This window comes from Ipomoea nil, unplaced genomic scaffold, assembly GCF_001879475.1.
Source record: "Ipomoea nil cultivar Tokyo-kokei standard unplaced genomic scaffold, Asagao_1.1 scaffold0202, whole genome shotgun sequence".
NCBI lineage: Eukaryota > Viridiplantae > Streptophyta > Magnoliopsida > Solanales > Convolvulaceae > Ipomoea > Ipomoea nil.
Window position 1 is genome coordinate 877,920 of NW_017616630.1, and position 72,089 is coordinate 950,008.

A 72,089-nucleotide genomic window follows, 5' to 3' on the forward strand; every position below is an offset into this window, starting at 1 on the left:
TAAGAAAAAAAAAAACAGGTTAGAAATTGTGTTCCGAATATTAAAGAACAAAACCTTCAGCAAAAGGATAAACTGGCATAACAAAGAATTGTAGAGTATTAGAAGCAAAGAATCAATGTGTTCAATATTCTTACAACTTATCTACAGAAATTGAATACAAGGGAATTATTGGGCTGTGAAGTAAAAGTTAATCATTCTTAGGGAAAGAAACACATTCTTTCCATATTAAATATAATTGATGGCCAGCTATCATTACTATTTAAAAAAAAAAAAAAAAAAAAAACCCTTTAGTTCCACTCCGAATCTCAAAATCCAGCAAAAAGTTAAATAAACTACAATGAACCCATGTACTGATAGCTGCCCCATTCAATTCAATAACCCTAAAAACAGTTTTTGAATTCGAGACCTCAGCCAAAGAGAGAATTCACATCTACTTTTGCAAGTACACACAATACACAGTACAATGAAGAAAATTTCTAAGTCAACAATTATAGGCATCAAAAGGAAACCAACTGAGGAAAATAAAGGTAAGTTTGAAACTTATCTTTTTCATACTTGAAATCAAGCTGTATTTTGTTATCACTCTTGCTTTACGATTCTGTTTCTGCTCTCCATCTCCTCAAATAACTCAAGTATGTCCATAAAAAATAACATGAAAAAGTAAATAACAGGTTAGGGATTGTGTGAATAATACTAGAGCTATAGCATTTAGAACATGAAATTTACACAGTTAACAGGAATTTCAGTTCGGTGTTTTTACAGCAAGACTAAAAAGAAAACGATTTAGAACCCTAATTGCTCTGAATCATACAAATCTGTAATGAAGAGATTTTATCTATGAGAATCGATCTGCATGCTTAACTATTGTTAACAAAATAAGGACATTAAATCCAGAAAATTCGCACAATTTCATAATGGACCACAGTGATGCCTAAGAAACCCTAAATTAATTGACTGACAATTGAAAGCAGACTAACCTTAGTAGTTGAACACTAGCTTCACTTCATCGCGATTTCCACCCTTAACTGATATTGAAGCCTCCTATCTTTCCTAGAAATTAAAGATTGTGATGATGTAGTGATAGACGGATCATAAGGATCTAGACTCGAATAGAAATTCTCGGGAAACAATGTTCAATAACCATAGATGAAGGCAAGATAACTATAGTAGAATGATCTAGATTTAGGCTTGAGAGAGAGAGAGAGATCGGTAGATTATATGTTATCGGTGGAAGAATGAGATCTGTTCAGACAGAGGAAGGAGAACGGTATTCACCCTTCGTCCTCATCTCAAGATGATGACCGAACAAAACGTTTATATATATATATATATATATATATATATATATATATATATATATATATATATTTAAATATATATTGTAATACTAAGCAATGTAGTCTATTTGTACCCATAAATATGTACATAAATATTTAAACTTAGTTCTAGATTTTTTTTTTATTTATACAATTTTGTTTAAATGTTATTTGCTTAATGTGTCTTCTATGTTCCACCAAATAATCGTTTTTATAATGTTAGCATTATATATAAGAATTACAAATTTTTTATGTTGTACAATACTGAAATCAATTATTTTATGTATATTTAATTGGTTTCACGGTTAATTATGATATATCATTTATAATTATAATAATGTAATTCATGGTCCACACAACTTTGCGTGGAATGGTACACCAAATATGTATAGTCTTCATATGATTGATTTTTTAATATCAATTTTTAATTTCTGCTTTACAATAGTTAAATTTCTTATGTTATGTGTAATTAATTGATTAGGTTTGTATTAATGATATATACTTTTTAATTATAATGTGCTTTAGTGTGCACAAAACTGTGTGGACTTTGGTCTACCAAATAATTGGTCCACTACAATGTAATCCTTATTTATAGCAATTACAATTTGATATTCTAGGCCATCATAAGTAATAATGTTAGGTGTACTTAATTTATAATATTTTAACTTCTATAATTTATTTTGTTATTATAGTGTTCTTCATAGTCAACAAATTGAAAAGCTTCATGTCACACCAACTACTTTCTTTTATAATGTTACCCTAATTTTGAGCAATTACAAATTAATGTTGTACAATTGAAAAATTAATTATGTTATGTGTACTTAATTTATACGATTGTTAATTATTTGAATTAATTTTAATTTTAATGTTATATTGTATATCACAGAAAATTATTACGTCAATTCATCATCAAGGAATAATGCTGCTCAAGGTACAGAGCAACCTACAGCAACTAATCCTTCCCGAATTCTTATTGGAGGGTGTTTGTCTCAAAATATCACACCATTGAGTAACATCACTAACGGTAAATCCCCTAAGATGTATTGATATACATTCATTGTGAATTTAAATATCCTTATAGTTTTAATTCTTAATTAAAAAATGTTTGCCAAATTACATTTTATAATTATAATGTAATTCATGGTTCACACAACTTTGCGTGGAATGGTACACCAAATAATTTGTCTTCATATGATTGACTTTTTAATATCAATTTCTAATTTCTGCTTTACAATAGTTAAATTTCTTATGTTATGTGTAATTAATTGATTAATTGATTAGATTTGTATTAATGATATATACTTTCTAATTCTAATGGTATTTAGTGTGCACAAAATTGTGTGGATCATGGTCTACCTAATAATTGGTCCACTAAAATGTAATCCTTATTTATAGCAATTACAATTTGATGTTCTAGGCTAGCATAAGTAATAATGTTAGGTGTACTTAATTTATAATATTTTAACTTCTGTAATTTATTTTGTTATTATAATGTTCTTCATAGTCAACAAGTTGAAAAGCTACATGTCACACCAACTACTTTCTTTTATAATGTTGCCCTAATTTTGAGCAATTACAAATTAATGTTGTACAATTGTCTAATTAATTATGTTATGTGTATTTAATTTATACGATTGTTAATTATTTGAATTAATTTTAATTTTAATGTTATATTGTATATCACAGAAAATTATTACGGCAATTCATCATCAAGGAATAATGCTGCTCAAGGTGCAGAGCAACCTACGGCAACTAATCCTACCAGAATTCCTATTGGAGGGTGTTTGTCTCAAAATATCACACCATTGAGTAACATTACTGGTGAGCTGTCGTAGGCTCCCAAATTAAAACCTTACAAACGTAGTAGCGGGAGTAAGGATCGATCCCACGAGGAGTAACTAGTTTAACTTTTGTGCTCAAATTAAAGGTAGGGGGGTTTGGAATATATCGAGAATAAAGATAAAATAAAAGAGAATTTAAATAAACAAGAAATTTAATTGAACGAATAAAGCAATGAAAATGATATATCGAAAACACTTATAATAAGAAACCTTGGTTAGTAAATATCCACCACCGGAATTCAACACTGATCATTGATTAATAAAGTAATTAATATGCAATTGAATATTTGTCGTGAAATTATTTCATTTCCGTTTTCCCTTAGTTGTAGGTAACTAAAGCACACGCGGTTTAATTACCCCTAACTACTAAATAACCTAAGACAAGCGCTATAGATTTAATTTAATAGCAGCAATAGGAACTAGGAAAATCGACAAACTAAATAACACAAGCACAAGCGGTTGCATTTAATTTAGGAAAATATTCTACCCGAGACCAATTATCACTAAGCCGTCAATAATTAACCTCAGTTGCTACTGAATATTAGAATAATTTGTAGCACAACATTATCTAATATAGCAAATAATTATATCAAATAAATAACTAGTAGGCCTCCCTAGCAATTAAATGATACAACTATTCAAATAATTTTAGCAGAATATTTAATACTCAAATGCATAGAAACATATATAATAAAAATAAATAAATAATCTTACAGCATAATCAATTCCGGGGCATCAATTCACTAAGCCAAGCTAGAAGAAATTAGCCACGAATGGACATTGGTAACAACTTTAAAGAATAATCGAGAGGGGAAGAATGAACGTGAAATTGTGTCCCAACAACATAATTCATCTTACTATTTATACATGTTTCTAAGCATTTTCCTTCCACTAATTTCCTATGTTTGCGCCATGATGCCGAAATGGTCTTCCGGACAATTGCACGCCATTTCCTCCTTCTTCGCCCTTGAAAATTCTTCACGCCACAAAAAAAGGAAGACAAAATATATGTTTCATTGGTTGTTCAATGCTTTGGAAATTAAAGTGAATGTGGGCCACTTAAATAATATATAATATATAGATATACATGTATAATGCATATATATATATAGTAGTACATAATATATATGTATATATAAGTATAGTACGTAATATGTATTATATATTATATATATTATATATTATATATTATATATTATATATTAAATATTATATATATTAAATATTATATATAAAAAGAATTAATTATTAGATAATATTAAATAACTAATGCAAAATTATTATAAAGATGTATCTAAAATATGAGTGTAAAATGTGCCCATCAAATTCCCCCACACTAAAACATTTGCTTGTCCCCAAGCAAAAATATTATTTGCGAAGTAAATTGAAAAGAAATTCCCAAAACTCATAACATATCATGAACGACAATCTGAAGCACCCTGCAATTAATAAGTTAGTACCCCTATTTGAAAATGAAGAAAACTAAATAAGTAAGCCCTCACAGGAATATCACTCATCACTCAAGTGTTTGATGGGTATAGATTTCGCTCAAGTTCATTCCTATAAAATTGCTCTACCATAGGCTTGCATATCTTCTCAATCACCACTACAAGAGCCAAGCATGACACAAATCATAAGGACTTTTCACGGGTTGTAATGGGGCTAGGGTTAAGGTAGGGAATATTTAGGTAAGTAGTTTAAGCATAAGCTTCAAACTAGAGGAGCAAATAAATATAAATAATCCAACACTCTCAATTTCCATTCAAAAACACAATCTATTGAGGTTTCAACATGACTATCATTCTTAAAAATATAGCATTCTTCCTCAGTATTCCCTTGCTTAACTTATTTGGACGTAACTTCAACTCAAAATTGCTGATTCTTTCTCATTTTTCTCATAAATTTTCAGCAACATTTTTCTTTTTCAAACATATATTCTTCATTTTTTCATTTCATTTTTTTCAATGTTCCATACTTTTTTTTTTTTTTTTTTTTTTGAAATGATGAACTGCCTTCATTTTTTCTTTTCCATAAAAGGCCAAAACCACATTGGCAACGAAGATACAACCCACCTCACTCTCAATCATGTCAACAAAACAAGCGGTCTCCCCCACACTTATTCTTCCCAACCTCACGTAGATTACAAAAATAATCCAAAATTTGCTCCACTAGTTATGCAGCTGGGCGAAGGCATTATTTTAGATATAAAAGGCTTGTAATTTGGTCCAAAATAAAGAAAGGAATGGCCATAAAGCTCAAAGTGGTTAACAAAGGGAAATAAATCATAGGACAAACCGGTTATTTGGCTAGTGAGGCTCAAAATCAAATAATGGCCTTAATCACATTTGAATCATGCATGGTCTAATTAGCTTTAAAAGAGAATCAAGGCAAGTTCTAGAGAAACAAAATTATGGAAGAAATCACACAAAAGAAAGAAAATAAGACCGAAGTGTCAGTCAGTGGCTCAAAACACTCACAGGTTTATTGCTTACTTAATATATCCACTACATATCAAACAGGAAATGCTAACAAACTAATCACAACTTGCCAAACTATTTATTCAATCATGTTATGCATTCCAAGAAAGAAAAAAATATTATTTTTCAAAATAATACTTATTTTGCATAAAATACTAAGAAAATATTTTTTTTTTGAAAATTATGAAATAAGAAAACAAATAATAATAAATTTTTTTTTTGACATAAGCAAGCAAACAATAAAACTAAATTAAGCAAACAAACAATAAAACTAAATTAAGAAAACAAATAATAAAACTAAATCTCCTCCCCCACACTTATTACCAACATTGTCCCCAATGTTGAATAAAAAATGCACAGCAAAAGGAAATAAAATAAAATAAAATAAAAATAGAACAAACAAACCTTAGGTTGCCTCCCAAGCAGCGCCTTTGTTTATCGTCGTTGGCTCGACTTATGATATTTCTTTAAATTTCCATCGTCTTTTGGAGTACCTTCGATGATTATGAGTATCCAAAGAAACAGTCCCTTCATGCAAATTAGTACTCAAAGATGATTCTTTATTTTTTTCTTCTTTATTTCCATTAGAAGCAATTTCATCAAATGTAACAAACTTCAAAGAATCAACAAAAAATGCAAAATTATCATCACTAGAAGATTTCATGGTATCATAAATATTAAAAGTTACAAGATTACCATTAGACTCCATAGTAAGCATACCACTATGAATATCAATTTTTGTTTTTGCAGTTTTTAAGAATGGCCTTCCTAACAAAATATGATTATTATTTTCCATATCAAGCACATAAAAATCAGCAGGAAAAACCAAGTTATTAACTTCAACAAGCAAATCCTCAACCACACCCCTAGGATATGTAGTAGATCCATCAGCCAATTGAATTATTATACTTGATTTATTCAGGGGTCCAAGATTTAACGAATTATAAACAGAATATGGCATCACATTAATAGAAGCTCCTAAATCTAACATAGCATTTTCAAATTTCACCCCACTTATCATGCACGGAATAGTAAACATACCTGGGTCTTTGCACTTTTCAGGAAGATTGCCTTGACTAGCCATAGAGACATTCTCGTGCACTTTCACTTCATCAACTCCTTTATTTTGTTTCTTTTTCAATGTGCATACCTCTTTTAGAAAATTTGCATAGCGAGGTACCTTTTTCATAGAATCTAAAAATGGTTTATTAGCCTCACATTCACGAAATGTCTCATATAAATCATTATTTGAGTTTCCTCTTATTGGTTCCAAAAGAGCTTGAGGAAAAGGGGGTACTGGTTCATAATCAGAAAAAGAAGAAAGGTTACCTTGGGACTTCTCTTTATTGGCAATGTTACCTGCACTTATTTCCTTGTCTAAATCAACATTCTTTTCCAGCGACATACTTCCCACAGTAATTGCACTTACATTCTCTTTAGGATTAACGATCGTTTGAGATGGTAATTTGCCAGAGCTCTGTGCTTCCAATTGACTTACCGTAGTTGCTAGTTGACCCACTTGCCTTTCTAAGTTTTGAATACTAACCTTTGTTTCTTGAATACTAGCTCTTGTCTCTTGTTGGAATAGTTGTGTTTCTTGTTGAAACTGCAAAGTGTTAGTAGCAAGAGATTTAACGATATCCTCTAGATTCGTACCTGAGCTAAAGTTTTGGGTTGGTTGTTGTCTTGAAGGAAATGGTTGTCTGTACTGCTGAAAATTGGAACGATTCTGAACAAACTGGTTCCCTTGTGAGTTCCCATAGCTAAGGTTTGGGTGATCCCTCCATCCAGGATTATATGTATTGGAGAACGGATCATACTTACCTTGAGGTTATCCAGGAAAACCTCCAGCCATGTTAACTTGTTCAATAGGTTCTTCTTGAAGAGTTGGGCAGGCATCAGTTTGGTGCCCAACTACCGAGCAAATTCCACATGCTTTTACAGTTTGCATATTGCCTACTGCTAATTGACGAACAAGAGTAGTTAAACCAGTAATTTGTTGTTCAAGAGAAGAAATATTTACCTCATTCACATGCTTAGACGGTTGGACTATTCTATTGCCAAACTGTTGAGAATTTGCAGCCATGTTTGCAATTAGAGTTCTTGCAGCGTCTGGTGTCTTGTCAACTAAAGCACCACCGCTTGCGGCATCAATCATGCTTCTATCCATTGGAAAAAGTCCTTCATAAAAGTATTGAATGAGTAATTGATCACTAATTTGATGGTGTGGGCAGCTTGCACATAGTTTCTTGAAACGCTCCCAATATTCATACAGGGACTCTCCATTGTTTTGCCTTATACCACAGATTTCTTTCCTAATGTTGGCCGCCCTTGAAGCTGGGAAATATTTTTCAAGGAATGATGTCTTTAAGTTATTCCATGTGGTGATGCTCCCAGAAGGTAGATAGTATAGCCAATCCTTCGCTGAATCTTTCAACGAAAAGGGAAAGGCTCTTAACTTGATTTGTTCTTCAGTAACCCCTGTGGGTTTCATACTTGAACACATCACATGGAATTCCTTCAAGTGCTTGTGAGGGTCTTCACCTGCAAGTCCATGAAAAGAAGGCAAAAGATGAATTAATCCAGACTTTAGTTCGAATTGCACATTGGCATCCAGAGCAGGGAAAGTGATGCATAATGGTTGTTGATCTAAATTTGGAGCTCCAAGCTCTTTTAAGGTCCGATTTTGAGCCATGGGTTCCTCTTCTAAATCAGAGTTGGCAGAATCGGTAGCCAGATCACTAAACTCTAATTTCCTCAAAGCTTGTTTCCTCCACCTGCGTACAGTTCTTTCAATTTCGGGATCGTACGACAAGACTTCTTTGTTAGCAGATCGAGTTATAGGCATAAACAAAAAGAAAATATATTGCAGCAATTATGTAAAAGTAATGAAAGAAAAAGATTTTTTTAAAAAAATTTTTTTGGGACAAATTAGCGAGAAAAACAAATAAACAAATAAATAATTAAATAAACACAAAATAAACAAGAAAATCTCACCGGCAACGGCGCCAAAATTTGGTGAACTGTCGTAGGCTCCCAAATTAAAACCTTACAAACGTAGTAGCGGGAGTAAGGATCGATCCCACGAGGAGTAACTAGTTTAACTTTTGTGCTAAAATTAAAGGTAGGGGGGTTTGGAATATATCGAGAATAAAGATAAAATAAAAGAGAATTTAAATAAACAAGAAATTTAATTGAACGAATAAAGCAATGAAAATGATATATCGAAAACACTTATAATAAGAAACCTTGGTTAGTAAATATCCACCACCGGAATTCAACACTGATCATTGATTAATAAAGTAATTAATATGCAATTGAATATTTGTCGTGAAATTATTTCATTTCCGTTTTCCCTTAGTTGTAGGTAACTAAAGCACACGCGGTTTAATTACCCCTAACTACTAAATAACCTAAGACAAGCGCTATAGATTTAATTTAATAGCAGCAATAGGAACTAGGAAAACCGACAAACTAAATAACACAAGCACAAGCGGTTGCATTTAATTTAGGAAAATATTCTACCCGAGACCAATTATCACTAAGCCGTCAATAATTAACCTCAGTTGCTACTGAATATTAGAATAATTTGTAGCACAACATTATCTAATATAGCAAATAATTATATCAAATAAATAACTAGCAGGCCTCCCTAGCAATTAAATGATACAACTATTCAAATAATTTTAGCAGAATATTTAATACTCAAATGCATAGAAACATATATAATAAAAATAAATAAATAATCTTACAGCATAATCAATTCCGGGGCATCAATTCACTAAGCCAAGCTAGAAGAAATTAGCCACGAATGGACATTGGTAACAACTTTAAAGAATAATCGAGAGGGGAAGAATGAACGTGAAATTGTGTCCCAACAACATAATTCATCTTACTATTTATACATGTTTCTAAGCATTTTCCTTCCACTAATTTCCTATGTTTGCGCCATGATGCCGAAATGGTCTTCCGGACAATTGCACGCCATTTCCTCCTTCTTCGCCCTTGAAAATTCTTCACGCCACAAAAAAAGGAAGACAAAATATATGTTTCATTGGTTGTTCAATGCTTTGGAAATTAAAGTGAATGTGGGCCACTTAAATAATATATAATATATAGATATACATGTATAATGCATATATATATATAGTAGTACATAATATATATGTATATATAAGTATAGTACGTAATATGTATTATATATTATATATTATATATTAAATATTATATATAAAAAGAATTAATTATTAGATAATATTAAATAACTAATGCAAAATTATTATAAAGATGTATCTAAAATATGAGTGTAAAATGTGCCCATCAATTACTAACGGTAAATCCCCTAAGATGTATTGATATACATTCATTGTGAATTTAAAAGGTCCTTATAGTTTTAATTCTTAAAAAATGTTTGTCAAATGAAATTGCGATGTACCAAATAATTTTATCATGTTAGCCTTATTTATAGAAATTTCAAATATATGTTGCACAATTTATAAGGTTGATAGTTATGATATATCATTTTTAATTATAATCTTATTCATGTCCAAAACAACTTTTTGGTCCATGGTCCCGTGCATAAAATTGGTCTTATAGTGTTTGCCTTACTAATAGCAATTACAAATTTATGTTGTACATTACTAAAATTAATTACGTTATTTTTTCTTCATTTATAAGATTTTTAAGTATGTTATTTTATTTGTTATTTTAATGTTCTTTATAGTCAACACATCGCTTAGGTCCATGGTCCACCAAGTATTTTTTTTTTTTTTTATGTTAAACTTATCTATAGCAATTACAAAATTTTGTTGTACCGTAGTCAATTTATTTAGTTTAGGTGTACTTAATTGATAAGGTTGTTATTTATGTTATCTTTTCTCATTTATAATGTTATATTGTATATCACATAAACTTCTTAGTCTAAATCATCATCAACAAATACTGTTGCTCAAACTACAGGCCAACCGTCAGGAAGTTATCGTACGCAATTTTCTACTGGAGGGTGTTCCACTCAGAATATCACACCACTTAGTAACATCACTAACGGTAAATCTCCTATAATTCTAGGATTTACATTCATTGTGAATTTAAATATCGTTATACTTTAAATTCGTCTAATATTATGTATGTGTACAGTAGGTTTGTCCAAGACACAAATACGCTCAAGCAATTGCCAGCGATTTATTTTTGGAGATTTCCAAAAACCTTTATCAACCATAACAAAATATTGCGTGACTGGTAACTTCCTATACTCATATGTATAATTTTAAGAAATGATAAAGCCTAATATAATTTTTGTTTTTATTAATGTTTTCAATATAGGCTGTATCTCACAAGATAAATTAGCAATTCGTAAACCATTACATAAGTCTGCAATTGAAGAAGACCATGTAACAAAAAGAGACTTGCTATTAGCCTTTGAAGAGGAATCTAACCCTTTACTGATCGAAGCACCAAATCAGTACATAGCAGGTAATAATAGTAGCTGCTTCTTTTTCAAACAACTATAAGCAAAGTGAAATTGAAAACCTTCAACTATTAACATTGATTTATAAATGTATTTGTAATTTCAGATGTGGATATATCGATCAACGATGTAAGGCAGAACTCGGATATTGGGACATCCTCTGGTCAACAACATGGTATGTATATCAATGTTTATATCTTAATAAAATATAAATCGGTATATAATTTTTTATATATCTGGTTGCAGGTCAATACTGCGATTTTGGTGATGCATCAAATAAATGCGTCCACTGTGGGGTTTTGTTTTGGTTTGAAGAAAGGAAGAAGAATTTTTCAACTAAAGCATCGCCACTGTTTTTGTTGTGCTGCAACAATGGGAAGATCAAGTTGCCGGAGAATAAGTTACCCCCAAAAGGTATATTTGATCTCTTTTTCGGCCTACAACAGAATTTTTACACAACATCAGGACCTACAACAACATGTTCTGCTTCACATCCATGGGCGGAAAAATTGACAAGACCGTGAACAAGGGTGGCGCACCTCTTGTTTTTCGATTAAGTGGACAAAACTATCACCTAATGGGCAGTCTACTTCTAGAAGAAGGCAAAGAACCTCATTTTGCCCAGTTATACATATACGAGTACGACACGACAAATGAAAAGAACAACCGTATAAATGCTGTGAGGTAAACAAGTTAGCGTAATTACACATAACATACTATTTGTTATCTAAATAAATATCAATGCAAAGTTTTTGTTGTTGTAGGGTTAGTGGTGAGCAAGATGACATTCATGTTGAAATAGTGAATGTCATTCAGAAAGACCTCGATGAAAATAATGTTTTGGTTAAGTCTTTTCGAATGGCTATGTCTGAGCTGGATATTAACCCATGCGCCGAAGTCAAAATAAAGTTGTTGGGAAAACGAACTAAAGATGCGAGGACATATAATCTGCCGCGAGTGTCTGAAGTAGGAGCTTTAATAGTGGGAGATCTGGATACCAGTATTGGTGAGCGTGATATTATTGTTCAAGCTAAGGGTGGCCACCTACAGAGGATCAATGAATTAAATCCTTCATACCTACCACTGCAATACCCTCTTTTGTTTCCATATGGCGAAGACGGTTATCGGGAAGACATTGCATTTGCGAACGTAGTCGGCAAACGTTCTGCAGGTGGTAGACAGAGGATTAGTCCCAGGGAGTCTTTTTGCTATCGCATCCAGTCTAGAGAGTCAGCTCCGAGTGCCATACTATTTGCAAAGCGGTTGTTCCAACAGTTTGTTGTAGATGGATACACAATGGTTGAGTCTGGAAGACTAATTTATATCAGGACACACCAAAAAATCCTAAGGTGTGAGAGTTATAGTGGATTGACTGATGCTTTAACAAGGGGTGAAGTCAACCCCGCAGCCCAAGGTCGAAGAATAATACTACCTTCAAGTTTTACTGGTGGTGCTCGATACATGATACAAAACTACCAAGATGCAATGGCAATATGTAGATGGATTGGATACCCAGATTTATTTATAACCTTAACATGCAATCCAAAGTGGCCTGAGGTGCAACGCTTTTTAAAAGATCGAAGGTTGAAAGCAGAAGACCGGCGGGACATAATTTGCCGCTTATTCAAGATGAAGTTGGATGCCTTGATAGCTGATTGTCGAAAGAATAAACTTTTTGGCCCGATGGCGGGAGGTAATATTTTTTTATTTTTTTGCATCAAGTTTGTTACAATTTTATTTAATTACATAACCTTATGATGTTTATGTCTATGATGTTGCAGTCATATATACGATTGAGTTCCAAAAGCAAGGTCTTCCGCATGCTCATATATTGTTTTTTTTGGAGAAAAGTAAAGAAGTTAGTCAAGTTGTTACTCTAGACAAGATAATTTGCGCAGAGATTCTAGATGAAAAGAAAGATGCAGAGTATTACCAAGCGGTAGAGGAATTTATGATGCATGGTCCATGTGGAAAAGCGAGGACCAATTCTCCATGTATGGTAAATGTGCGATGCTCTAAACATTTTCCTAAGAGATTTGTTGAGAGTTCTACATTTGATGACGATGGTTACCCGGTATATAGACGGCGAGACAATGGCAGTATAGTTACAAAGAACGGGATCGCGTTGGACAACAGGTATGTGGTACCGCACAATAGACATTTATTGCTTAAGTATAAGGCTCATATAAATGTCGAGTGGTGCAACCAGTCACGCTCCATCAAGTACCTGTTCAAGTATGTTAACAAGGGTCATGATCGGGTAACAGCCGAATTTTACAAAACAAGCAATGATGACGAGAATGGGAAAGCAATAGATGAGATTAATATGTACTATGACTGTAGGTACATATCCCCATGTGAAGCGGTTTGGCGTCTGTTTGGTTTTGATATACAGCTTAGGGCTCCTTCACTGGAAAGGCTAAGCTTTCACCTTCCTAATCAACAGAGTGTGATATTTGCAGATGATGATGCTGTTGAGAACATTGTTAATAAACCCACTATAGCACAAAACATGTTTTTGGAATGGTTTGAGGCGAATAAAACATACCCCGATGCAAGAGAGCTTACTTATGTTGAGATGCCAACACGATTCATTTGGAAGAAAGACCTTAGAAAATGGCAGCCACGGAAAAAAGGGTTCTCAATCGGACGTATATTCTATGTCCTGCCAGCTACTGGAGAAATTTTCTATTTGAGGTGTTTGCTAAATAAAATCCGTGGCCCTAAAAGTTATGAAGATATTAGGACTGTAAATGGGGTCCACTATGACTCATTCCAAGATGCGTGTTATGCAAGAGGTTTAGTTGATGATGATAATGAATATGTTGATGCAATAGATGAAGCCAGTAATTGGGCGTCAGCAGATCAACTGAGGAGATTGTTTGTGACATTGCTAATGAGCAATTGCATGGGTAAAGCAGAAATAGTTTGGTATGCTGTGTGGCAACATTTATTAGATGATGCACAATTCAACGTCCATAAACAACTGCATAATATAGGTAATCATACATTTTACAAATTATTTTATTTATATTGATAACACAATATAAAGTCAAGTTTAACGTAGGGATCTTAATTAGTAATTGTTATATAAACTTATGCAGATTTTGTGTTGACCGATTCGCACAAGATGAACTTTGTCTTAGTTGAGATTGAGAAGCTATTATCTACTCATGGTAAGAGTTTGAAGGACTATCCTGAAATGCCTACGGCAAATTTTGGGGCCTTAAACGTTATTGCGAATAGGTTTATTCAAGAAGAATTAGCATACGACTGTGGCGAACAGGAGAAAGAGAATCAGGAGTTGGTCAGGCAATTAACAGAAGAACAAAAGGTCATATACGATGAAGTTTTAACAGATATTGATCGCCAAGAGGGGGGGTTATTCTTCGTTTATGGTTATGGAGGGACCGGTAAGACTTTTTTGTGGTGAGCACTGTCTTCCGCATTAAGGTCTAAGAGTGAAATAGTGTTAAATGTTGCCTCTAGCGGCATAGCTTCGCTTTTATTACCTGGTGGGAGGACTGCACATTCTCGGTTTGCTATACCCATATCTGTTAATGAAGATTCCACATGCAACATAAGTCACGGTAGTCAACTGGCAGAGCTCCTTGTGCAAACCAAGTTGATAATATGGGATGAAGCTCCAATGATGCACAAATTCTGTTTTGAAGCCCTAGACCGAACTATGCGGGATCTGTTGCTCTTCATAAATCCAAGGAGTTATGATATGACATTTGGTGGTAAAATAGTTATTTTTGGTGGCGATTTCAGGCAAATTTTACCAATAATTTCAAAGGGTATGAGACAGGATATAGTTCGAGCAAGCATTAGCTCATCATATCTCTGGAAATCCTGTAAAGTTTTTAGGCTTACTAAGAATCTATTATCGAGAAGTGTTCAATCAGAAAACGAGGGTAAGGAGATCGAGGAATTTGCAAAATGGATAGCTAATATAGGTGACGGAACAATTGGTAGTCATCGTGATGGTGAGTTCGAGATTACTGTTCCAGAACATTTGTTGTTGAAGTGCGAGGATGACCCTATTGCTACAATTGTTGATAGCACATTCCCTAATTTTAGACTGGGAATTGGCGATTTGTCATATCTTAATGATAGTGCAATTTTAGCTCCAACATTGGATGTGGTAGATGCCGTTAACCAATACATGAATGATCATAATCCGGCTGAGGGTAAGACATACTTGAGTTGTGATTCTGTGTGTAAATCAGATTCAAATGTTGACATGTTAGCGGATTTGCACACTCCGGAATTCTTGAATGGCTTGAGATGTTCTGGAGTACCAAATCATGCTTTGACTTTGAAAGTTGGATCACCTGTTAAGCTATTGCGAAGTATTGATCACACACTAGGATTATGCAACGGTACAAGGTTGATTGTTACAAGGTTAGCTGGCCATGTGTTGGAAGGCAAGATCATGTGCGGTACAAATGCAGGAACCAGAGTATTGATCCCTAGAATGTCACTTACACCGTCAGATCCAGGATTGCCTTTCAAATTTCAACGAAAGCAATTCCCTTTGATGCTATCCTATGCCATGACAATCAACAAAAGTCAAGGACAAACACTTGCTAAAGTGGGGTTGTTGTTGAAAAAACCTGTCTTTAACCATGGACAATTGTACGTAGCTGTTTCAAGAGTTAGTAACCCCAGGGGTTTGAAAATTTTGATTTGCAGGGAAAATGTACCATGTCTTAGTACGACTACAAATGTTGTGTACAACGAAGTCTTCAATAATGTATAATAACATTCCACAATTTATTATTTAAAATGTACTATTTTTTTAAATACTATGTCTCTTATTCTTATTATATTATACGTAATATTCTATGTACTATATAGGAGTCATGCATCACATTGTTTCAACAATGAAGTCTTCAACAATGTCTAATAAAATTACTAAACTCATCAATGTCTAATAAAATCACAAGTTTTTCATTTCACATTTATTCAGGTTCAAATAACTATATTCTATACTGTATATATATCATACTATATATATAGCTGCGCATCGCGCGGGTGCAACTACTAGTTGAGAATAATCTAAAACTCATGAATCAAACTGATTATTTTTATATTTGTGTATACATACGTGGGGATAGGTTCTCATATGATTAGAATTATATATATATATATATATATATATATATATATATATATATATATATATATATATATATATATATATATATATATATAGAATAAAGTTCAAATGCGGCGGGGTCTTCTCGTGCGGCGGTGCGGCGGAATTTCAGAATACACCAACAGTGTTAACAATATGCACCAACAGTGTAACAAAAACACACCACAATGAAATGCAATAAAACATCACAAAATACACAACAGATTCAAAAACATACACCATATAACTCACCACCCCTAATGGTGTATTTCTGAACAGTGTATGGTGTTTTTACTCACACCTAATGGTGTGTGTTTGGTGATGCAGGGCTCTGTTTACTCTGTGTTTTGTGGTGTATTTTCCTAACGTTGATGGTGCATATTTGTTGAACTATTGGTGTTGCCGCACCATAAGAAATCGCCGCACTGTAAGACACTGCCGCACCTAAACTCGCCTATATATATATATATATATATATATATATATATATATATATATATATATATATGTATATATATATATATATATATACCATATTACTCGTATTTGCCTCCATGTCAAATATACCCCGTTAACAACCTGGGCTCTGATACCACTTTGTCGGGAAAAATCTTACTACCTATGACAATGAAAATTACAGACCTGACACGGTACACAAATACGAGATAATACACAATAGTCCAAAAATAAATATCAACACAAGAACACACGCTTTACGTGGAAACCCCAAAACTACGAGGAAAAACCACGGGACCACCACCAACAAAGTATTCCACTATAATAAATCTTGGGTACAAAGTTTCAGGTTACCACACGAGCCAAACATCCACAAATCATCAAATACAACAACTCTAGGCCAAAGACTTCTATTATGTTCCACAAGCTAAAAAGGAATACTAACTCGTACTTAAAATATTCAACCACCACAAGCAAGATGAAAAGAATACAAATTATACGAGAATACCCAAAAGATGTCTGGGACAAACAAGCTGACCTCTTTAAAATATTTGATGATGATACCACCCAAGAAGTTGACAAAGCCCAATCCAACAATATATATATATATATATATATATATATATATATATATATATATATATATATATATATATATATATCTTTATTAATATGATATTTACCACTTTACATGATTTTTAATTAAAAATATTCTTTATTTTTGTTGATTACTAGTAAATTAGTGGTCATACCATAAGTTAACAAAGAATTTGTGTGCAATAATCTAATACAAAAATTATGAATACAATATTAACACATTAAATAGTGAAACATGATAAACTAATTAAATATCATATATTAATTATCATTAACATATATTATTAATCAATATTACTTACCATAAATAATTAATTATTGTATATTTTCTTAGCTATTGATTAATTTTGACAGTAATAAATAGTTATCATACTAATGTTTAATTTACTAATTAAATACCAAATTATTTTAAATGTTAATATTTTTTTTTATTAAAACTATGGGAAGACTTAGAAAAAAGTACTATTCAAATACTACAAATGACCCTTTGCACAGAGAGAGGGCAAACGCAATTTTCATGCAATCCTCCCAAGACCTGGTGGCGTATAAAAATATAATTTCACCATTCATTTAGACTCTCATCTTGACAAGATAGTCAGCGACACTATTTTGCACTAAATATTAATACTATAAAAATACTTATCATCTATCTAATAAATATTTAAAAAAGTACCCCTCGCCAAATGAATTATCTTTGGCGGGTCTAATATCTCTCTGGCAATCATTTCTCCGCCAGACAATAAATTTGCTTATCGCCATTAATGGATTTTTTTCCTTTTATAATAATAATAATAATAATAATAATAATAATACCCTTCAATAATAATAATAATAATAATAATAATAATAATAATAATAATTTTAGTTTGTTGCAACTAGCTGAAGCATCACCTTCATGACTGTTGGGAAATTTATGTTAACAATAAAGTTGATTTGAGTGATAATTATAATTCAATAATGATTGGAGAAAAATGATAATTATAATATTGTATCTCCTTTCCCCACATTTTATTGACAATTCAATATTGCATAAATCAATATAATGTTTTTGGCAGAAAAAAAAAAAAAATCGTTTTCCATTCTATGGCTACTACATATCCAACGTGTAAAGAAGATACATGGAAATTTGAAAAAGTGTACAAATAGTACTGCATATAAATATTGTGCAAATTGAATTAGTCTAATTAGCAAATAAAAGTATAAAACTAGCATTTCCTGGTAGGAGCTATCTATTAGTTTTCTCAATTTTTGATTCATTCAAATATAAATAATTTTAGAGTCAATAGTATTCAAAAATATAAATAATTTAAATTAATTTATCTCATTTGAAATTTTTATAGACTAGAATCATAAGAGTTTCATCCCAAGTACACTTCTAGGTAACAGATTTTCCATAAATAAAAAGTAAGATAAGCATAAAATGAAAAATTCAATTAAGATAGTGATTCAAAAAGCATAACATAGTAATTGTAAATTATGCATTTGATAAGTTTATAATATGCTAATTAGTTTGTAATATTATACCAAATTGTAAAATTTATAATGTAATATAATGCATGATTTATAATGTGTCATCTGTGATAATAACTTTTTAAATTCATTAATTGATAAAAATATGCTAAGTGATCACTTAGTATTGTATGTTGGTTTCTTCGAAGGAACTTTTCGGCAAGAGTTAATTACTAAAATGGTTCCTTGACTATAGTGAAATTACTGATTTGATTTTCAATTATTATTTTTGACCAATTAAGTCCCTCAACTTTAAAAATATTAACTAATTTGATCTTTCATTTATTTTGTTGTTAGACATACATTAACTCGGGACCAAATTGATAATTTTGCTATAGTCAAGGGATTATATATTCTGATCATCACTGTGGTGTCGCCTTCCCCAGCGAGAAGGTGTCCAGATCTGGGTCACCTTCTCGCTTTGTAGTCCAAATCTTTTGTTTGCGCTTATATTTTAAAATGATTATCCAACACAATTTATTAAAAATACCAATTTTTTTTTTTTTTTCAAATTTTTAAATTCAATGAGCCAATATTTTCGGTGACCAGCCTTACTTACACGTATTGCCAAAATAGAACACACAAAATATATGTGCGAAAAGCATTGGCCTACCACACTCATTCAATAATGTCTGCTATCAAATTTAATTTCATGTTTTCTATTAGTTGCGATTTCTCATCAACCAAACACATGTTACGTACGATAAAAATTTATATCATTTTTGGCAATTAAATTTACTAATCATGTTAGAATATCATTTAATTTCCAAGTCATATAATGTATTATATTATACTAGTATTTTCACCCGTGCGATGCACGGAATGGAATTGTTGTAATATATTAAGAATATTTAAATCGAAAGAGTTAATTTCTACGATTTATTCTATGTTATAATTCTTATGTTAATATTCTTACTATTATTATTAACACTTAATTGCTTTTAAATATTATTTTACCACTTATATTATTATTATTATTATTATTATTATTATTATTATTATTATTATTATTATTATTATTATTATTATTATTATTATTATTAGCTTCTTTTCAAGTTTTGTTAGTATATAATGGCCGTGAGGCACACAATAATAATATAACCATAATTAAATATTCTTGTATTGTATTCCGTGAGTTACAATAATAATATAACAATAATTAAATATTCTTCAATTCTAATATTCTTCTACGATTTATATTACCATCGTTAATTATTCCCTAATTTACCATAATTAAATAATTTGACCAATTATAAAGAAAGATTATTAAATAATGCACGGGAAAATTGTTTAATTAAAAATGTTAAAAATTCATTAATAAAATATAAGGTTCTCATAGTTTTTTCTTAGAAACTCTTTAATAAAGTATTTTTTTTAAAAAAAAAAATTGGTGGGCCAAACCGCCTACAGCAGTTTGCGGTGGATAGATCTCGAAAAATACGCGATTTCAAACAAAACATTTGTCCAAAACGGACAACGGAGTCAAAAGTTATGTCTTGCCGAACTTTTGAAACTTTACAACATAGAAAAAAAAAATAAAAAATTAAAGGCCGGTTCAGCCGGCGAGGCGGCCGCTGAGGAGGCCGATTCCGGCCTTCCTCGCCGCGGCCAGCGACACGATTTTTGCAACACTGATATATGAAATAGATATAGATTAGAATAGGAATAGTATTGCACAATTTAATAATATAATATTACAATAAAATTTTAACCCAGAATTATTGTAAAAATCAATATATTTTATTACGAAGAGACATTTTTTAGGAATTCGACGAAAAGTTAAAATTTAAGGATTTTGTTTTTATATATAGTATAGATTGTAATACACTATTTTATAATATTAAAATAGAATTTTAACGCAGAATTATTGTACGAATGGGAAAGTAGAAATCAATATATTTTATTAGGAAGAGAGATTTTTAGGAATTGGGCGGGAAATTAAAATTTCAGGATTTTGTTTTTATATACAGTATAGATAGATTGTATTACACTATTTTATAATATTAGAATAGAATTTTAACGTAGAACTATTGTACGAATGAGAAAGTAGAAATCAATATATTTTATTAGAAGAGAGATTTTTTAGGAATTGGACGGGAAGTTAAAATTTCAGAATTTTGTTTTTATATATAGTATAGATTGTAATACACTATTTTATAATATTAGAATAGAATTTTAACGCAGAATTATTATACGAATGGGACAGTAGAAATCAATATATTTTATTAAGAAGATAGATTTTTTAGGAATTGGGCGGGAAGTTAAAATTTCAGAATTTTGTTTTTATATATAGTACAGATTGTATTACACTATTTTATAATATTAGAATAGAATTTTAACGCAGAATTATTGTACGAATGGGAAAGTAGAAATCAATATATTTTATTATGAAGAGAGATTTTTTTAGGAATTGGATGGGAAGTTAAAATTTCAGGATTTTGTTTTTATATATAGTATAGATAGATTGTATTACACTATTTTATAATATTAGAATAGAATTTGTATTACACTATTTTATAATATTAGAATAGAATTTTAACGTAGAATTATTGTACGAATGAGAAAGTAGAAATCAATATATTTTATTAGGAAGAGAGATTTTTTAGGAATTGGACGGGAAGTTAAAATTTCAGGATTTTGATTTTATATATAGTATAGATAGATTGTAATACACTATTTTATGATATTAGAATAGAATTTTAACGCAGAATTATTGTACAAATGGGAAAGTAGAAATCATTATATTTTATTAGGAAGAGAGATTTTTTAGGAATTGGGCGAGAAGGTAAAATTTCAGGATTTTGTTTTTATATATAGTATAGATTGTAATATACTATTTTATAATATTAGAATAGAATTTTAATGCAAAAGTATTGTATGAATGGGAAAGTAGAAATCGATATATTTTATTAGGAAGAGAGAATTTTAGGAATTGGGCGGAAAGTTAAAATTTCAGGATTTTGTTTTTATATATAGTATAGATTGTATTACACTATTTTATAATATTAGAATAGAATTTTAACGCAGAATTATTGTACGAATGGGAAAGTAGAAATCAATATATTTTATTAGGAAGAGAGATTTTTAGGAATTGGGCGGGAAGTTAAAATTTAAGGATTTTGTTTTTATATATAGTATAGATAGTATAGATTGTATTACACTATTTTATAATATTAGAATAGAATTTTAAAGCAGAATTATTGAACGAATGGTTAAGTAGAAATCACTATATTTTATTAGGAAGAGAGACTTTTTAGGAATTGGACGGGAAGTTAAAATTTCAGAATTTTGTTTTTATATATAGTATAGATTGTAATACACTATTTTATAATATTAGAATAGAATTTTAACGCAGAATTATTGTACGAATGGGACAGTAGAAATCAATATATTTTATTAGGAAGAGAGATTTTTTAGGAATTGGGCGGGAAGTTAAAATTTCAGGATTTTGTTTTTATATATAGTATAGATAGATTGTATTACACTATTTTATAATATTAGAATAGAATTTTAACGCAGAATTATTGTACGAATGAGAAAGTAGTAATCAATATATTTTATTATGAAGAGCGATTTTTTAGGAATTGGACGGGAAGTTAAAATTTCAGGATTTTGTTTTTATATATATTATAGATAGATTGTAATACACTATTTTATAATATTAGAATAGAATTTTAACGCAGAATTATTGTACGAATGGGAAAATTGAAATCAATATATTTTATTAGGAAGAGAGATTTTTTTGGAATTGGACGGGAAGTTACAATTTCAGAATTTTGTTTTTATATTTAGTATAGATTGTAACAAACTATTTCATAATATTAGAATAGAATTTTAACGCCGAAGTATTGTTCGAATGGGAAAGTAGAAATAAATATATTTTATTAGGGAGAGAGATTTTTAGGAATTAGGCGGGAAGTTAAAATTTCAGGATTTTGTTTTTATATATAGTATAGATTATATTATATATGAAACTTTTGTTGGGTAATATGGTTGAAAATTCCCAAAAATAATAATAATCTTACGGAAAGATTAATATTATATGGGAAAACAGAAAATTGGGAAGGAAAAGGTTGAGTGTTTGGGTAAAGGTTTAGCACGAGTTCGAACACGAAGTTCTTTTCCTTAAAACCTTATTTGCTACCTCCCACAAGTGCTAGGAGCGTTGTAGCCTAGGTTTCCCAGGATAAAACGTGCTACGATTCCTTGTTTAAGCACCTAAACAAGGAACCCGGCAAACAAAGCAAAGCTGGAACACTGGTTGGCTAAAAGAAGAGAGTAGAAGCAGAGTTTTGAGATTAAAAGCTACTGGAATTCCTTTGTTTCTCACTATGTAAAATGCTACTGCTTCTACCTCTCTTTATATAGGGCTGTTGGAAGGGATAGCATTCAACATGGCTTTTAATTGGTATTAAACCAATTGTATAACACCTGTAACGGTCACCCACTAAGTAGGATTAAACTTAGATTTAAAATTGGAATTAAAACAGTATTAATTCTGTCGGTTCGGTTCCGGCCGAACCAAGTGACTATACCAGTTGGAAAATGATACCGAAGTTTGGCATAACTTAGTAGCCCGCAAGGCCAGCCAATCTCCGGACGACATTCGTGCCCGCTGGTGCAGGCGCACGCGAGCTCGGGCTTGATTTCAAGTCTTTTTGATGTCCTCTAGGAGGATTTTGATTTGCACCACCCCCCCCCCCCCCCCCCCCCGCGCGAGAGAGCCTCTATGCTATACAATTCTACAAGCTTGAAAAGAGCTCATGTATATAAGGGGGGCAAATCTTGTTTCCAAACCAATGTGGGACAAAGTCCTACATTTTCCCTTCATTTCCCAACTTAAATGGGTCTACTTTGAGAATCAATATCTCATTCACCCATTATCCGTTTTGAGCGTACAATATATCAATCTCTTCGTCTTACTACGAAGAATCCGAATCCACTTTGACCCGACCCAAATCGGAAGTGGACCCCACTGATAATTGTACCACAAAATAGCCACTTAATATGCCATTTTATGCCATTTTAAGCTAATTTTTCCAACAATCCCCCACATGAATGAAAATTGATTTTTGGGGTAGTTTTAAAACGGAAACAACTGTGTTCAAACGGTCGATCCCTGCATAGGATAGGTAGGGTCACACCCTTTGAACCTTCCCTCGTGAAGATACATTTACTCTACTGACTGTACGGTAGAACGCGATGTCTTTGAACCGACTGCCGTTTGTGTAGACGATGACATATCTCACACAGGAACCTCCCAACCATGCTTTGTTCTCATGATTGTGCCCATTTTGGTCGTGGGTCACCATTCCTGGTTCTGCAAGAGTTTGTGAAGAATTGTGCCCGTCAATTCTCCTTTGAAGCGACCCTCACTTCTCTCTCACATAGGTGATTCTTTCCCGAGTATCCCGCATACTCACATATGTCAACCGACATTCGAATCACTAAAGCATTTAACATGCTAAACTTGTGCGGGAGCCACTGTTTCTAACGAGGAGTGGTAGGGAATCCGAGACCCCCACAGTGACACGCTCCGTTCCATAATTTAGTTGTCCCATTGAACCTAGGTGCCAGCTAGGTTGGGTGTCCACTATAGAACTTTATACCAAGGGCTTTAGACCCATACCTCGTCTCAACTTCTCCACAGCTACTCTACATAACCCTTTGGTTAGCGGATCCGCTATATTGTCTTTTGACTTTACGTAGTCAATCGAGACAACACCAGTTGTGAGAAGTTGTCTAATGGTATTATGTCTACGACGCACATGTCTAGACTTACCATTATACATATGATTCTGTACTCGTCCAATTGCAGCTTGACTATCGCAATGCACACACATTGGAGGTACAGGTCTTTCCCAATTAGGAATATCCTCTAAAAAATGGCGTAGCCATTCAGCCTCTTCACAACATTTGTCCAAGGCTATCAGCTCAGATTCCATCGTGGATCTAGCTATCACGGTCTGTTTAGAGGATTTCCATGCAACGGCTGCACCGGCTAGTGTAAACACGTAGCCACTCGTGGACTTGGAGTCCTTGATATCGGATATCCAGCTAGCGTCGCTATACCCTTCAAGTACAGCAGGATATCTCCCATAGTGCAGTCCAAGGTCTCGAGTATACCTTAAGTATCTCAGAACCTTCACTATTGCCGTCCAGTGCATGGCACCGGGGTTACTCGTATATCTACTGAGTTTACTAACCGCAAAGGCAATATCCGGCCTAGTACAGCTCATTAGATACATCAAACTACCAATAACCCGAGCATATTCTACTTGAGAAATACACTCTCCGTGGTTCTTGGTTAGACGAACGCTTCGATCTAATGGCGTCCTGGTCCCGTGATGATTATCCTTGTTAAATTTTTCAAGGATTTTATCAATATAATGTGATTGGCTTAACACCAGACCATCAGGTCTTCTAATGATTCTAATCCCTAGGATTAAATCAGCCAAACCCATATCCTTCATGTCAAATCTCGTATTTAACATGTTTTTGGTAGACTTGATCATTCGATCGTTACTACCAGCGATGAGCATGTCATCTACGTATAAACAAAGAATGACATAACCGTCTATCGTTTCCTTAACGTAGACACATTTGTCACTTTCGTTTATTTTAAACCCATTAGTTAACATCGCATGGTCAAACTTCTCGTGCCATTGCTTAGGCGCTTGTTTTAAACCATATAGCGATTTAACCAACTTACACACTTTGCTTTCTTGGCCCAGAACCACGAACCCTTCGGGTTGTTCCATATAGATTTCCTCATCTAGTTCGCCATTTAGGAAAGCGGTTTTAACGTCCATTTGATGAACTTACAAATTCCGCAGCGCGGCTATAGCAAGTATCATTCTAATGGAATTTATTCTCGTCACGGGAGAATACGTGTCGAAGTAATCAAGGCCCTCGCGTTGCCTGTAACCCTTGATTACAAGCCTAGCCTTATACTTCTCGATGGAACCATCGGGTTTCATCTTCCTTTTAAAGACCCACTTGGATCCTAAGGGTTTACTACCCGGAGGAAGATCAACAAGTTCCCAAGTGTGATTCTGTAAAATAGAATCCACTTCACTTTTAATAGCCTCTTTCCACATTGGTCCTTCTGTAGAAGTCACGGCTTCTCCGTACGTTCGAGGCTCATTTTCTATCAAACAAGATAGAAAATCGGGATCATTTTCTAATAAACAAGTTAGAGTACTCGAATCGTACTCCAACAAGTAAGTTAGAAAATCAGGACCAAATGATTTTCCAACTCTCGCCGGCTTACTGCGTCTTGGCTCGAGCTCGGGTTCTCTCTCGGATTCCCCACTATCATTATCCATAGCTTCGTCAAACGTTCGTTTTGACGAACTCGGTCCCTCATTGGACCTACAAGGAAATACATTTTCAAAGAAAGATGCATTCCTTGATTCTATTATCGTGTTCTCGTGTACGTCCGAATTATGGGACTCGTGTACTAAGAACCGATAAGCACTACTATTATGTGCATATTGTAACACCCCAGATTTTCAAGACATTTAAAACTTATAATAAAGGTAGAATCTTATTAAATCCCAAGATATAAATACAAGCGTTCGGGGTGTTATGCCACACCTGGGCTAGAGAACCCAAGTGCACAGGCTAACTAACTAATATCCTCAAAGCGTAAATACGTAAACGTGGCACGCAGGCCAAAAGGGAAACTATCTACTTCTAAGTTCTAGCGCACTCCAGTGACTTAATCTTCTGTGCCCGAAAGCCAAATATATCTGTTCAGCGAGAGATGCTGGTGACCCACTCCAACGCGTTGAAATACAATACATATAGAGATATATATAGATATACGAAAACCATTTTGAGCATGAAGATATGTCCTACGAACTCTAGCTTTAAAACCGGGAATGACTCGACAGATAAGGCCAGACACAAGCAACAGTTATAACAAGCATATGCAGTTCACAACAGATAAGGCAGATAAGGCAAAGCATAAACAATAATCATAACCCAACATGAACAATCCCCAATATAAATCCCATAGTCACATCCCCCAAGACACTCGTAATCACAACTCGTCCCTGTCACAACACATAACACACTTTGTTGGCGCCACAGGACCAATCGCATGCCCATACATGAGGGTCAGCGCATATAGCTCTGACACGGCCCCGCAGCACCCTGCCCCGTATCGCAACACGGAGGGGTCGATCGCAACCGACCGATGAACCGCAGCTCATCATAGTGTTTGATCGCAACCAAACAGTGGACCGCAGCCCAAGAGAATGTCATCTGACCGCAACCAGGAAAAAGGACGAACCGCAGCTCGTATAGAAACGTTTGATCGCAACCAAACGGTGGACCGCAGCCCAAGAGTATCAATCTGACCGTAGCCAGCTTCTGAACCGCAGCTCAGGATAACCAATCCGATCGCAACCGAATTGGGGTAACACACACACATAACACATAGCAAGCACATGCAACCCACATTACACATTAGGAAGGGGGAGAAAACGTATAACAAAACCTATGCGTGATCCATCACATACTAAGAATAGTCCTAAGGGGTTCATACTTCTACCACCTAGGTCAATGGGATACCAATTCAACTAGCATGCAATGTAATAGACTCGTAAACCTACGAACGGCACCCGAAATATCAAACTAGACATAGGCACGATGAACGGAGTCCGTTGGGACACCACGGGGATCGGGGGAACGTCAAACGGGGAAGCCGGGATCCCGAGATGGGGGAATTTCCAGCGGGTAGCCGGTGGGTGGGGGCCACCCGCCGACTGCCCGCCGGACCTTACTGTTCCGGGCAGCGGGTCGCCGGCGGGCAGCTGCCTGCCCGCCGGCTACCCGCTGCCGGGCGGTGTTTCTCGGCCGTGGGTAGGTGGTGGGTCCCCTACCCCCCACCTACCCCCCACTGACTCTTTTTCACACAATAACGTCCCGGGAACCTTTGTGGAACCCGAAACCATGCTTCGACACGTTACAACGCAATTAACGACAACACGTAGACAATTAACGGATCAAATACGAGAAACGAACGGCACATAACCTATCATGCTTTTCTAGACATAATCAACACCCAAACATGCGATTTCCCCACCCCACAATCCAAGAATCATAACATACGATACAACCTAGGGTTCTAATCACTTTTATATCAACAAGGATACGATTCATCTTCTAATTGCAAGATTCGGTAAGAATAACACATAACCATCAAGAGCATCACACAATTATCAAGAACAACACATAATCATCAAGAACTCCATATAATCATCAAGAACACCATAATTATCAAGAATATCCCAATACCAAGATTATCAAGATCCCTCATGGGATCATCACGTCAAGCATCAATAATAATCAACAGATCTCGCCATTCACAATAATATGGGGGAAACCCTAAGGGGGAATCATAACTATGAAAATAGGTTTTGTTGAGACATGGGTTACCTCTTAGCCTTAATTAATTCCTTGGCTATGAAGGGTCTTTCTTTAAGCTTTCTTGCTTTCTTGATTTCTTCTACGGGGATTCTTGGAGCTCTTTTGGGGTGGTGGGGCGTTATTCTTGTGGGGAGGTTCTAGGTGCCTCTTAAGTCCCCTATTTATATATTTAGGAGTCCTAATTAGGAACTAATATTATAGGCTTGCTAATTCTATTCCTTTTGGAACTAAGGATTGGGTTTAGGGGTTGGGTTTATATATGAGGGCCCACGGGCTATGGTGGGCCTTTTTCCCTAATTAATCATTATAATTTATTCTTTCTCTTGGGCTATTGATTAATTAACTAATTGGTTTTAGGACTCGTAACACGGGGTGTTACACTCTCTCCCCCTTAACAGGAAGCTTCGTCCCCGAAGCTTGGCCCTTGGTGAAAGGTTTTCTTTTAGTTACCTGGTGTAAAAAGCTCGCGATACCGCTCCTTCATTGTGTCCTTAAGTTCCCATGTTGCTTCCTCGTTCCCGTGGTTGGTCCAGAGGACTTTCACCATTTCTATGGCTCGGTTCCGGGTGTTTCTTGTCTTGGTGTCCAGGATTCTTACGGGTTTCTCTTCGTATACTAGTGACTCGTCGAGGTCTACGACCTCGGGTTGGAGTACGTGGCTTGGGTCGTGTATGTATTCTTTAGCTGAGATACGTGGAACACGTTGTGTACCCGTTCTAGTTCGATGGGTAAGGCGAGGCGGTAGGCCAAATCCCCGATTTTCTCTACGACTTCGTAAGGCCCGATGAATCGGGGGCTGAGTTTTCCTTTTCTTCCGAACCTCATTACTCCTCGTGTGGGCGAGATCCTTAGCCAGACCTTGTCCCCGAGGTTGAATTCGGCTTGTTTCCGCTTTAGGTCGGCGTAAGACTTCTGGCGGTCTTGGGCGGACTTCATCCTTTCCTGGATGTGTTTGACTTTAGCTATGGTGTCTTGGAGGTATTGGGGGCCCAGTGTTACCGGGTTGACCATATCTTCCCAACATACGGGGGTTCTACATTTTTGACCATATAGTGCTTCGTAGGGTGCCATGCGAATGCTCGCGTGGTAGCTGTTGTTGTATGAGAACTCGATGAGGTCTAGGTGCTCTTCCCATGTCCCTTGGAAGTCTAGCGTGCAGGCTCTTAGCATGTCCTCGAGGGTTTGGATGGTTCTCTCGGTTTGGCCGTCTGTGGTGGGGTGAAAGGCTGTGCTTAGTTTTAGTTGCGTCCCCAATGCCGATTGTAGCGATTTCCAAAATTGCGAGAGGAACCTGGAATCTCTATCGGACACAATGTTTCGGGGGACTCTGTGGTATTTCACTACCCGGTTTATGTAGGCTTGGGCTAGTTGCGTCATTGTCCATGTTTCCTTCATGGCAATGAATCGTGCTGTTTTGGTCAGCCGATCCACTATGACCCAGATTTTGTCCTTGCCGGTTCTCGTTGGGGGTAACCATCCGACGAAGTCCATGGATATGGAATCCCATTTTCCTTGTGGTATTTCAAGGGGTTGTACGAGCCCCTTGGGCTTGCATCGTTCCGCTTTTACTTTTTGACAATTTAGGCACCTGGCCACGAAGTCTGCGATTTCCTTCTTCATGTTTGGCCACCAAAACGTCCTCCTTACGTCTTGGTATAACTTGTCACCTCCTGGGTGAACTGAGTACGGGGAGTTGTGCCCTTCCTCCAAGATCCGTTGTTTCAAGTGAGGGTGCGTTGAGGGTACACACCACCTTCCTTTGTAACGGAGACTGCCGTCCGGGCGTGCTTCGAAGGGGCCTGCCTTCCCTTGGGTTAGGTCGTGGCGAATCTTATCTAGTTCCGGGTCCTGATGTTGCCCTGCCTTGATTTCCTCGAAGAGGGCGGGTATGGCTTGCGTGCTGAGTAGGTAGGCATTGGGGCGGGTTTGTCCTTGCTCTATTATTTCTAAGTGTAGTTTTTGGAAGTCCCTGTACAGTTGGTCCGGTAGGACCCACGTGGTGTTGAGGGAATGGTTCGTCTTTCGGCTTAGGGCGTCCGCAACGACGTTGGCTTTTCCCTCGTGGTATTGGATGTCTAGGTCGTAGTCTTTTATGAGTTCTATCCACCTTCGTTGTCTCATGTTTAGGTCCTTTTGGGTGAAGATGTACTTTAAGCTTTTATGGTCGGTGTAGATTTTGCATTGTACCCCATACAGGTAGTGCCTCCAGATTTTTAGTGCGAATATGATAGCAGCTAGTTCGAGGTCATGGGTGGGGTAATTCTCTTCATGGGTTTTGAGTTTCCTGGATGCGTACACTATTACCATGCCCTTTTGCATCAGCACGCATCCCAACCCTTTCTTGGATGCGTCACTGTAGACCTCGAATCCTTCCGTTCCGGAGGGGATGGCTAGTACGGGTGTCGTGGTTAGCTTGTCCTTTAATTCTTGGAAGGCTGAGGTGCAGTCGCTGTCCCATCGGAAGGGGGTTTCCTTTTTCATGAGCTTAATGAGGGGTTGGGCTATCTTGGTGAAGTCGGGTACAAACCTCCTGTAATAACCTGCCAGGCCCAGGAAGCTTCGGACTTCCGAGAGTGAGCTCGGCGTGGTCCATTCTCTAACGGCGCGAATCTTAGCGGGGTCCACCCTGATCCCCTCTTTGGTTATCACGTGGCCCAAGAAGGCTACGCTGTCTTGCCAGAATTCGCACTTGGAGAATTTAGCGTAAAGTTGGTTTTCTCTGAGGGTTTGCAGTGATATGCGAAGGTGTTTCTCATGTTCTTCTTTATTTCGGGAGTAGACTAGGATGTCGTCAATGAACACAATGACGAAGTCATCCAGGTGAGGTCGGAATACTCGATTCATGAGGTCCATGAATATGGCGGGCGCGTTAGTGAGGCCGAAGGGCATTACGGTAAACTCGTAGTGGCCGTAACGTGTCCGGAAGGCCATTTTCTGGATGTCCGGTTTGGCCACTTGGATTTGATGATACCCGGATCTTAGGTCGATCTTTGAGAATACCCCTGCCCCTTTAAGTTGGTCGAATAAGTCATCTATTCGGGGAAGGGGGTACCTATTCTTTATTGTAACTTGGTTGAGTTCCCTGTAGTCGATGCACAGTCGCATGCTTCCATCCTTTTTCTTAACGAATTGTACCGGTGCTCCCCATGGGGAGGTGCTGGGTCGGATGTAACCCTTATCTAGCAGTTCTTGGAGTTGCGTTTTCAGTTCCTTCATTTCCTTTGGTGCTAGTCTGTAGGGTGGTTTAGAGATCGGGGCGGCGCCCGGTATGAGGCCTATGGTGAACTCGACCTCTCTGGCCGGGGGTGCCCCAGGAATTTCGTCTGGGAAGACGTCGGTGAACTCGTTTACCACTGGGATGGCTCGTGGTTCGAGTATTTTGGCGTTGAGGTCTTCGACTGAGCATAAGAAGGCCTCGTTTCCTTGGCCCAGATACTTCTTAATTTTCATCATGTTTACAAGTTTGATCTCCGGATCCTGGCGGGTACCGCGGTATGACACCCTCTTACCGTTTGGTCCTCGTAGGACCACTTTCTGCTCTCCGCACAGGATTTGCGCTTGGAATTTTCCTAGCCAGTCCATGCCCAAGATTACTTGCATCCCATCTAATTGGAACTAGATTAGGTTGCTGGGAAATTCCACTCCTTGAATGGTGATCATTACATGCTCGTACATGCGATCACATTTTATGATCTCGCCCGAGGCCACCTTGACTTGGAGTCGGACCTTGGTGCTGGCGTTAAGGCCGAGCTGGGCGGCGAACTTGGTTGCTATAAATGAGTTGGTAGCCCCGAGTCAAATAGTATGGTGGCTGGGGTGGCGTGCACTAGGAAAGTTCCGGAGACTATGTTGCTATCTCCGATCCTGGCTTTGCTTAGGGTAAGGATCCTTCCCCGGGCAGTCGGCGTGATGGCCTGGTCAAGTGAGGTGGTTTTGGGGTTCTTAGGCTCTTTGGTGGGAATTGGGTGACTTCTTTTGGGCTTCCTTTTATACCCCAGTTGCGTCCCTTGGGGCGGGTTCGTTACCTGTTGTAGTTGGCATGCCTTGGCGTAGGCTTCTCCGAGGGTCTTTGGTTCTTGGGCGGCCAAGGCCCTCTGGTGTTCGGGGTTAAGGCCTGCTAAGAATTTCATGACTTTGATCCCCTCGGTGGATACTAGTTCGGGGGTGAGGCGAGCCAGTTGGCAGAATCGTTGGTAGTATTCTGAGACTGGGGCTGCCCCTTGTCTTAGATGGAGGAATTCCTCGCATGTGGCGGCTTTCAGGTGGTTGGGGCAGAACTGTTCTCGTAACCGTGTTTTTAGGCCTTCCCAGTTGAATCTGGGGTCTTGTTCGTACGTAGGTCCCTCATGTGCCCACCAGATGTCGGCCTCGTGTCTGAAGTAGAAGGAGGCTATCCCGACTTGGTGGTGTTCGGGGCATTGGGTTGCCCTGAATACCCTGTCAAAGGTCTCAATCCATTCTTCGAGGGTCGTGGGGTCTTCGTCTCCCGAGAAGGTGGGTGGTTGGTGTGCCGAGACTTGGTGGTGGATCTCCAAGTTCTCGTTTGTTGGTAGAGGTTGGGGAATGACAGTACTTAGTGCCTGGGTGATTTGGGCCAGGCGTTGTAGATTCTGGGTCAGGAATTCCTGAGTAGGGCGTCCCGGTGTTCCTGTCTGTTTCTTCTTGGGTGCCATCCTGGTGGTTAAAGGTTGATATTATTTTGTGTTTTCACCTTGATGTAATAAGCGGGGGAGAGTTTCTTTATATTAGAGAGGGATGAAGTGAGGGGAGGTGATGTGTAGGTTTCTCAATCTCACCGTGCGTCCTAAGATCCCTAAGACCTATGTTCCTAAGTACCTGGAGTTCAAGCCTAATGTCCTAAGGTCCGGTCTTTAAGAGTCTTTTCCTAGGGTCAAACTTAGGCTCTGATACCAACTGTAACACCCCAGATTTTCAAGACATTTAAAACTTATAATAAAGGTAGAATCTTATTAAATCCCAAGATATAAATACAAGCGTTCGGGGTGCTATGCCACACCTGGGCTAGAGAACCCAAGTGCACAGGCTAACTAACTAATATCCTCAAAGCGTAAATACGTAAACGTGGCACGCAGGCCAAAAGGGAAACTATCTACTTCTAAGTTCTAGCGCACTCCAGTGACTTAATCTTCTGTGCTTGAAAGCCAAATATATCTGTTCAGCGAGAGATGCTGGTGACCCACTCCAACGCGTTGAAATACAATACATATAGAGATATATATAGATATACGAAAATCATTTTGAGCATGAAGATATGTCCTACGAACTCTAGCTTTAAAACCGGGAATGACTCGACAGATAAGGCCAGACACAAGCAACAGTTATAACAAGCATATGCAGTTCACAACAGATAAGGCAGATAAGACAAAGCATAAACAATAATCATAACCCAACATGAACAATCCCCAATATAAATCCCATAGTCACATCCCCCAAGACACTCGTAATCACAACTCGTCCCTGTCACAACACATAACACACTTTGTTGGCGCCACAGGACCAATCGCATGCCCATACATGAGGGTCAGCGCATATAGCTCTGACACGGCCCCGCAGCACCCTGCCCCGTATCGCAACACGGAGGGGTCGATCGCAACCGACCGATGAACCACAGCTCATCATAGTGTTTGATCGCAACCAAACAGTGGACCGCAGCCCAAGAGAATGTCATCTGACCGCAGCCAGGAAAAAGGACAAACCGCAGCTCGTATAGAAACGTTTGATCGCAACCAAACGGTGGACCGCAGCCCAAGAGTATCAATCTGACCGTAGCCAGCTTCTGAACCGCAGCTCAGGATAACCAATCCGATCGCAACCGAATTGGGGTAACACACACACATAACACATAGCAAGCACATGCAACCCACATTACACATTAGGAAGGGGGAGAAAACGTATAACAAAACCTATGCGTGATCCATCACATACTAAGAATAGTCCTAAGGGGTTCATACTTCTACCACCTAGGTCAATGGGATACCAATTCAACTAGCATGCAATGTAATAGACTCGTAAACCTACGAACGGCACCCGAAATATCAAACTAGACATAGGCACGATGAACGGAGTTCGTTGGGACACCACGGGGATCGGGGGAACGTCAAACGGGGAAGCCGGGATCCCGAGATGGGGGAATTTCCAGCGGGTAGCCGGTGGGTGGGGGCCACCCGCCGGCTGCCCGCCGGACTTTACTGTTCCGGGCAGCGGGTCGCCGGCGGGCAGCTGCCCGCCCGCCGGCTACCCGCTGCCGGGCGGTGTTTCTCAGCCGTGGGTAGGTGGCGGGTCCCCTACCCCCCACTGACTCTTTTTCACACAATAACGTCCCGGGAACCTTTGTGGAACCCGAAACCATGCTTAGACACCTTACAACGCAATTAACGACAACACGTAGACAATTAACGGATCAAATACGAGAAACGAACGGCACATAACCTATCATGCTTTTCTAGACATAATCAACACCCAAACATGCGATTTCCCCACCCCACAATCCAAGAATCATAACATACGATACAACCTAGGGTTCTAATCACTTTTATATCAACAAGGATACGATTCATCTTCTAATTGCAAGATTCGGTAAGAATAACACATAACCATCAAGAGCATCACACAATTATCAAGAACAACACATAATCATCAAGAACTCCATATAATCATCAAGAACACCATAATTATCAAGAATCTCCCAATACCAAGATTATCAAGATCCCTCATGGGATCATCACGTCAAGCATCAATAATAATCAACAGATCTCGCCATTCACAATAATATGGGGGAAACCCTAAGGGGGAATCATAACTATGAAAATAGGTTTTGTTGAGACATGGGTTACCTCTTAGCCTTAATTAATTCCTTGGCTATGAAGGGTCTTTCTTTAAGCTTTCTTGCTTTCTTGATTTCTTCTACGGGGATTCTTGGAGCTCTTTTGGGGTGGTGGGGCGTTATTCTTGTGGGGAGGTTCTAGGTGCCTCTTAAGTCCCCTATTTATATATTTAGGAGTCCTAATTAGGAACTAATATTATAGGCTTGCTAATTCTATTCCTTTTGGAACTAAGGATTGGGTTTAGGGGTTGGGTTTATATATGAGGGCCCACGGGCTATGGTGGGCCTTTTTCCCTAATTAATGATTATAATTTATTCTTTCTCTTGGGCTATTGATTAAAGAACTAATTGGTTTTAGGACTCGTAACACGGGGTGTTACAATAATCAATAAAGATACAGTCCACCGTCTTAGGACCTATCTTTACTTTCTTAGGTGTTGGCACCAAAACTTTGGCAAGATACCCCCACACTTTTAGGTACTGGTAGGAAGGTTTCCTACCGTTCCACTGCTCATAAGGAGTCTTATCAAGCTTCTTGTGGGGTACCTTATTTAAAAGGTAATTACTTGTCAAAATAGCCTCACCCCACGCGTCTTGAGGTAGGCCCGAACTTATAAGCATCGCATTCATCATATCTTTCAATGTACGATTCTTTCGCTCGGCAACACCGTTCGATTGAGGTGAGTAAGGTGCAGTACGCTCGTGTATTATACCTACACTCGCACAGAAGTCACCAATAGGTGCTTCGTACTCACCACCTCGATCGCTTCTGACTTTCTTAATCTTACGATTAAGTTGGTTTTCAACTTCATTCTTATAAAGAATGAATTTTTCCAAGGCCTCGTCTTTGCTTTTAAGCAAATACACATAGCAATAACGTGTGCTATCGTCGATAAATGTGATAAAATATTTATTACCACCTCTCGTTTGTATCGATCTAAAATCGCACAAATCACTATGGATTAATTCTAGTGGTTCAGTTTCCCTTTCAACCGATTTGAAAGGTACTTTCGTTAATTTTGCCTCAACACAAATTTCACATTTGTTATTTGTGTTAATTTGAAAGTTAGGAATATGGTCCATGTTAATTAATCTACGTATAGAATTATAATTAACGTGACCTAGTCTACCATGCCACAAATTGGAAGACTCAAGCAAGTAAACGGAATTAACTTTTCTCTTATTCATGATAATAGGCATTACATTGAGCTTAAAAAGCCCATCAGTTACATAACCTTTGCCTACAAACATTCCTAACTTAGACAAAACAACCTTGTCTGACTCGAACACCATGCGAAAGCCATGCTTGTTCAACAGTGAGCCAGACACCAGATTCTTCCTCAGCTCTGGAACATACAGCACGTTGTTCAACGTCAGTTCCTTCCCGGAAGTCATCTTCAGAACCACCTTGCCCACGCCTTCCACAGCAGACTGAGTAGAGTTTCCCATCCAAACCTTCTCGCCCTCAACGGTCTCAAAGGTGTTGAACATTTCTCGGTTGCAACACAAGTGCCTTGTTGCACCAGTGTCGATGAACCACTCTCGTGGGTTAGAGTCCACGAGGTTCACCTCGGTCACCATAGCCGAAAGGCTAATCTCGACCTCCTTCTGATTGCTTTCCTCAACCATGTTGGCTTCAGAACTCTTGTTCTTCTTCTTTGGAACTTTGCACTCAGAGGACTTGTGGCCAGTCTTGCCACAATTGAAGCATTTTCCATGAAATTTCTTCTTGGTAATGCCTCCTTTCGAACCTAGCTTTTGCTTGTCCTTCTTGTTCTTCTTGGAGTTTTTAGCATGCTCCACAACATTGGCTTTAGCACCAATAGTGACAGAATTTCTTCCATCATTCGTCCTGTTCCCCTCCTCAATTCGGAGTCGCTGGATCAGGTCCTCCAGGTTCATTTCCTTTCGCTTATGCTTAAGGTAATTCTTGAAGTCCTTCCACCCTGGAGGCAACAAATGGATCACAGATCCCACTTGGAAGGCTTCACTTAGCACCATGCCTTCGTCACGGATCTCGTCAAAGATTAATTGCAAATCTTCTACCTGACTTAGCACGGTCTTTGAATCAACCATTATGAAGTCGAGGAATCGGCCAACTACAAATTTCTTTGAGCCGGCATCCTCACTTCGGTATTTATGATCCAAAGCTTCCCACAGCGCTTTCGTTGTGCCAATCTTGCGATATACATCGTATAACGCATCACACAATCCATTTAGGATGTAGTTTCGGCATAGGAAGTCCGAATCCTTCCAATAGCCAACTGCCATCACGGATTGGGCATCCTGTTCCCTTAGTTCGGGAACCTTCTCGGTCAAAAATCTCGCCAAGCCGAGAGTTGCTAGGTAGAACAACATCTTTTGTTGCCACCTTTTGAAGTTAGATCCAATACCGGTGAATTTCTCCGGTCTTTCGGCCGAACCACTCGGTACCGTAGGTACCCGAGTCATGGGCATATATCCCTCGGTGCTCCCACCATCTTGTGAACCAACGTTCACTGGTGTAGCTTGGGAATTAGCAACATTATTGCCATTCCCACCATTGTTGTTCTGAACAACATTCTCCTCCCCGTGAGCTGGCAAAACTGGATTCTCCATTTCTTCTAGGAAATTAGAGATAAACAACCAACGGGAAACGGAATAAGGTTTTAAGATTGTTGGGTAATATGGTTGAAAATTCCCAAAAATAATAATAATCCTACGGAAAGATTAATATTATATGGGAAAACAGAAAATTGGGAAGGAAAAGGTTGAGTGTTTGGGTAAAGGTTTAGCACGAGTTCGAACACGAAGTTCTTTTCCTTAAAACCTTATTTGCTACCTCTCACAAGTGCTAGGAGCGTTGTAGCCTAGGTTTCCCAGGATAAAACGTGCTACGATTCCTTGTTTAAGCACCTAAACAAGGAACCCGGCAAACAAAGCAAAGCTGGAACACTGGTTGGCTAAAAGAAGAGAGTAGAAGCAGAGTTTTGAGATGAAAAGCTACTGGAATTCCTTTGTTTCTCACTATGTAAAATGCTACTACTTCTACCTCTCTTTATATAGGGCTGTTGGAAGGGATAGCATTCAACATGGCTTTTAATTGGTATTAAACCAATTGTATAACACCTGTAACGGTCACCCACTAAGTAGGATTAAACTTAGATTTAAAATTGGAATTAAAACAGTATTAATTCCGTAACAGATGAGTTTAATCTGTACAACAGGCTGAACTTTCGGGTTTCAGACCGTTGGGGTGCAGGTTCACACGAGAGCACACGTACCAGCAACACGAGAGTACATCTCTCGTGCTCACTGCATCACAACCTCTCTTGATTTCAAGCCTTTTTGATGTCCTCTAGTTGGATTTTGATTTGCACCCCCCCCCCCCCCCCCCCGCGTGAGAGAGCCTCTATGCTATACAATTCTACAAGCTTGAAAAGAGCTCATGTATATAAGGGGGGCAAATCTTGTTTCCAAACCAATGTGGGACAAAGTCCTACATTTTCCCTTCATTTCCCAACTTAAATGGGTCTACTTTGAGAATCAATATCTCATTCACCCATTATCCGTTTTGAGCGTACAATATATCAATCTCTTCGTCTTACTACGAAGAATCCGAATCCACTTTGACCCGACCCAAATCAGAAGTGGACCCCACTGATAATTGTACCACAAAATAGCCACTTAATATGCCATTTTATGCCATTTTAAGCTAATTTTTCCAACAACTTTAAGTGGCATATAATATAGAAAGTACATATTAAATTATTAATGATGATCTAGCTTGTAATTTCCATTTTCTAAATCTAAAAACTTTATAAGTGGAGGAAAGTTATATCGTTTATTAGGAGTCTATGTATTTGAATTATATTATAATTTCATATCTCGGTTTTTCTAGACTCTCTCTTTATATATACCTCTAATATATATTTGTAATTATATTATTTAATATAATTATTCAGTTCTCATACGATATCAGTTAGTTAAGGTTATGTGATTCACGAATTGACGAATGCATAACATACGTACGAAGTAAAGTATCACTTTATTCTCAATCCACAATTCATCCTACGTGGAGTAATATTTGCTAGCCATATATGAGTGCTTTGTCACTCGTGCAAAAAAAAAAAAGAAAGAGGAGAAATTTACTGCAGAGGTTCAAGAAATCGGACTTCTGTGCGAGATTTGTTCCGCGTCGATTTCTAGGAGCTAGCAACAAATTTTGGGCAGAATTCCTTTTTAGGTAGCAAAACAAACTCTCTTCGTTGACAATTTTTTTTTTAAATCATGCAACAAGGCAATGGTAGTTGGAATCATGGTAGTCCGCATCGTTGTCAGCAGCGTAGTAAATGTGGCTTTAAAGTTTAGTGTCAAATTTGTGGTGGTTTCGGTTACACGGGAGTCAATTGTTTTTGGCGCCTTAGTGAATGGTGTCAAATTCATAATGGTTTCGATCACTCGGGAATTAGTTGTTTTCGGCGCTTTGATGATCAGTGTCAAATTTGTAATGGTTTCGATCACACGGGAGTCAACTATTTTCGGCGCTATTCAGGGCTCCGGGTTCTCAGGCTAATTTGGTGTTTCAGAATGGTTTGGGTGCTAAAACCTCGTCAAATTCTCATACTTGGGTTCCGGACACTGGAGCCACAAATCATGCAACTCCAGACGTAGCTACCCTTTCTACCTCGGAGAAGTACACTGGTAATGACACTTTACGTGTCGGTGATGGTATGGGCCTTTCTATTAGTCGTGTTGGTCATGATACTTTTGATACCCCTTCTAGGTCTTTTACGATGTTTGATATATTGCATGTTCCTGGTCTGTCTACCAATTTATTATCTGTTCAACGTTTTGCTATAGATAACAATGTGTTCTTTCAGTTTCATCCTTTTTTTTTTCTTGTGGAAGATATCACCACCAAGGAAATCCTCCTACGGGACAGTAGTTCGGGTGGCCTATACACTTTTCCTGTTTCAATTTCGTCTCCTTCCGCGTTTCTCTCCGCTCGTGCTTCCACTTCAATTTGACATGATCGTTTGGGTCATCCTCATCAGCGTGTCCTTAGTCAAATTCTTCAGTCTTGTCTGTTAGTGGCTCTAGTCGTACTATTCGTTGTAATTCTAATTTATGTTCAGCATGTCAATTGGGAAAATCTGCACGTTTCCCTTTAGCACGTGTTGAGTCTAATAGTTTCGATGTTCTTCGTATGATATACACTGATATTTGAGGACCAACTCCTTTGCTATCCTCCATTGGTTATCGTTATTTTGTCATCTTTGTTGATGATTATTCTCGTTACACATGGTATTTTTCTATGAAGCAAAAATATTATGTCATATTTGATAAGTTTCTTTCTATGGTTAAGCGATCCTTCAATCGTAAGATTAAACTCATACAGTTTGATCTAGGAGCTGAATATAAAAAGTTACATTCCACCTTAGCTCAATTAGGCATTATTCGTAGACAATTTTGTGCATACACTCATGAACAAAATGGTCGTGAAACAGGTTTAGCTCTCTTGAGTCGTGCTTCTGTTCCCTCTAAGTTTTTGGATTATGCATTTGAGACTACGGTTTATTTAATTAACAGGATGTCATCTACTATGTTAAATTAATCAAGTCCTCATTTCATGTTGCATAAATCCCCTCTGTCATACTCTTTTCTTCGTATTTTTGGCTGTCTATGCTATCCTTACCTACGTCCATATAATCGTCACAAAATGTCTTACAGATCTTCTCCTTGTGTCTTTCTTGGCTATCCTGAGTCATTTAGGGGGTATAGGTGCATGGACTTACAGACTAACAAGATATATGTATGCAGGCTTGTTCGGTTTGATGATGCAATTTTTCATTTCAGTGCTAAAAGTGTTTTGCAAGAACCTTTGGTTTAGACAAATCAACAGTGGGCAGAATATGTGCTTGTTCCGGTCCCGCCCGCTACTGCGGTTCAGCATGCACCGCTCAAACCGGCCCCGGCTCACACTAACTAGCAGGAACCAGCCCAGGCCAAGCACACTGAGCCCGTTGAAACAGTGGCTGTCACCCGACTCCGAGCCCAGCATAAGGGGCAATCTACACGGCCAACGGTCCGAACACACACCATGGCTACTCGGAGCCGTTCTGAGGCTCCCCTTTTGTCTCTCTCTGCTCAAGTTTGCCCTATTGAACCTACTTGTTATACACAAGCAGTAAAACATGGTGAGTGGCGCAAGGCAACACTTCTTTAGAATGAGACTTGGTGTGTCGTTCCATCACAGTCATATATGAATGTTATTGGATGCAAATGGGTTTTTCGCAACAAAAAGAAAGCTGATGGATCAATTGAACGATACAAACCAAGGTTAGTAGCCAAAGGATTTAATCAAGTACCTGGACATGATTTTTTTGACACATTCAGCCCAGTAGTCAAACCCACAACTGTCAGGTTACTTCTCTCTCTAGCTATATCCTCTAGTTGGGTTGTTAATCAGCTTGATGTGCACAATGCCTTTTTGAATGAGAAATTATTTGAAACTATTTATATGAAGCAACCACCAGGATATATTGATAAAAAGTTTCCTAATCATGTTTGCCTGTTAAAACGTTCTCTATATGGATTAAAACCATCTCTTAGAGCTTGGTTTAATCGCTTGCATGCATTTCTGATGTCAGTAGAGTTTAAAGCTTCAAAAACTGATATATCTTTATTTTACTACTCGCAAGATTCAAGCTTCATTTATGTTCTAGTATATGTTGATTATATTCTTGTAATGGGCAATTATCAGAATCTTGTTAGTACTTTACTAGCAGAATTGTCATATGAATTCAAGATTAGGGATCTTGGTGAACCTGGTTTCTTTCTTGCGATTGAAACCGTTAAGTGTGATGATGGAATTTTGCTTTCTCAACAAAGATATATGACATATATTTTAAAATGTGCTGGCATGACAGACTGTAAATCTTTAGCCACTCCTATATTTGTTTTGAAATCCACTGTCTTTAATGCAGACTTAAATGACACAGTATAGGAGTTTGGTTGGAGCTTTACAGTATCTTACAGTTACTCGTCCAGATCTGTCCTTTGCGGTCAACCAACTCTGTCAACACATGCATGTTCCTACGGTCTCTCATTGGGGGCAATTGAAATGTGTATTGAGGTATGTAAAGGGAACTGTTACTTATGGTCTACGAATAAGGATGTCAGTATCTAGAGATTTACATGTTTTTTTCTGATTCTGATTGGGTTGGCTGTCCTAAGGATGGTAAGTCAACTAGTGGTTATGCTATTTTTCTTTGTTCCAATCTTATATCATGGGTATGTAAGAAATAAAGAACTGTTGTTAGATCATCTACTGAGGCTGAATATAAAGCTCTAGCATATGTCTGTGCTAAGGTAATTTGGATTCTCTCTCTGCTGCATGAAATTGGCGTGACCGGTGTGTTTACTCCCAAGCTGTGGTGTGATAATCTTGGTGATACATACATGTGTGCAAATCCTATTTTTCATGCTCAGACTAAACATGTAGAAATTGATTATCACTTTGTTAGAGACAGAGTTGCAAATAGAGATATACCGGTTAATTTTATTTCGACTAAGGATCAACTGGCATATATCTTTACTAAAGCTCTACCTGGCCCGAGATTTTCTTTTCTTAGAGACAAGCTACAAGTCACTACTGTACCTTGTGCTTGAGGGGAAGTATTAGGACTCTATGTATTTGAGTTAGATTTTGATTCCCTATCCCAGTCTCCCTTAGACTCTCTCTTCATATATATACATGTAATATGTACATTTGTAATTATATTATTCAATACAATAAATTCAGTTCTCATCTCATTTATTTATTTCACCTTTTTTATAATTCATTTTTTTTTTAATTTCGTCAGACTATATCTTGGACTCCATGAATCTAGTCCCCAAGCCTATAAGAAGGTAAATCCGTTAAGTAACATCATTATCTATCATTATTGCAAGTGCATGCTATTAATTAATTCATTTTTATGAGTTTTTGGATGAGTTGAATGAGAGATCAGAAGAGGGAGCCAGGGAGGAGAAAGATGAAAATAAATTTACAGTAAAGGAAAAATGCATTTTTAGTCCCCAATTGTTCTTTATTGGTTGTTCTAGTCCTTAACTTTTTACTATTGTAATATACACATTTAACTCTTCAAAAAAGTTGTAGTTTTAACACCTGGAACAACAAAACCATTCAACTGATCTATTAAAATTTTACTTAGTAAATAGATATTTTAATACTTTTTAATGTTCTTTCTTTAATTATAATCTTCTTTAGTATCAATATTTCATTTCTAAAATTTAAAAAATAATTTAAACATGTTCGTGTAAGAAAAATATAGATATGTACCACAGTTGAAGAGAAAATTTTTTAGAAAGAATGTTGTCAATTCTATATTTTACATATGAAATAGTAAAACTGAAAAAATTATAAAGAATAAAGATTAAAAAAAGTAAAATATTCATGTACTAAGCAAAATCTTAATATAGTTTAATGATTTTGTTACTCTAGGAGTAAAAACTGTAACTTTTTTGAAAAGTTAATGATGGGGATGTGGGATATTGGGCCTGTGTTCTATATTTGTTGGGGTCAGGACCAAAGAGAGAGAGTACAAGGCAGGCCAAGGAACAAGGGTGCAAGGCAAGATGAGAGGTTGGGCAAGGGAGAAGGCAACGGTGCAAGACGAGGAGGGGGGCGATGGGGCGGGAGTATCGTAAATGTGATGTACCATGAAGTCTTCAAGATGTTGGGCCTCACACAGGACCAGCTTCAACCAATCAAGACTCCGCTCACTGGATTTACGGGGGACATCGTCAGAACTGAGGGATCAATACGATTGCCCGTTGAGTTAGGGGTTCCACCACGTGTCCGAGAAATGGGGATGGACTTCGTCGTCGTCAGGATAACTTGTGCTCACAATATCATCCCCTGGGAAGACCGGGGTTGACAGACCTGGGAGGAATCTTATCGATGAAGCATTGGTGCTTAAAGTTCCAAACTCATAGGGGAATCAGGATGGTTCACGGGGACCAACAGTTAGCTCGAGATTGCCACCAGAAACCTTGCCGAAAGCTGGAAGAAAACCCACCATCTGTGAGTACCGTGGAGAAAGAAACAGAGAAGGAACATTTAAGGAAATGCCCACAACCCGCCGTGGAGTTGGAAGGTGTAGCATTAGACCCCTCCCGTCCTGATAGGAAGGTCAAAATAGGAAAGGACTTGGAAGTCGATCTCCGTGAGGAGATCATCCAGTTTTTGAAGATGTACGCGATAGTATTCGCTTGGGGGCCTAAAGGCATGCCCGGGGTGGACCGTTCGATAATCACGCATCGACTGGCGGTAGACCCTACACACCGGCCAATTAAGCAAAAACACCGACATTTATCCGCCTACCGAAGGGCCTTCGTGAAGGAAGAGGTAGAGACATTGTTATCCATCAGGCATATAAGGGAGGCGATGTACCCAGAATGGTTGGCCAACGTAGTCTTGACCCCAAAACCCTCGACGTGGTAGATGTGTGTCTAATACACTGATCTGAACAAGGCATGCCCCTAGGGCACGTTTTCAGTGCCTCGCACTGATCAGTTGGTGGACAAAACGGCCGGATCCGAACTCTTGAGTTTCATGGACACTTTCAAGGGGTATTATCAGAGGATGAATAAAAATTTGCATTTGTGACACCGGACGACGTCTACTATTACCGGGTAATGGCTTTCGAATTGAAGAATTCAAGAGCTACCTTCACCCAAATGGTAGCTGAGTTGTTCAAAGATCTGTTGGGAAATATAATGGAGGCTTATGTCGATGATATGCTTGTCAAAAGCAAGGAAGCAGGAACCCACCCGAATACTTGGCACGATGCTTCAAAATCATGAAGAGACACAACTTGCGCCTGAACCCAAAGAAGTGCGCATTAGCAGTAAGGGGGGAAATTTCTTAAGCTTCATGGTGACGCATAAGGGGATAGAGGTCAACCCCGAGAAGGCCCAGGACATCCTGAATATGTAACCCCCTACGTCGGTCAAAGACATACAAAGGCTGAATGCGAGGCTAACGGCCCTCAGCCGCTTCATGTCCAAATTAGCGGAAAGCTCATTACCCTTTTTCCCAGTGATACGAACCTGGTTGGCCCGATCTTCTCTTCACACTCTGACTAAAATAATATTTCAGAACAGTTTATTAGGCTAGGTGAAATCTAATTAAAAGGTTTAATTTAGGCTGGGTATAAGGGTTTGTTTTTGTATTTTTGATAAGTCCTCGGCCACACCGGGTTATACCGTGATACGTAGGATTTGGGATGACGCCACAAGTGAGGTTTCACACTTGATAAGTCAGGATCACCATGACTTGATCATGGTCGAACTCTCCCGAGTTCTAGAAAACACTCAGTTTCCTATCTCAAAAATTCTTAACTCTGTATTTCATTATGCATGCAATGACCTTAAATAGTCATTAGCAAGCAAATTACAACCACATGAATGAGATAATTATTAATAATATGATAATCTAATCCTAACCAACAAACTAAGATAAACATAAATTATAATATAATTCTAACAAACTAAATCTAAAACAACTGTAAGATAATCATCCTAATTAATTAATAAAACTAATTCTAAAATATTCTAACTTTCCATTGTTGATTCTCGTGCGCACAACACCAATTCATGAAGAGAAGAGAGAGCTTCACATGGATGACTGAAAGCCAGGAAGCTTTTGATCATTTCAAAGCTTACCTGACCTCGACCCCCGTCCTGTCCAAACCAGAGAAAGGGGAGGTCTTGTACGTATATCTAGGGGTAGCCCCAACAGCGGTGAGTTCAGTCCTCCTAAAGGAGGAAGCTGACGTCCAGAAACCCATCTACTATGTCAATCGGGCCTTACACGATGCCGAGCTGAGATATACCCCTTGGGAGAAGACAGTGTACGCATTAATCCGAACGGTCAAGAAATTGGTATATTACTTTCAAGCCCACCACGTGGTAGTTTTGACGGACCAACCCCACTGGTCAGTCATGAGAAATCTCATATCGTCTAGGAGGATAGTGAAGTGGTCCATCGAGCTCAATCAATACAACCTTGAATACAGACCCCGTACGGTCATCAAAGGGCAGGCCTTGGCAGACTTCATAGTAGAATGCGCAGTACCCGAGGGCCTAGAGGAAGGAAGAGGGAGATCAAGGTTAACCCTACGGGAGTGGGAAATTTTCACTAACGGGGCCTCTAGTGGAAAAGGTTGTAGCGGAGGCGTGGTATTAGTATCTCCCGAAGGGTTCAAGATATACCGAGCCTTCCGCTTCAGTTTCTAGTTATCTATCAACAAGGTAGAGTATGAGGCCCTGATTGGGGGGTTTAAGCTCGCAAAAGCCCTCTCGGCGCAACGCCTAATGATCAGGTCCGATTCCCGGTTAGTGGTCGGGCAGGTAAATGACCTGTTCGAAACTAAAGAGAACCGGATGAGGCAGTCAAGGAGGTGGTGGTACAACTACTGGCTGGGTTGGAACAATGAGAATTACAATAGATCCCGAGAACAGAGAACGGGGAGGCGGACTTCCTCTCCCGACAAACTCAAGGGGTGGAATAACTCCTCGAATATGTTTCGAGGATCGCCCAAATAATAGAAATCGACAGTCCTAGTATCGAGAAGGATGAGGTGTTAGCCATCCTCCCAGCCCAGGATGAATGGATGCATGAGATGCTCTTGTATAAAACCAATGGGGTTACTCCAAACGATCAATCCCGAATAAAGAAGGTAATGATGATCTTCGTATCGAGTGATAGAAGGTAAGCTGTTTAAGTCATCCTTTGGGAGGGCCGTAGTTGAGGTGCATTACCCGGGTGGAGGTCGAGTAGTGATGTCCGAAGTACATGAGGGTATATGTGCCGCCCACCAGGGAGCAAAGACACTCGCTAGAAGGATAATCTTACTGGGTTACTACTGGCCCCGCATCAGGGCTGATTGCGTGGAATATGTGAGAAAGTGCTAAATCTGTAAGCAGTTCGCTATCTTGCCTGGTAGGCCGGCCTCGTACTACACCCCAATCACTTCAGTGATCCCGTTCGCGAGGTCGGGCATCGACCTATTAGGACCTTTTCCTAAGGGAGTTAGTGGGTTGAAGCTCATAATAATAATGATTGACTATTTAACAAGTGGGTAAAGGCTAAACCCCTGGCCCCCATTACTAGGCATCAGTGCCGCAAGTTTGTTTGGAAAAACATATTCACGAAGTTCGGGTTACCGCTATAAATCGTGTCCGATAACAGCAAGCAATTCGACAACCCCGACTTCAGGAGGTTTTGTGTATACTTTGGGGTATAACACACCAAGGTGGCCGTGGCATACCTGCAAGCGAACGGCCAAGTGGAAAATACCAACCGGATAATGCTAGATGGCATAAAGAAGAAAGTCGAGGCGGTAGGAACTGCATGGCACGAGGAGTTGTCGTCCATCCCATAGGCATACCGCATCATGCCAAGGAAAGCGACTGACGAAACACCCTTTGCCCTTACCTACGGTTGTGAAACTAGGGTCCTTGTAGAGGCGCTGGTGCCGTCTGGCTAGGTGATGCGGTATGATCCTGAACAGAATGAGGAGAGCTTGAGAGTCGAGCTGATCCTACTAGAAGAAAGGAGGGAGCAAGCCCATAAAAATATACTGAAATACCAAAGGATCACCAAGCGACATAATGATTCCCAGGTACACCCGCGTCAGTTTCAGGTGGGTGATCTAATCCTCCGTAGGAGCGAGGCTAGAAAATCCCTCCAAGGGGTAAGCTGGCTAACAACTGGGAAGGGATCTATAAGGTGATGACCATTGTGCGGGATGGCACCTACAAACTAGAAACAATGCAAGGACATTCGGTGAGCCGCCTTTGGAACGCACATCACCTGAGCCGCTTTTTCCAGTAGCTAGGGCGTCGTTTGAGAAAGGTCACACAAGCGTAATACCACGAGGCCCGAATAAAGCCCGAGTCTTGAGCCCAAGTGGCATATATCTCCACCTGGGTACGCAGGGAAAGGTACGCGATCCAGCGTGCAATCTCAAAAAATAAATAAATAAATAAATAAATATATATATATATATATATATATATATATATATATGTGTGTGTGTGTGTGTGTGTGTGTGTGTGTGTGTGTGTGTGTGTGTGTGTGTGTGTGTGTGTGTGTATGTATATAGATTTAGGATCATATGAGAACACTTGCTTATGTGAGAACGTGAGAAGAAATCTTGTGCATTAATCTAATTAATTTTAATTGTCTAGATTAAGTAGGTGCAAACGCGGATTAAATGTGTGCAAACGCAATTAAGTGTGTGCAAATGCGATTGATCTAGATTGGTCCAGGTGACATTGTGAGATCAAATATTGTGCATCAATCTTATAAATCTAATGGTCTCGTTGATCTAGATTAAGTGTGTGCAAATGCAATTAAATGTGTGCGAACGCGATTGATTTAGATTGATCTAGACCATTAAATAATATTAGATGGATGCACACGATTTGTTCTCACGTTCTCACCTAAGCAAGTGTTCTCATTGGGAAAGGTACGCAACCCAGTGTGCCATCGCAACAAAAGTGGGGGGGTGGGGGGGGGGGGGGGACGGGGTGTGTGGTGCTAGCATGAGGCAGCAGGCTATCCACAAGCAGTGGGAGGACAAGACTGTACCAAGATATGATGTTTTGGCGAAGATGGCGGAAAGATGCACAATGGAAGGAGTGTCATTGCCGCGTGTGCAGCTGCCAAACCAACACTGAAGAAAAGCGCTTCGACCCCTACTCCTCCTTCGTTCTTAAAAAAAAAAAAAAAAAAAAGAAAAAAAAAACCCCCACGGCTGCAGCGACATATCAGCCAGTAGCCTTTCGGATATGCCTAAGGGGTCGCGTCCGACATCGCATGGTCCCGTGGAAATTAGACGGCGAGTAGGGTAACTTGGGCCATCGCTAAGAGAGGAAAGGTGGTCGCGATGAGCTCTTTGCGGGTTCGAAGTGAGAGATTCTTCGATGGACTTGTCTCTATACTTCTCCTAGTTATTACTTATTACTATTCAATAACTAGTAGAAGCGGGGGACTTATGATATGGTTATGTGATACTAGGCCTATGTTCTGTATTTTTTGGGGTCAGGCACAAAGAGAGAGGGTACAAGGCAGGCCCAGGAATAGGGGTGCAAGGCAAGAGGAGAGGTCAGGCAAGGGAGAAGGCGGTGGTGCAAGACGGGGAGGAGGGCACCGGGGCACCGCCAACACGCCAGGCGCCGCGCTGACTGTCCACAGCCGAGCGCCCCCGGGTGGCCGACCACGCCCCCCGGTGCCCCAGCAGCGCGCCCCGTCGCCTAAGGTGGTAGCTGGTCATGCTGCCACCCTGGGCGCGCCGGCATGGAACGCACGGGCCGGCATGGAACGCATGGGATACGACAGCACACCTGCCTTGTGACACCCCACTTTTCTAAAATCTAAATCCCAATTACTTTAACTTAAACAAGATAGATAAGTAAGATTAAATAACTTAAAACCAACCAATCTATCAAAAACGAGTGTCACCGCCACAGCTACCACTCACGGTGACTGCACGGGCAACAAAAGGATAACTAACTAGAGTCAAGCCCATCAAAACAACACTAACAACTTGGGGAACAAATCTCGGTGTCGAAGCACCAACAAAAGGATCAGTCAACAACATCTAAACATCAAATATCCAAAGTAAAATCTAATCTAGAATCTACCATCTCATAACTACGCACTATACTATCTCGTGCGCTCTCAAACACTAGGCCCACCTAAAAGGGGTTATAAAAACAACTAGGAAAAAAATAAACCCGTTAGCAAATTAATGCTAAGTATAAAGCCGCTCAACCCTGTGAAGTACTATAGATATAGATTTGGAAAATCATTTAGCATTCACACATAAACTCAAGTACTTGCAACACTTAAACAACAATCTTAAAAACATGCTCATAAACAACTCTATATGCTTACAGCCTATACTTCATATAAACATGCTTTCTCGAGTACTCCACCTAAACACATTCTCGTGCTTTGAACAGATATCTCTAAACATTGGAATTCTTACACTTAACCACTTAGCTTAGAGTCTTTCTCATCTTAGATCTTACAACTTAGAGTTCATTCCTTAACTTGTCCATCCTAGTACTTCAAATTAGAGTTCCTATACTCAATCTTAAGGGTTAGTCTTTCTATGTCCCGGCGGTTCGTACCGCACTAATACCAACTTGTAACACCCCACTTTTCTAAAATCTAAACCCCAAATACTTTAACTTAAACAAGATAGATAGGTAAGATTAAATAACTTAAAACCAACCAATCTAACAAAAACGGGTGTCACCGCCACAGCCACCAATCACGATGACTGCACAGGCTACAAAAGGATAACTAACTAGAGTCAAGCTCATCAAAACAATACTAACAACTTGGGGAACAAACCCCAGTGTCCAAGCACCAACAAAAGGATCAGTCAACGGCATCTAAACATCAAATATCCAAAGTAGAATCTAATCTAGAATCTACCATCTCATAACTACACACTATACTATCTCGTGCGCTCTCAAACACTGGGCCCACCTGAAAGGGGTTATAAAAACAAGTAGGAAAAAAATAAACCCGTAAGCAAATTAATGCTAAGTATAAAGCCACTCAACCCTGTAAAGTACTATAGATATTGACTTGGAAAATCATTTGGCATTCACACATAAACTCAAGTGGGTATCCTTAAGACACCATCTGCATTCCTGGTCCAGTGGTTTGGTTTCCTCCCTCCCTATTGGTATGCTTAAGTTCGAGTTTGCTTGGTAACATTATTAGGTTGATTTACTTTATTTATTTATTAATCCTTGGGTTATTTATTTGATAGTCCCTCAATTCTTTATTCTATTATATTTATCCCCTGGTCCTTTGATTATTTAATTATTTATTCTTTGGGCTTCCATATTTTGGCCGGTACTTATGGGCTTTGTATGCATTCCAGTTGGGCCTCACGCCCCCATTAATAAAAGTATTGTTCTTTTATCCCGTTATATATTCTCTATATTCGATTTATGATCGACCCAGTTCCAATGTATATTATAACGGTAAAAAATTAAGAACTAGTATAACTAGTAAGGAACAATTAAGGGGCTAAAAAATTATTTTCTTTATAGTAATTTGGCTTTTTGGTGGGTCTTGAAAAAAAATACCCATTTTTGAGTTTATCGGTTGAGATTGTTTTACTTCATTTATAACTGTGTTTGATTATATGATACCAAATAGTTAGATAGACAAAACACTTTTTTCAAGGCTAGCTCGATATACCTAAATAAATCTTCTAAAACCTTGGTCCCTACATGAACAATAAAAACATGCTCAATTTAAGTGTTGGGTGCATACTTCGTATGCATTTATTTATGAATATATAAAGATAGGGTGTGAGAGCCTTAGTATTGGGTTCAACCTTTTGAAAAAATGAATATATAAAGATAGAATTGTCACATTTTTTTAATCAACTCTTTTGTTTTGAAAAAAAAAATAACTTTAATCTTTTAATTAGAGTTAGATCCACTTTTGGTCCTACATTTATTGCGCATTGGATACATTTTGCTCACTTTTATTAATTTTGCCACATTTTGTCCAGAGTTTATAAAACTTGGACACTTGTAGTCTACTGTTACTTTTGGCGTTAAGCAACCGTGAAATAGAAGGGCAATTCTGTCATTTCATGCGAATTTTTTCATCAGTTGTACATTGGCGGTCGGGTCATGCCGTCTCCTTTTGGTTGGAGGCAGAATCGGAGTGGAGGAAGGCGTAAAACACGGCCAGCGACCCGTCGAAGAACATCACGGCGGAGCAGTCCACCGCCCGGCAGTCATCCTCGTCGATGTAGTAGTCCATTAGCATGACTCGGAAGTCGTTCTTGATTTTGTAGCGCTTGGCACCGACGAAGGTGAAGAGGCAGTCATCCTCGTCGATTTAGTAGTAGTCCATTATATTGCTGGCGGAGTTCTTGTCCGACCGCGGCAAATTTTCAGTTCTCTTCATCTGCAGAGCTGAGAGCTGAGAGTTGATCCTCCCTCCCAAAAGAGTATACACTAGAAGAAGGGGATAATGGATTCAGGTTCGAGGGATGGTGGGTCAGGGTTTCCGATGACAGACGACTTCGAATCCCTGATTTCGACTATCGACGCGTAGTTGATGAAGCGAGCTTGGCGGAAGGAGAAGGGTGCTCCCGAAATTCTTCAATTTGAGGATGCTCTTGTCCAGAGATCCCGAGAACAGATCCAGTTGATGGTACATCATTGTCTTTCTCATTACCTTTTAACTTCTCTTTTTCTCTATGCATTTAGTTTAAGTTTTTTGTTTGATCCCTGTTCTATATTTTGCATACTGAAGATTTTTCTCTGTTTGGGTTTCTGTTTGATTTTTTTTTTTTTTGGTCGAATTCCAATGTTTAAGCTATTTTGAAAGATTAGATAGTACAGTGAGCGAAGCTTTCCCGTCGTTTTAGGTCTGTGGAAATATGTAACAGTACTCAGATTTTGAAAGTTTTAATTTTCTACTACAAGAGCTTAGGATTAGTATTTGATTATAGTGGATCATTATTCAAAGCAGAGGTTGGATTAGTATTTTGATTATAGTGGATCATTATTCAAAGCAGAGGTAGTATGAGTTGAAGGCTAAGAGCCTGAGATTATTGTGGTATACAAATGGAAGGCTGATGAAAAAATTGACATGAAAAGACATAATTGCCCATCTACTTCACGGCGGCTTAACCCCAAAAGTAACGGTGGATTAAAAGTGTCCAACTTTTATAAAGTTTGGACAAAATATGAAAAAATTAATAAAAGCGGGTAAAATGTGTCCAATGCGTAATAAATGTAGGACCAAAAGTAGATTTAACTCTTTTAATTACGCAGACATTATTCTTTCTTTTTTCTTTATTTACTTTTAAAATGGTTGTTTTAATCCGGCCAATCACAAAATCCATCATATTCAACCAAATAGGTTATACTACACATATCGTCAAAAACAATCAAGTAATTTCACATGTTTTCTTTCTTTTCCTCAACCGGGTCACCTCATATATACTAAATTTGTGGAAATTACTAAAATACCTTTCCATACATGCAAGAATTATAAACCCAAATGTTTGTACATCATATTCCATTTAAAGTTGAATCCGACTTTTAAAAGTAAAATTTATAAGTAGGTGATGTTCAAGATTGAGAAGACATCAAACTATATGTTCAAATGTGTTTAATATATACTCGGTAACATTTTTTCTTGAATTGGGCTAAAATTGTTACTTTAAAAAAATAATTAAATGCAATGTTGCAAAAAACGTTAGGCGCCCCCTAGGCAGCAAGGGGGTGCCTAGGCGCCGATTTTTTAAATTTTTTAAATTTTTTTTTAAATTTTTTTATTTTTTTAATTAAAAATTTTTAAAATTTAGTAATAAAACATAAGGTTTTCATAGTTATTTCTTAGAAACTATTTACGAAAGTGGTTGTAAAATTGTTCAAAATATTGTTAAAACCATCTAAATACATAAAAAAAAAACTAAAATTAAGAGCTAAAGAAGCATTTTTTGAGAAATTAGTGGACAATATACGCGATTTGAAAAAAAAAAAAATTGTCCAAATCGGACAACCGAGTCAAAGTTATGCCTTCCAAAACTTTTACCAGATTTTCAACAAAAAAAAAAAAAAAAATCCACGAACCCGCCGGCGCGGAGGAGGCCGCTGAGGCCATTCCTCGCGGCGGCCTCCCATCGCCTAGCGCCTAGGCGCCGATTGGCGTGATTTTTGCCACACTGATTAAATGAGAAAAATGATTAAAGATTATGATGGATCCTTTGTAGTTGCTAAGTGTTAGCAATATTAATATTTGTCTCTTATTATTGTTACTTTATTATTAGTCTTTGTAATAGGCTTAGTCTTTTGTGGCTTTCCTAGTAGATAGGGTTTACTTACGCAGAGTTGTTTTGCTATTAGTATTGTAATCCTTATCCTAGTTGAGTTGAATCTAAAATCAATTATCTCATCTAGTATCAGTTATATCAGGTATCCTCTCTCGCCTCTCACCATCCCTTCCGATCGCCTCTCTCCCTAAACAACTGGCCGATCGTCGCCATGTCCTCCAATTCCTCCGAGCGCACCATTACCGCCGGTGGAACTCCCTCTCTGGCCACAAACCAAAATACCCTGACTAGTGCCCATCATTTCGTTTCGATAAAACTGACATATCGAAACTTTCTATTCTGGAGAACCCAATTAGTCCCCTTCCTACGTGGTCAGGAGCTCATGGGCTACGTTGATGGAGAAACTCCATGTCCACCTGCGATGATTGATGCTCCTGCGGCGACAGGTGAGTCTACTGCGTCGACTCCCACGTCGATTCCTAATCTGGCTTATAAAGCCTTGATCAAGCAGGATCAGACGCTGCTCTCACTTCTCATCTCATCCCTCTCGGATGATGCGATGCACCTCGTGGTTAGCAAAACCACCTCCAAAGCAGTCTGGGACTCCATCGGCGCGGCGCTCGGCAGTTCCACCCGTGCGAGATGTCTCGGTCTTCTCGGTCAGTTCCATGGCCTCCGGCAGGGTAGCAGCAGCGCAGCGGAGTACCTTGGGCGTGCCCAACTACTCGTGGAGGACCTCGCGCACGCCGGATGGCCAATCTCCCTCGACGAGCAAAACATGTTCGTCTTCCGGGGGTTACGACTGGAATACCGGGCGATGGCATCATCTTTGATGGCAGCAGGCAATGAAGTTACCATTCCACAGATTGCGGACTTCCTGCGTGCACAGGAATTCATTCACGCTGACGAGTTATCGACGAGTGCTGACCCTGCGGCTCCATCGGTATTCTACGCTGGTTGCGGTCGCGCTGGAGGTCGCGACGGTTCCGGCTGACAGAATCAGGGTCGCGGAAATGGAGGCCGCGGCAGAGGCGGCTCAGGCGGGCGCGGTCGAAATGGCAGGGGCAGTCTTCCCTGTTGTCAGATATGCTGGGCACAAGGACACATGGTCGTTTACTGCTACAAACAGTACGCCCCGCAACCACCGGCGCAAGCGAACTTTGTTGTTCCTGGTGATGATGTCGCGACTGCCTCCTCTGCTCCAGGGTGTTTCCCGGACACGGGAGCCACCGCTCATGCCATGCTTGACGCTACCATGATGTCGCAATCTGATGAATACACTGGTGGTGATGTCCTGCGTGTTGGTAATGGGCGCAGGTTTGACGATCTCACGAGTTGGCCATGCTTCTATATCATCTGTGTCTAAAACTTTAAATTTAACAAATGTCTTATATGTTCCCCAGCTTTCGGTCCCATTGTTATCTGTTTATTGTTTAACGAATAATAATCGTGTTTTTGTTTAATTTCACAAAGACTGTTTCATTGTGAAGGATTCGGTCACTCGGGCGATTCTGCTTAGAGGTTCCACAGCGGGCGGTTTATACCAGCTTCCCGTTTCTCAGTCTCACTTTGCGTTTCTCACGTCCCGTGCTACTCCGGTTGTCTGGCACCGCAGGTTGGGCCATCCCCATGCCCATGTTCAGAATCAAGTCCTAAAATCGTGTCCAGTAACACCAAATAAAACCAAATCGGCCGGATTGTGCACCTCATGTCAACTTGGAAAATCTTCAAGATTTCCCTTAGATAGAGTTTCATTATCAAGTAGCAATGTGTTAGATTTAATTTACACGGACATATGGGGTCCGGCTCTTGTAATCTCTACTAGTGGATTTCGTTATTTTCTGCTTTTTGTAGATGATTATTCCCGTTTTTGTTGGTTTCATCCCTTACGGGTAAAATCTGATATATATAAAAGTTTCGAGTCGTTTCGGGTCATGGTAGAACGCTAATTTTCGCATTCTATCAAGTCTGTTCAGTCTGACTTAGGCGGGGAATACCGCAAGTTACATCATACATTCGAAAAATTGGGTATTGTTCGTCGCCAATCATGTGCGTATACGCACGAACAAAATGGCAGAGTAGAACGAAAGAACAGTCACATAGTTGAAACAGGGCTATCTCTTTTAGCCGAAGGCTATGTCCCGCAACAATATTGGGACTATGCCTTTGAAACCGCCACAAGCTTAATCAATTATTTACCCACTTCAGTACTAAATTTCGAAAGCCCATACAGTCGTCTCTATAAAACTAAACCACCATGAACTTTCCTCCGTGTCTTCGGGTGTCGATGTTATCCATATCTTAGGCCCTATAATCGGCACAAGATGGAGTACCGCTCGGCACCCTGTGTCTTCCTAGGGTATCTGTCTTCCTTTAGGAGCTATAGATGCATGGATTTAACAAGTGGGAAAGTCTATATCTGCCGCCATGTTCGTTTTGATGAGGCTGTTTTCCCTTTTTCAGAGTTGGCTGTACAGGACACGGCTTCAGCGTTGTCACCTGCCTTACCTTGGGCATGTGGCCCGGTTATATCACAACAGCCATCCACGGCCATCATCGACTCCGATTCCCAAAGACCGCTGAGTCTAACACCCTTGGCGCAAGAGTTCACCCCCTTGGCCATTGAGGGCCCTGTTAAAGCCGTAACTCGCAGAAAACGGGTCGTAAAGACCGAACCTCAAGATCGAGGACATATGATGAGGCTCCAGCATATGACCCGGGGTACTGGAGAAGAATTTCAAGCCCTCAGTGCAACCACTGATCCCACCTGTTATTCACAGGCGGTTGGGCATCCAGAATGGCGTGATGCGATGGACCAGGAGTTCAACGCCCTATTACATAATAATACTTGGGCCCTTGTGCCTCCCAAACCAGACATGAACATCATCGGGTGCAAATGGGTGTTCCGTACCAAACGCACCGCCGATGGTTCTGTCGAGCGTTACAAGGCCCGTCTGGTCGCAAAGGGGTTCAATCAGGTGGCAGGTGAAGACTTCTTCGACACATTTAGCCCTGTAGTCAAACCAACTACAGTCAGGCTTCTTTTTTCGCTAGCTGTTTTACACAGTTGGACTCTGAGGCAACTCGACGTCCACAATGCCTTTTTAAATGGGGACTTAGCTGAAACAGTCTATACGAAGCAGCCTCCAGGTTATGAAGATCCGACACACCCAGACCACATGTGTCACTTACAGCGGTCTTTGTATGGGCTCAAGCAAGCCCCGAGGGCGTGGTTCAAAAGACTGCATGACTATTTACTCTCTGCAGGTTTCTCATCCTCGAAGACAGATGTCTCTCTTTTCCATTACTCAGTTGCCGCCTCACGTGTATACTTACTAGTATATGTCGATGACATTATTGTGATGGGGAATGATACGTCACTCATCACTTCTCTTCTGCATCGTCTGTCTACGACTTTCAAGATACGAGACCTTGGTACACCCGGGTTCTTCCTCGGAATTGAGACTATCAAGACTGACATTGGTCTCATGCTGTCTCAGCGTAGGTACATGAAAGATATTTTAACTCGAGCTGGTATGGCTGACTGCAATCCCCTTGTAACACCCCGTGTTACGATCCCTAAAATCAATTAAATCATTTAATCAATTACCCAAAAGAAAGAATTAAATCACAATAATTAATTAGGAAAGGCCCACCATAGTCCACGGGCCCTTATCCCTAAACCCAATCCTTAGTCCCAAAAGGAATAGAATTAGCAAGCCTATAATATTAGTTCCTAACTAGGACTCCTAAATATATAAATAGGGGACTTAAGAGGCACCTAGAACCCCCCACCACAATAAACGTCCCACCACCCCAAAGAGCTCCAAGAATTCCCTTAGAAGAAATCAAGAAAGCAAGAAAGCTTAAAGAAAGACCCTTCATAGCCAAGGAATTAATTAAGGCTAAGAGGTAACCCATGTCTCAACAAAACCTATTTTCATAGCTATGATCCCCCTCTTAGGATTTCCCCATATTATTGTGTATTGATGATTTGTGATATTATTATTGATGATTGGTGGGATGATTCCATGGGTGATCTTGATGATGAAAGGTTCTTGATAATTATGGTGTTCTTGATGATTATATGACGTTCTTGATGATTATATGGTGTTCTTGATGTTCTTAATGATTATACGAGGTTCTTGATAGTTATATGATATTCCTACCGAATCTTGATTTTGGAAGATGAATTGTGTTCTTGTTGATTTAAAAATAATTAGAACCCTAGGTTATATCGTGGAATTCGTATGGTATTATTCTTGGTATATTGGGTGGGATTTCGCATGATTGGGTGTTTATTATGTTTAGAAAAGCATGATAGGTTATGTGTCGTTTGTTTCTTGATTTTGATCCGTTAATTGTCTATGTGTGTTATTAATTGCGTTTGAAAGTGTCTAAGCATGGTTCCGGGTTCCACAAAGGTTCCCGGGGCGTTTTTGGTGAAAAGAGTCAGTGGGGGGTAGGGGACCCGCCACCTACCCGCGGCCAAAAAGAGGAGCTCCGGCAGCGGGCAGCTGCCCGCCGGGCACCCGCTGCCCGGAACAGTAAATGCCGGCGGGTGGACCCCCCACCCACCGGCTACCCGCTGGAAATTCCCACACTTTGGGACCCCGGCTTCCCCGTTTGATGTTCCCCCGACCCCCGTGGTGTCCCAACGGACTCTGTCTATCGTGCCTATGTCTAGTTTGATTTTCGGGTACCGTTCGTAAGTCGTATGAGTCTTATGTATTGCGTGCTAGTTGAATTGGTATCCCGTTGACCTAGGTGAAAGAAGTATGAACCCCTTAGGACTATTCTTAAAATGTGAAGGATCACCCATAGGTTTTGTTATACGTTTTCTCCCCCTTCCCAATGTGCTAATGTGGGTTGCATGTGCTTGCTATGTGTTATGTGTGCATGTTACCCCGATTTGGTTGAGATTAATCGGGCTATACGGGCAGTCGGGTGGGCTGAGAACCATACCGGCTGTTAACCAGGCTGGTAGAGACCGGTCAGGTATATAAATATTATATAGGACTAAGGTCTACTATATGGGCAGTTGAATGGGTTGAGAACCATCCCAACTGTTAACCAGGCTGGTAGAGACCGGTCAGGTATATAAATATTATATATGACAAAGGTCCACTATACGGGCAGTTGAATGGGTTGAGAACCATCCCAACTGTTAACCAGGCTGGTAAAGACCAGTCAGGTATATAAATATTATATAGAGCGGCGGCTCATCGGTCGGTTGCGATCGACCCCTCCGTAGTGTGAGACGGGGCAGGGTGTTGCGGGGCCGTGTCAGAGCTATATGCGCTGACCCTCATGTATGGGCATGCGATTGGTCCTGTGGCGCCAACAAAGTGTGCTATATGATGAGATAAGAAGGATTGATGTGGTGACTGTTATAGGGCTCTTGCTAGTAATGCTTAATTGTGATTATTGTTTGTGCTTATCTATAATTGTGCCCTATGTGAGAATTGTACATGCTTGATTATGACTGTTGATTGTGTGTACCCCTATTTGTCGAGTCGGTCCCCTGATTTGAAAGCTAGAGTCTCTTAGGATATGTCTTCATGCTTCAAAATGACTTTTCGTATATCTATGTAAATGTATATATATGTATTGTATTTCAAACGCGTTGGATTGGGTTACCAGCATCTCTCGCTGAACAGATATATTTGGCTTTCAGGCACAGAAGAGTAAGTCATTGGAGCGCGCTAGAACTTGGAGCGTAGAAGTAGATAGTTTCCCTTTCGGCCTGCATGTCATGTTTATGCGTTTACATTATTGAGGATACCAGTTAGTTAGCCTGTGCACCTGAGTTCTCTAGCTTAGGTGTGGCATAGCACCCCGTACTCTTGTATGATGCTTTGGGATTTAATGAGATTTCACCTTTACTTTATAAGTTTTAAATATCATGAAAATCTGGGGTATTACAGTTGGTATCAGAGCCTAAGTTGACTCTAGGATAAGACTCTTAAGACCGGACTGTAAGACATTAAGCTTGAACTCTAGATATTTAGGAACATAGGATCCAAGAATCCTAGGACGCGCGGTGAGATTGTGAAACCTACACATAACTTCTCCTCCCTTACCTAAAGAAAACTTTCCCCCGCTTATCACGTCAAAGAAGGACACCAAGCCCCAATTTAACATTCTTATAAACATTGACCCAGGAAGACGACAGCATGGCACCCAACAGAAGACAATCAAGGACCCCAGAACCCGCCGCACACGACGCCCTAACCCAAACGCTACAACAACTAACACAAGTCGCCCAAGCACTAAGCGACGTGGCTCTCCGCGACAACAGACCCCCACCACCTCCATCCAACACAAACACAGACTTCGCCCGACAAGTCTCTAACCATCAACCACCCACGTTCTCCGGAGAAGAGGATCCCGTAATCCTGGAGGAATGGATCCGAACCCTCGACAAAATTCTCGGGTTGGTAGAATGCCCAGAAGAACGCCGCGTAGAGATAGCCTCATTCTACTTCGGACATGAGGCCGATCTTTGGTGGATCCACGAGGGTCCCACTCACCAACAAGAACCAGGGTTCAACTGGGAACAACTCAAAACGCGACTACGAGAGCGATTCTATCCAACACACGTAAGAGCATCCATGTACGAAGAGTTTCTCCGTCTAAAACAAGGAACAGCTACCGTCATGGAATACCACAAACGATTCCTTGAACTAGCACGCTTCGCACCAGAACTAGTCCCCACCAAGGTAACCAAAATAGAGAGATTTGTATCGGGCCTCAACTTTGAAGCCCGAAAAGCACTAGTGGTAAGCAGACCTCGGACTCTCAACGAGGCTTACTCCAGTGCCGCTAATCTCTACTGAATCCAACTACTCCAACGCGGGGTTCAGGAGCAAATACGAAAGAGAAACCCCGGAGGAGGGGCACCACCAGTAAAAAGAACAAGAAACGACGCCAACACAAGGCCAAGTAACCTGACCAACCAAAGGCCACCTCTGGGGAACAACGACGCTAGCGCCAGAAGCTTTCCTTGCCCGAAATGCAACAAGAACCATAGAGGCAAGGATTGCATGGGCAATCCCTTGCGATGCTTCAACTGCGGAGAGGAAGGACACAAGGCCTTCCTTTGCACCCAACCCCAAAGACCACGCACTACCACCATGGGACAACATGGGGGCACCGCTCATCGAGGAAACTACGACGCTCCCAGAAAAATATTCGTCATGAGCCGCACTCAAGCCGACCTCGGGAACGAGAGCAATCTCGAGGAAAGAAACCTAAGCCCAGAAGACGAGGACCACGCAAACCCCGTGGGAGAAAACCAAGAAGACGAATTCTGTCTAGGTTAGGTTGGGAATTTCTTGTAATCACCTTCGTGATAGAACTACTTATTTTGCTTAATTACTTCGGAGATATTATAAATTAAAAAGATCGGTTCAAAATTCGGTCTTAATTACGGGGGGGGTAGAACTAGAACTATACAACTAGCCAAGTCTCACCACTAGAAGACAAAAGTGAGAAGGAAAAAAACAAGGGCCCCATCATCATAGGGCCTAGTGTTACCAATGAGAATTGAACTCTTAACTTTCCACTTAAGTGACCAAGACTCTAACCACTAGCTCATGAGTGCTTCTTGAAACCTCAAGGGAACACTCCCTTGTTAAAGCCCCTACAAATCCCTAAAACCCACAAAATCCCCAAATCAAAAACCCTTCTTCTTCTTCCCTTTCCCCTTCTTCTTCTGCACTCCCTTCCCTACTCTCCCTCACGCCCCTCGCCGCACCCCACCGGATAAACCCCCCAACCACTCGACGCCGCCACTGGCCAACCACTTCCCGCCGGTCCTACGCCGCCACACCAGCACCCCGCCACCTTCGACCGGTGAACGCCCAGCCGCCGCCCGCTGCCACGCATCACCCAACACCCGTCACCGCCCCTCTCCGAGCCACCTGCTCCCCTCGTCAAGCCACCGTCGGAGCGCAGCTCACCGCCGCCCACCTTGCCCGCAAGGAAAAACGCGCCGCCGGAAAATACGCCAGAGCCCCGCCGGAAACGCCGCTGGAGAAGTCACACCACCAGAGCACTCGCCGGAAAACACCACTTGAAGGAAAAAGAAAATGCTGAAAAATCCCCTCGGAACCCGCACCCCGGAATGGAGCAACGCCGATTACACCGTAATCGGAGGTAAAGCCCTAGAACCCGACCAATTTTCTCCGGAATTGGTTGATATGCTTAAACACCAAGGTCTCCTGGATACATATCTCACCATCAAGGGGGACACGTACCCCAAATTGGTGAAAGAATTCTATCAACATCTTGTAGCCACCAAACGGGGTGACAAACTAGAAATCACCACCAAGGTCCGCGGCAAGGAAATTGTGCTTTCCGAAGGCCGTCTGGCCAAGCACTTAAAATTGACCACCACTGGTGTGTCTAACTACGACCGAAAGGGGTGGATAGATACCCAAAACACGGGGTACAAGGACTATCTCGGGTACCTACTCAGGAGAGAGGACCGGTTCACCTCGGCCACGCGACCGAACCGAAAGTGGCTATCGGCGGAACAGAAGATATTGGTCATGATTGTGACCGATAGCCTCTTGCCCACCAATAGTAAGAGCAAGGACGTAGGGAGCTTAGAGTGCACCTTTGCCTATCTCCTGAAACATAAAATCAAGTTTAACCTGCCGGCACTCATGCTAAAACATATGGAGTTTTGCAAGACAAACAACCGACTTAGCCTACCCTACGGAATGATCCTAAGTTGGATCATGGAGAAAAAGGGGGTGGACCTAAGCCACACCGAGGTCAAGACCGCAAATGGCATGGTCTTTAACGCCCAGAACCTACGCCGCAATGACATCTACTACACCGAGGGAGGACATTACCTCACCCTCGAAGAAATTTGCCAAAAACTCGAGGATGAACGAAGAGAATTAGTCGACCAATTAGACATCTCCAACAAGAAGCTCAAACGGGCAATGTAAGATTGCGGAATTCTGGAGGGAAATGAGGACCAAGATGAGGATGACGAACCCCACCTGTCGGTGCAACCTCGATCAGGAGGGAACCCAAGGGAGCAAAACGAGGGCTCAATCAATGAACGCATACTCGCACAGCTCAACCGGCAAAACCAAATCATGGAGGAAGGATTCTCATCCTTGATCCATACGACACGCGCACTGGATCAGAGGGTGGCAGCAATCGATGCCACCTTGGGCACTCGCGGGGTGTCCAGCTCAGGAGCAGGAGACCGAGGTAGACCTAAAACCCTTCTATCACAACACCACCAGAAATCCAGTCTACCCCAGCTAAGGCAAAACGTGGGGCCACATTCCTAACCGGGAGGCCAAGATGCGGGATGCCTAGGGGTGAAAGAATGGATTAACACACCGGGCTTCGGGGACGAAACCCCTCGTAAGGGGGGGAGAGTGTAACACCCCGTGTTACGATCCCTAAAATCAATTAAATCATTTAATCAATTACCCAAAAGAAAGAATTAAATCACAATAATTAATTAGGAAAGGCCCACCATAGTCCACGGGCCATTATCCCTAAACCCAATCCTTAGTCCCAAAAGGAATAGAATTAGCAAGTCTATAATATTAGTTCCTAACTAGGACTCCTAAATATATAAATAGGGGACTTAAGAGGCACCTAGAACCCCCCACCACAATAAACGTCCCACCACCCCAAAGAGCTCCAAGAATTCCCTTAGAAGAAATCAAGAAAGCAAGAAAGCTTAAAGAAAGACCCTTCATAGCCAAGGAATTAATTAAGGCTAAGAGGTAACCCATGTCTCAACAAAACCTATTTTCATAGCTATGATCCCCCTCTTAGGATTTCCCCATATTATTGTGTATTGATGAATTGTGATATTATTATTGATGATTGGTGGGATGATTCCATGGGTGATCTTGATGATGAATGGTTCTTGATAATTATGGTGTTCTTGATGATTATATGACGTTCTTGATGATTATATGGTGTTCTTGATGTTCTTAATGATTATACGAGGTTCTTGATAGTTATATGATATTCCTACCGAATCTTGATTTTGGAAGATGAATTGTGTTCTTGTTGATTTAAAAATAATTAGAACCCTAGGTTATATCGTGGAATTCGTATGGTATTATTCTTGGTATATTGGGTGGGATTTCGCATGATTGGGTGTTTATTATGTTTAGAAAAGCATGATAGGTTATGTGTCGTTTGTTTCTTGATTTTGATCCGTTAATTGTCTACGTGTGTTATTAATTGCGTTTGAAAGTGTCTAAGCATGGTTCCGGGTTCCACAAAGGTTCCCGGGGCGTTTTTGGTGAAAAGAGTCAGTGGGGGGTAGGGGACCCGCCACCTACCCGCGGCCAAAAAGAGGAGCTCCGGCAGCGGGCAGCTGCCCGCCGGGCACCCGCTGCCCGGAACAGTAAATGCCGGCGGGTGGACCCCCCACCCACCGGCTACCCGCTGGAAATTCCCACACTTTGGGACCCCGGCTTCCCCGTTTGATGTTCCCCCGACCCCCGTGGTGTCCCAACGGACTCTGTCTATCGTGCCTATGTCTAGTTTGATTTTCGGGTACCGTTCGTAGGTCGTATGAGTCTTATGTATTGCGTGCTAGTTGAATTGGTATCCCGTTGACCTAGGTGAAAGAAGTATGAACCCCTTAGGACTATTCTTAAAATGTGAAGGATCACCCATAGGTTTTGTTATACGTTTTCTCCCCCTTCCCAATGTGCTAATGTGGGTTGCATGTGCTTGCTATGTGTTATGTGTGCATGTTACCCCGATTTGGTTGAGATTAATCGGGCTATACGGGCAGTCGGGTGGGCTGAGAACCATACCGGCTGTTAACCAGGCTGGTAGAGACCGGTCAGGTATATAAATATTATATAGGACTAAGGTCTACTATATGGGTAGTTGAATGGGTTGAGAACCATCCCAACTGTTAACCAGGCTGGTAGAGACCGGTCAGGTATATAAATATTATATATGACAAAGGTCCACTATACGGGCAGTTGAATGGGTTGAGAACCATCCCAACTGTTAACCAGGCTGGTAAAGACCAGTCAGGTATATAAATATTATATAGAGCGGCGGCTCATCGGTCGGTTGCGATCGACCCCTCCGTAGTGTGAGACGGGGCAGGGTGTTGCGGGGCCGTGTCAGAGCTATATGCACTGACCCTCATGTATGGGCATGCGATTGGTCCTGTGGCGCCAACAAAGTGTGCTATATGATGAGATAAGAAGGATTGATGTGGTGACTGTTATAGGGCTCTTGCTAGTAATGCTTAATTGTGATTATTGTTTGTGCTTATCTATAATTGTGCCCTATGTGAGAATTGTACATGCTTGATTATGACTGTTGATTGTGTGTACCCCTATTTGTCGAGTCGGTCCCCTGATTTGAAAGCTAGAGTCTCTTAGGATATGTCTTCATGCTTCAAAATGACTTTTCGTATATCTATGTAAATGTATATATATGTATTGTATTTCAAACGCGTTGGATTGGGTTACCAGCATCTCTCGCTGAACAGATATATTTGGCTTTCAGGCACAGAAGAGTAAGTCATTGGAGCGCGCTAGAACTTGGAGCGTAGAAGTAGATAGTTTCCCTTTCGGCCTGCGTGCCATGTTTATGCGTTTACATTATTGAGGATACCAGTTAGTTAGCCTGTGCACCTGAGTTCTCTAGCTTAGGTGTGGCATAGCACCCCGTACTCTTGTATGATGCTTTGGGATTTAATTAGATTTCACCTTTACTTTATAAGTTTTAAATATCTTGAAAATCTGGGGTGTTACACCCCTGGCCACTCCAGTTGCGGTCACTCAACCTGTCTCGTTTACTACCGAGCCACATGACAACCCAACTCAGTATCGTCGTGTGGTTGGGGCCCTGCAATACTTAACTATCACGAGACCAGACCTATCCTATGCTGTAAACCGTCTATGTCAATTTATGCACACGCCAACTGCTGACCACTGGGGATTAGTTAAAAGTGTCCTACGGTACATTAAGGGCACTCTCAACTACGGTCTTCGACTCGCGATCTCTGAATCCTCTGCTCTCCATGCCTACTCTGACTCAGATTGGGCAGGGTGTCCGCTTGACAAGAAGAACACTGGTGGCTACGCAGTGTTCTTATGCTCCAATCTCATTTTCTGGCTCTCCAGGAAGCAACGTACAGTTGCTCGTTCATCGACTGAAGCCGAGTACAAAGCCTTGCTGATGTTACAGCAGAAGTCACTTGGGTCATGTCGTTACTCCGGGAACTTGGGCTACACACTGGTGTTCCACCGACACTATGGTGTGATAATTTAGGGGCAACCTACTTATGTGCGAATCTAGTGTTTCACGCCAGAACCAAGCATGTGGAGATAAATTTCCATTTCGTCCGCGAAAAGGTAGCTTCCGGGGATCTAGTGGTTAATTATGTGTGAACTAAAGATCAGCTAGCAGATATTTTCACCAAGCCGCTACCAGGGCCGCGCTTTGCAGCGCTACGTGACAAGCTCAATGTTGTGGCCTACCACCCTTGTGCTTGAGGGGGTGTGTTAGCAATATTAATATTTGTCTCTTATTATTGTTACTTTATTATTAGTCTTTGTAATAGGCTTAGTCTTCTGTGGCTTTCCTAGTAGATAGGGTTTACTTACGCAGAGTTGTTTTACTATTAGTATTGTAATCCTTATCCTAGTTGAGTTGAATCTGAAATCAATTACCTCATCGTAAGGGTATACCATGGGACTAGAATTTATTTTTTTTTAACTAAAAGAAGTTGAAGCAATGGATGTGATAAAAGCTTTAAGTTAGCTAAAGATTCTAAATGTGGATAAAGTGCATATTGAAATGCATGTTCTTTTTGTCTTCAATGCTCTATTTGCGCCTACTACTAATTCTACTTTCGGTCTCTTGATTGATGATATTAAAGAACAAAGTTCATGTTTTGTTAACATTAGCTTTCATTTTATTAAATGATTTGCGAATTAAGTGGTTCGTTTGATTGTTAGGGAAGCTAGTTCTTTAACCGTTTGTATATAATGATTTTCATCTTTTTCTTATATATTGTGTATAGTGCTCTTTTTTATGATTCAATGAATCACTCCGTAAAACTTTTTCCTTATAAAAAAAAATCAAGTAAACATTATAATCATAATTAAATAACTAAAACTTCCAATTTTTTAATTAAAATGTTATTGTATAGCCAACTTTTGATGTATACATATATAGTGGTGTTTGTAGTGTCAACACACACATATATGGATGGTTTTGTTGGAACCGGGTTCACCATAAATTGGGTATAGTGATACAAAATAAGGATAGGAAAATAATAACTTTCTTATTCGGGACATTAAACCCAAAATAGTACGTACAAATCTCGAGATATTGGTCCTAAATGACCGCGTAAAGAATACATAAATAATAAATACTATAGTCCTAAGGAATCGAATAGGATCCAAAATGACGGTGCGAATAGAAATAACAATGTTACCGCTAGTAATAAATACTATAGTCTTATGGAATGGAATAGGACCCAAAATGGCGACCCGAATAGAAATAACAATGTTTTACCACTAGGAATCAAATCCTGGTGTACCAACAGAAGGGAGCAGACTCAAGCCAATGGATCATAATAGATTTGGTGAGCCAAGGGATGTTTTTTTAAGGAAAAGGAAGAGTGTCTATTTATATTGTTGAAGGACTCACGGATTGTTGACAAATGAACATCATCGGGCAACCTTCATTCTTGACCAGACATGTATCCCCCACTACTTTGCTTCCGGCGCACTCCCATACATAAGTGGAGTTTCCTACAATTTAGTACACAAGTTCTTGAGTGGCTTGGGTGGTTAATTAATTCTTGTGTTGTTAAGTGGCTAGGGATTGAATCTCATATATATATATATATATATATATATATATATATATATATATATATATATATATATATATATATTGTTACAGCCAGTATAGACAAGAAGAATGACCAGGAATTGAGTCTCACCAGCGACAGTGTAAATGAGGAGGACTCACCCTAGGGATTAGGGATTCAATCTTTTGGAAGAATCATTGTTACAAGCGAACAAGTTTTAAAATAAAATACGGTATCAATCCAATGAATTGATACTTGTCCTAACCACATTTATGATAGAAGGTACCATTAAATGCTATATCATAAAAATCAGAGCTTGCAAGTGGTACCAATTTATCTTTTTCTATTTTTAAATTTGGTTCTTATAATAATACTAGTTTTTTTGGGTGCATTGTACAAATTAGATAATATCCAATAATTATTTTTAAATAGTATTTTAAATTATATGAACGTGTTTTCAAAAAAAAAAAAATTATTATATGAATTCAAGATTATATAAGATATGTTCATGCATAGGTAATTGAATGTTGAATTTTTTTTTTTAAATCAGTAATTTAAGTATATGAATGCAAGATAATATAGTAAAGTTTGATTATAATTGTCACTAAAATAAATGTTTGCAACTTTATAATAACGCTAGTCTAAATACTTAGGGCATGTTTGGTTCATGGAAAATATTTTCCTTGAATTTGAGGAAAACTAGATTTTCCTTTGTATGGTTCATGGAAAACATTTTCCATGCCCCCTCCCCCCTTGGAATTTTGTTTTCCATGGAGAATAAGTAGGACAATTATGCCCTCGTCAATTTTTCTTAATTACCATTATTATTATTGTTGTTGTTATTATGTAAGGGTATAATTGTCTTAATACTCATTATTCCTTACAATTTCAAACTCAACAAAACAACATAATCGATATTCCAAGTAATTTATTTTCCACCAACCAAATTAAACAATGTAATTAATATTCCCGATAATTTCTTTTCTAGGGAATTTCAATTCCATTTCCCCTCAAATATTTTCTGCGAACCAAACAGGGCCTTAGTCTAAAAATGATAGTCTAAATAAATACTACTTTTGGTTTGAATGTCTCTAAGTCTTTATAATTATCTTTTGTGTAGCATTGTCATTGCCTTCATCTTCAGTACTTGTCATCTTCTTTTTTATTGGTAGTGTCAATTGTGTTATGTGCAATTGGGTTACTGGTGGTAGTATAGAGGGCATCGTCATGCAATGAGATTATGGTGTAGGAAGTTTTGGATCTGCCCTGCTGGTTGCTGTGTATATGACTGGGATCTTAGATGTACTATGAATTTTTTTATTTCTTGCAAGCGTCTGTTATGATATTTGACAGTGGTGAATTGTAGAAAATAAAGATAATATAACTAATGAAATTATATCTCTCTTTAAATTTGTTGATTATGAATAATTGTTTTTTGAATAAAGACATTATAGACACCTAATTCTCAATTAAAGAAACGCATATGTATTATTTTTTATTGTAGCTACTAATTTATTTAATTTAATAAGAGTAATAAAGTGGGTACTTACTTTTCATCCACAACAATGAAGTCATTGATTTTTTTTATTATTTCCATTCGTTGTTGAGGCAAATTGTTTTGGGAGTTTATCAATGACAGTTGCTATAGGATCCGTTGGTAGAAAAATAAATAATAATCAAATAAAATTGACTATTATTTTCTGGAAAGAAGGGGAGAAAAAGATGAAGAAAATTGGCTAGTGTTTGGTGTTGGGTTTTTGCAAGAGTCAAGTGAGCACTCTTTCCTTAAAACCTTATTTGCCACCTCCCAAAGATGCTAGGAGCGTTGTGGCCTAGGCTTCCCAGGATAAAACTTGCTAGTGATTTAATGTTTGAGCACTCAAACAAGGAATCCGGCGAGCAAGACACGGCTATGAACACAGGAGGCTAAAGAAGGAGTAGAAGCAGAGAGGTTTTGAGGCGAAAAAGAAGAACTTTCGTGTTCTATTTCTGTCTGTAAAAACTCTACTGCACAACTCCTCCTTATATAGGGGTGGAGGATTTAAATAGCTTTTAATTAGGCACTTAAGGGCACCCCTCCACCTTCCTGTAACAGCAACCATTAGCATGGCCTTCAATTCAAAAATTAAAAATTGGAATTAACTCAAAAAATTAATTCCGTAACAGTAGAATTGAACACCCAACGGTCACAAAACTGCACAGGTTCGTGTAGGCTGAAACTTCCAGTTTCGACCCCAGGCCGAAACTGGAAGTTTCGGCCATTGGTCCCAAGTCTCGGCCTTGGGCCGAGACTACATGTTTCGGCCCAAGTGGCCGAAACTATGGCAATTACCAAACTTCCCAGGTTTCGGCCACACCCAGTGGCTTGTGTTAGACTGGAAGTTTCGGCCCCAGGCTGAAACTGGAAGTTTCGGCCATCGGTCCCAAGTCTCGACCTTGGGCCGAGACTACATGTTTCAGCCCAAGTGGCCGAAACTATGGCAATTACCAAACTTCCCAGGTTTCGGCCACACCCAGTGGCTTGTGACTATGGCAATTACCAAACTTCCCAGGTTTCGGCCACACCCAGTGGCTTGTGTTAGAATGGAAGTTTCGGCCCCAGGCTGAAACTGGAAGTTTCGGCCATGGGTCCCAAGTCTCGACCTTGGGCCGAGACTACATGTTTCGGCCCAAGTGGCCGAAACTATGGCAATTACCAAACTTCCCAGGTTTCGGCCACACCCAGTGGCTTGTGTTAGAATGGAAGTTTCAGCCCCAGGCTGAAACTGGAAGTTTCGGCCATGGGTCCCAAGTCTCGGCCCAAGGCCGAGACTACATGTTTCGGCCCAAGTAGCCGAAACTATGGCAATTACCAAACTTCCCAGGTTTCGGCCACACCCAGTGGCTTGTGTTGGAAAATTTATTCCGAAGTTTGGCATAACTTAACTCGCAAGGCCAGCCAATTTCCGGACGACATTTGTGTCCGCAGGTGCCGGCGCACACGAGCTCGGGCTTGAATCAAGCCTTTTTCAATCTCGTCTAGTTGGAATTTAATGTGCACCCCCCCCCCCCCCCCTGCGAGAGAGCCTCTATGCTATACAATTCTACAAGCTTCAAAAGAGCTCTTGTATATAAGGGGGGAAAATCTTCATTCCAAAGCAATGTGGGACAAAAAACTCACTTTTTCCCTTCATTTTCCAACTCAAATGGGTCTACTTTGAGAATCAATATCTCATTCACCCATTATCCGTTTTGAGCGTACAATATATCGATCTCTTCGTCTCACTACGAAGAATCCGAATCCACTTTGACCCGACCCAAATCGGAAGTGGACCCCACTGATAATTGTACCACAAAATAGCCACTTAACATGCCATTTTATGTCATTTTAAGCTATTTTTTCCAACAGTTGCTACAATCGTTGTCAATAGATGATGATAATAAATAATTCAAAATATATGGTTAAAATAGATATCGTTATAATGATATAGTAAAAATTAACTAACAAATTTATTTAAAAGTTTTCATGCATTGATAAAATTCTAAGAATGATGTATAAACTTGTTTAATTGGAGTCAGTGGGATGGCAACATTGTCAATTATTTGGACAATGATCCTACCATTTAGAGTTCAAGTGTATTTGTACAATGTACCATGATTTAAAAACAATTTTATCTTATAAAAAATAAATAGTACAATATTCGTAAAGTAATGTACAACATACCATTATTGAAATATATACAAAAAATATTAATACCATGATGACCTAAATCATTCGAATAATGCAAAAGCATAATTAAAATATTGAGCCTTGTTCTAAATAATGGAACGAAGATTAATTAAACAAAAAGAAAAAAAAAAGTTTAACATAAATTTGTTTATTTTTTTAAATGCAAGAAAATGATTTTCAAGGCTCTTGATTTATAATCGTTGATGCTCAACTTTGAATGCTATGTATTTAGTCGGACTAATTATTTGACCAAAGTTTATGCTTAAATTTTATATTATATTTTATTAATATATTTTAACATATTCGTAGAATCGTAGTATATGTTTAACAATTATGTCAACTCTGATTGGGATGAGGTTCGAACCTAAAACCATTCTTATAAAAATTAATAAGTTTTTTTTTTTGAAATTTTCATGGTGCTTTCATTAGAAATATACTCCAATAATGTCAGGTGGGGATAGATCCCAATACATAATAGTGGCTGCTGGAACGCAGCGGATGCTAAAGCATGAGCTAAATAATTGTCTGATCTAGGGATAAAACTAAAAGAACAAAAGTC